This window comes from Nelumbo lutea, chromosome 7 (assembly GCF_056320005.1).
Source record: "Nelumbo lutea isolate HS-2025 chromosome 7, American lotus-T2T, whole genome shotgun sequence".
Taxonomy (NCBI): Eukaryota; Viridiplantae; Streptophyta; class Magnoliopsida; order Proteales; family Nelumbonaceae; genus Nelumbo; species Nelumbo lutea.
Window position 1 is genome coordinate 58,900,403 of NC_142690.1, and position 60,948 is coordinate 58,961,350.

At 37.6% G+C, this 60,948-nt stretch overlaps 2 protein-coding genes and 1 non-coding gene across 7 annotated transcripts; all 3 read right to left on the reverse strand.

Annotated features, from left to right (window-relative positions):
- Positions 1–1,551: 1,551 nt before the first annotated feature.
- On the reverse strand, positions 1,552–1,643 carry TRNAY-GUA (transfer RNA tyrosine (anticodon GUA)). Its single transcript is given in 2 exon segments — positions 1,552–1,587; positions 1,607–1,643. It is a non-coding gene; the product is annotated as a tRNA-Tyr (tRNA).
- A 640-nt stretch (positions 1,644–2,283) lies between these two features.
- Positions 2,284–5,309, reverse strand: LOC148846573 (polygalacturonase QRT3-like). 4 transcript variants are annotated; one of them, XM_088954091.1, is made up of 3 exons: positions 4,646–5,309; positions 3,892–4,140; positions 2,284–3,670 (listed from the first exon to the last, which is right to left on the reverse strand). In XM_088954091.1, exons 1-3 carry the CDS (start codon positions 4,889–4,891, stop codon positions 2,603–2,605), a joined length of 1,563 nt encoding a protein of 520 aa, XP_088810217.1. In that variant the 5' UTR covers positions 4,892–5,309; the 3' UTR covers positions 2,284–2,602. The 4 variants fall into 4 exon arrangements, with proteins under 4 accessions (XP_088810217.1, XP_088810219.1, XP_088810218.1 ...); XM_088954093.1 differs by having other exon boundaries at positions 4,796–5,271; XM_088954092.1 differs by having other exon boundaries at positions 3,892–4,134; positions 4,646–5,271.
- A 12,579-nt stretch (positions 5,310–17,888) lies between these two features.
- CYCB3;1 (cyclin b3;1) lies at positions 17,889–60,312 on the reverse strand. Of its 2 annotated transcripts, XM_088952880.1 has the most exons (24): positions 60,182–60,312; positions 60,044–60,098; positions 59,876–59,957; positions 59,769–59,801; positions 59,613–59,667; positions 59,427–59,475; positions 59,239–59,332; positions 58,457–58,492; positions 58,291–58,348; positions 54,011–54,059; positions 53,846–53,927; positions 53,723–53,755; positions 53,580–53,634; positions 53,269–53,369; positions 53,098–53,133; positions 52,765–52,822; positions 45,057–45,332; positions 44,838–44,960; positions 19,682–19,771; positions 19,191–19,352; positions 19,017–19,076; positions 18,841–18,939; positions 18,516–18,694; positions 17,889–18,425 (listed from the first exon to the last, which is right to left on the reverse strand). In XM_088952880.1, the coding sequence occupies exons 1-24, from the start codon at positions 60,194–60,196 to the stop codon at positions 18,290–18,292; spliced, it is 2,016 nt and encodes a 671-aa protein (XP_088809006.1). In that variant the 5' UTR covers positions 60,197–60,312; the 3' UTR covers positions 17,889–18,289. The 2 variants fall into 2 exon arrangements, with proteins under 2 accessions (XP_088809006.1, XP_088809007.1); XM_088952881.1 differs by lacking the exon at positions 59,769–59,801.
- Between the last annotated feature and the right edge of the window lie 636 nt (positions 60,313–60,948).

Below are 60,948 nucleotides of genomic sequence, written 5' to 3' on the forward strand. Positions count from 1 at the left end.
ATTATTGTCCATTTTAGAATTTCATCTTGGGCAAGAATGAGAAAAAATGAGAGTTGAACCAAACATGGCCCTAAGTAAACATCTTCACACATTTATTAAAACCTAACCTTTAGTTTTTTTTAGGTAAAGAAAAATCATAACTTACCCTCTAATTTGCATATTACTAAAATAATCAGTATAGTTTGTAACCGCTTAATTCCATCAATAACCATTTATATTTTCATTTGTGAATGGTCACGTGACCTTCAAGAAACAAAACCCTTCCTCCATATTGCCAGAAAAATGTAATTACGTAAATATACTTTGTGGTGTTACTAAATTACTTAAATGCACCTTACAGTTTCCAAAGCTGCTCAAATACGCCACACCAAAAAAATAGAAAATAGGGGTATTCTAGTTGATAACATGATTTAATGATTGTTAATGGGAGTTAATACCTTATATATTAGACTTAATGAGAGGGATTTGATTGAGTAGATAAGTGGTTGTTCATATTATATTTATATTCTATTTTTACAATTAAAGGGACCAAATACAAAAATTGGGATATTTTACTCAAACAAAAGTTACATACTCTTATTCGCACTTTTAATAATAGTATAAATTATTGAACAAATGGAAATTAAATAACAAAAAAAATTGGAACATATTTCTCATTTATACTATTTAGTTGCAATATTAGATCCTATGATCAACTTAGAAGGTATATATATATATATAAAACAATTAATTCATACAATGTAAGTACACAAAAAATATAGGTAGAAAAAAAGAAATTAAAATATATATATATATATATATATATATATATATATATATATATATATATTATGTAATATGTAAATTTATATGAATCTAGAATTAGAAAAACTAGTTTAGTGCCACCAGCAAAACATAGTAGTGGTATTAGTATCACATCAAGTAGAGTTAAGGTGTGGTTTTTAATAAGTAAAACCAATGTTTAATCATCTTCTTCTATTTCAAGTTCATCTTTCAATAAACTTTATTTTTATTTGCAAAATAATTTTTAATTTTCCTCACATTTGAGAAAATAGATCATTTTTATATTTTAGCCTAATAGGAAAATAATTTGTAAGTTTCTTGTGTTTGATCTACTCACCCCTCAGATGCTCATAGTAGTATTAAAATTTTGTTTTAGTGCAGAGAACTAGATGCTAGATGAGAGTAGCCAATGATTGATGAAATATTGGAGATATACACATCTGTTTAAAAGATTGGTTAGATGCAAAAGATATGTTACAAGATAAAAAGATAACATGATACATCATTCTATGTATAACCCGAAGATTTATTTCATTTTTTGAGATTTTCAATTTTATTTGTTAATTGTAATTTTTATCATCAATTTTATGATAGTATATTCTTTTTCAATTTCATTTAATCTTTTTATCCTAGAGATTGATTATATTTGATTTTCATGTAATCATTTTTCATTATTTTTTAATAATTTTATGATTTTATATCTGATCGAAATAAAAGAAAACGAAAAATTGCAGGGGCAACATGACCCGCTACACCTCATAAAAAAAGTCCGACCTGCCGGATTCGAACCAGCGACCTAAGGATGTCTAATGGCTTTTACCAACTACAGTCCTCCGCTCTACCAACTGAGCTAAGGTCGGTCATCTGATATTGAAGCAACACAATATTTATATAATAGATTAAGTAGTCGTCCCCATCACATATTCACATGGTGCAATATCATCAATCCGTGAGTCCAAACGTCTTCCTTGTGATTCAATTACACCCTTAACTATCAAATTTTCATTTAAAGTCGGTTTGTGGACAAGGTTAAATTACTGTCTCTCACTGTTTCCTTTTCGGCTTTACTTTCTCGTGTGGCTTACCAACCAAATGCAGAAGAGTCTGCTTTCTTCCCTTCAGATCCCACACAATATGTTCAAGTTCAACCTCCTCTATATGCATTTAGGTTACGGTATTTTGACTAGGAATTTTTGTTACAAGTGTACCCCAAATTCAACTGATCGTTATAATCCTGCCTAACCAGACCACTCCATAGGAAGACTTTTTGTACTTGCATAGAACTTTTACCTCAAGCCCCCCTCCCATAGATTTTGGACCAGTTCTAGACTTCAATTTTCATGTCGTCTTGGTTTGATCCTACCAGGATTTTAATATGTTTATTGTCTTTGATTGATAAATTCAAATTTGATGTCTGTAGGCTGTAGGCTGTAGCCACTCTCCTCTGTGGAATGTGGAACTGTAGAATACCCCAAAAATATCAAATTAGCAGTCCAAAAATTTCTCCCAAACTAAAGAATCACATTCCAAGTCACCCCAATTCCACATCAAATGGGTTGATTCAATCTTGTCAATACAACACAGTTAATTCAGTTTGAAGCTTATAACATTGATGTAGCTTTGAATAAATAAAACAAATTTATTTAATTAACTTCTGTAATGCATGTAATATATGGTGTTTAATTTGAGCAGAATAGAAGTTGTCTATGCTGCTCATTTGCTGCCAGAGGTAGGTCCCTTTTTCCCCTCTTTCTTCTTCCACCATGTGAGCCCAGGGAAGGATGAAACCATTCAGTAACTCTGAATGAATTAATTATAATTAGCTCTGGTCTACTGTAACATAAACACTTGCAGAAACTGGCACATTGGACTCAACCACCACACGATTCCGTGAAACATTCCTCAGGGCATGATTAGGGAAGGAGCCACTGGTGCTCAATGTGTACTGGACATGGCTGATTCGATCAGGAAACAGTAGGACTCCATTGAAATCCACAGTCCATGAGCTTCCATTCCCTTGTGCCATTCCGTTTGCCAGTGTGGCCTTGACTGCCATCCCCCTCACATTGTTCCGATCAACCACCACCTGATCGATGCTTCTGAAAGGCCCATTTGATTGATCCAACTGAACAATGCTGATCCCTTTGTTGCTTCCACTGAACATGTTGTCGACTATGTTGACACCACTCAGCACACCCTTCACAGACTTGAACAGAATGAAGGCATCCCCAAGGAAGAAGGTGTTTGAGACATGGAGCTGAACTGGGTCTTCTGCCACAATTCCTGTGTAGTCCATGTAACAATTCACGATCCTGGTCTGTGTTAAACCAGGCAGCTTTAGATATATTCCGGTGCCGCCGAAGCCAGTGGCCTTGTTGTAGCAATGTACGCCGGTGAGTATGTTGGCCTGGCCGGACACCATCACTCCAACGGCGGCAGAGAAGATGACGACGTCTGTGACTGCATTGTCATTGCTCATGAGGTTGATTGCAGTGCCGGAGAAGTTCCTCTCGCCGGGGTCACCGCCGGCTGTTATGTGTTGCCCAAGCCAGGAGTTCCTGATGTAGGTCTCGTGGCCACCTCGGACCAATATCCCATTGGTTGTGAAGTGAGAAATGTAACAGTTGTCTATGGTGGTTCTGAGGGAGTTGATGACTGAAATGGCACCACCTCTGAAATTACAGTCCAGGAGAAGGTTCTTCAGGGTGACATCTTCATAGGTGTAGAGGCGTTGTGAAGAGCCTTGTTCTTTTATAGATACGTTCTGGTCCTCTTTGCTTTCATGATCAGTTGCTGCTGCTGCTTCTGATGATGATGAAGCTGATAGCTCTATCAAATACCCATCTTTGGGAAAATCAGCTGATGCTCGTAATGATCCTCCATGAATCTGTCAGCAGGCACAGAACAAGTTAATAGAAACGGAAACCCAGTTTTGATTAGATTAAAACTATTGTTGGGTATGTTGTGAAAACCAGACATTCAAGTGGTAATCCATCCAAATCATTCATGGATTGATTCTGAAAACCAGAAGCTTAAAGAAGATGAATATTTCTAAATAAAATATGAACAGAGAGATGCAACAGATTCGATTAATTTGAATATCACTACCAAGAGATTTCCACCGCCGGTTGCCGGAAGTTGCAGGGGACGACTTATCATGTAAGACCCTCCATCGAGATGAACTTCTGCTCCCCCAAGATCAGCGATCCCTGACATCAGCTCCTCTCCAGTTTGAGCCTGGAAAGCGTCAGAAATCGCCCTGAGGAGGGCGTCTGTGCTGTCGGTTTTTCCTGTGGGATCCGCTCCGTAGTCCGTTGCGTGATAAACTTGTGAACTTGATGACATCTGCATCTGCATCTGCATCACCAGGTGCATTAATGATTCAGCTTCCTAACACACACCAGAAAGCATAAACGCAACTACTGAATCCATCATCACGAGAACTGGTAACAAGAAGAAATTTTCCAATAACAGAAGAAGACTATTTCAATTTGTTTATTAAAAAATCGACGGAATGGACACTACCCCCACCATCATCATTTCTGTCACTAATCACCAAACCTCACCAAAATAAACAATGATATATCAACAGACAATTACGGTGTCAAGAATCATCACCATCACCATCTTCAATGAATGACCCATTTCCCATAGATTAACAGACAATTACAGAAGATGATTTTGCAGAAAACACAAGATTCCTTCCTTGCTGATTACACCACCATCCCCATGGCAAAAAGATTGACAGAAAAGAAGAGTATCCGGAACAAAGAACAAACACGGCCAAGGCTAATCAGGATTCACAAAAGGAAAATCAGCTAAGAAAGAAGAACAAGAACAAGAACAAGATTACGACAATCACCCGTGGACTATTAGTATTACTGAGCAATGGAGAAGCTGAGCTCATCAACGCGGGAGACTGAGACACCGAGTTGCGGCGAAGGAGCGAAGCTTTGAGCGACTGCATTCGATACATTCTTTCATAATAAGGAGTGCTGGAAATTCGACCCACCTTGGAGTTGTCGCCATAACCATGAATTACTATCAAGCTGGCCAATCCCAAGAAAATGGAGACCGCCACAGCTTTTCTCGCCGTTGTTGCTTTCATTGGTTCCTTGTCTTCTTTTTCTTGCTTCTTCCTGCTGGAGGTCACAGTCACACACAATACGTTGACAAGAACCTCTCTGCAATTGTCTACTTTTATATGTGGAACACAAAGAGAAAGAAGAGGAGAGAAGAAGATTAAAAAGAGAGCAGAGAAAGAGAGAAATCTGTGAACATGGAAAGAGGAGGGCCTAACTAAGAGATGGGTTTCTATGTTTTCATATTAGCTCATACAAAAAACACCCACATGGTTCTTCCTCTATATTTGTTGAATTCCCTCCTCCCTTTACCTTTTTGAATTCTTGTGAATTGTTAGAGGCTCAGTTTGGAAAGAGTACAAATACAACTGAGCCTAAGGGAAAACTAATAAATAAGCTGATAACCAAACTCTAGCCTTAGAAATATTACAATATAATCTCAGTGGAGATGTTGATGAGGTGCATCTAGCCTTACCATTAGGTCTGTGGTCATGGCCATGTGGCAGCTGCAGGAGGCTTGGTTAATGGTGATTGATTTCTTCATTTAATTCAATGGGGCCAGCTGGGTTTGTTATAATACATGATTGAATCTTCTAATGGGGTTAAGTGGGGGGTTTTAATTTGGATGGCTTGTTTGCTTGCCAGTGCAAAACTGGACCTACCCATTGAGAAAGAAAGAAAGATTCTGACTGCATCATCAAATATTTCCCAAGGTTAGACATTTTCTCTTCTTTGCTAAAATCAGACATTTTCCCTTTGGGTAAAACCAGATGCCCTACGGGTTCAGACATGAAAAGAGAAATTAAGGCTAGGGAGTCTACCTACCATGTGGCTCCAATTTCTGCTGCCCCACTCTAGCCATAGAATTACACATCTGCCATTAATTTGCTCTCCAAATTACAAGGGTATTTTGGATAATATAATATTAATATTTTGTTTTATTTGTTCATTTATATTCAATAAGGGGCACCTCACATGAGGAGTCCCTCTTCTGCCATCAGATTAGAATCATCAACCATATATTAGCACTAAAACCCCTGTCATAAGGTGGGGATACCTCATTGGATCACAACCCTTTTTGTTCTAGAATTATTCCTTAGAAGGGTGGAGTGGCGGGTGTGGGAGCAGATCAGATTGTCAGAACCAAATTCTATGTTCTCATCAGATAGTAGTTGTAGTTGAATGGGTCCATAAGAGAAATTAACCATTTGATTAGTTAGCTAGGAGAAAGAATATGAGAGTTGATACTATCAAACTAGAATACCCTTTACATATAATCACATGAACAGGTGAAAAAGCCAACCTCTCTCTCTCTCTCCTTTGTTTACAACTTTCTCAAATGGAATTGTTCTAAATCAAAGAGAGAAAAAATAGTATGCAAATGCAGAGTAAAGGGTTTCCTTTTAGAGATTTAAAAAAAAAAAATTGAATTCAAGCATTCCCTTTTAGGTTGTAGTAGGAAAGTACTGAAATGCTAAAAGTCATGGTCCTCCATAAAGTAATTAGATATATAGTGGTTGTTATGTCAACAAAACTTACTTTTTATTATTAGTTGTTACATTTATGACCATCATTCACATTATAGAATAGCTTAGTTTGGTTATTAAGCTATCAGCTTCACTTGGCCCATTTTATAACCTACCATCATATATATTAATAAAATAAAGTCACCATGTGAATAATTTTATGCCTCAACCTCAACCAAGCCTTATTCCAACCATATGGGGTCAGCTACATGAACCTTGTTTCGCCATGTGAATACTTATATAGCAAGGTTTAAAATTTCGTTATGTATCATTTTAGCAAGGGCTCAATATGTGGAATACATCTAAAACATGTTTTTCATGTTTTCGCCATGTGAGTACCTTCATTCCCAAGGTTTAAAATTTCGTTAAGGTATGTACCATTTTAGCAAGGGTTCAATATATATGTGGAATACATCGAAAACATGTTTTTCATTCCTTTTTGTTTGCATCAAGCCGGTTTAAGCATGTATCAGGCCATTTTGGATCTGTATCAATCAACATATACGAGCCGATATGTTACAATTTTTGATACAGTAAATTTCTGAAACCTCTCCTCAAGTCTTGGACCATTGCTAAATTCTCCCCTGAAGTTTAGTAATTACAATCACCTCCCTTAAACTTTATGACATAGTTGCAAGTAGACCCTCTGTGAGAATCTTCTAATAAAAGGCATGAAAATATCCAAAATACCCATATAGTTACAATTGACACTGGTTTCTATAGAAAGAAAATATAAATTTTATAAATAACAAAAAAATTAAACTTTAAAGTTGTAGTTTTACCTTTGAGTGATTGGATTTGAAGGGCAATTTTGAAAAAAAAGAATGAAAATCAATTTCATAAAAGAGACGAGAAGGATTTGGGCTAGCAATTCATCTGAAGTGAAAATTTTGAAAACCAAACATTTTGGTCAAAAGTAATTTTATGGGTATTTTGGACATTTTGGTACTTCTTTTTAGAAGATTCTAACAAAGGGAGTCTACCTGCAACTATATCAAAAAGTTCAGGGGAGATGATTGCAATTACCAAACTTCAGGGTGGACGGTCAAAAACTCCAAGGGAAGTTTCAATAATTTACCCTTTTAATATTATAAACCCTCTCCCTTCTCTCTCATTAATAACCCCTATATGTATTCTTTTACTCTTTAATAACCCCTATATTTAAGACAGCTTTTAAAATATCTTTTTGTTAATTCCTAAATAACCCCTATAATTACAGAATTACTCCTTAAAATATTTAAGACAGCTTTTAAGGCAACTTTTCAATAAGGTTGGTTTGGAGGAAAAGGTAAGGAAAGGAAGGGATAGGTAGAGAAATCTTTGCAACGTCTGTAAAAGTTTCCTTACTTTTTCCTTCAAACTAAACACAGCCTAATTGATTTCATTGAAGAGGAAAGAAATTGATCTAAATGTTTACTTGATATTAGCTAATTAAGACCCTTGTTTAGAGGTAAAAATGTGGTGATTTTAGAACTTGTGAATTAAGGATCCAGAGTTGAAAAGAAATGGCAATTTTATAATACACAGAGCAAGGATTTGGGGAAGAATGTAAGAAAGTTGTTTCTTTGAAGGTATGGTATGCTTTCGGAAATCAGAATGGAATCGTTTTAGAACCAAACTTGTAAATAATGTAAGGTAGTGGAGTGGAGTAATTGATGAGAGATTGTGGGGTTGAAGGCCAAAGGGGAAAAAAAGCAACTGAATGCTTATTCTTTGCTTTTGGTTGCTTCAACCATTTCTTCATGTTTAATAAAATAAGGATAAAACAAAGGAAAACCTTCTTTGCGTGTAGGTGACATCAACTCTCCCTATCTCGCCTAATGTGTCGGTAGGGTTAGGTTCAATTCAACTCTGAACCGGCCTAATTATGAATCGGGTCACATATGCCCATCCGGTTCAAGGGAAAACCAGGCGACCCGGTCAGGGAATTGCAGATTTGATCCCTCCATCTTGGCGAGTTTTGAGATCCGACCTGCGTTATATTTGAAACCAAACAACGGAATTACCAATTCCTTCCCTCAGGTATATTATCTCCATGTCTCCCACTCCCACCTCTCAAATCCAAGCACGCTCTCCTTCAGCCAGTTATGGCCTTATAGCTAATCAGGGGGTCTATTTCATATTGTTTCTCATAGAAATTGAAGTGATTCTATCTTATTTTGTTGGGGTTGGCGTTTCTGCCAAATATATACGTTCCAACACACTTCTAACATGATATGGGTCCCAGTCCCATGTGTAAATAGGAGACGGGATCTGCTCCTCACATTTAGGCGCCTCACATGCACATCCACCGTGCATTGGGAACATCTCCCGTGAATAATAACTTAAAAATACGGGAAATGTTCCCAATGCATAGTAGGATGTGCGTGTAAGATGCTCTCCGGGAGGAGCAGATCCAGTCTCTGTAAATAGCAGTGGGTTGTTCTTGCATATTAGGTGGAAACTATGGAAATTGCATTTCTTACACCTTAGGATTTCTTTGATAGTTTCATATACACACACATGAGGCCCTTTAGAAACGAATTGGGATCTGCTCCTCACACCGACTTTACAGCCACATCCCACCCACTGTGTATTGGGAACATTTTCCATGAATATTAACATACAAGTACGGGAAATGTTCCCAATGCATGACTGAAACATGTTGTGAGGTCGGTGTGAGGAGCGTTATGTACAAAGCAGATTTGGATTCCTTAGAAACCACTTCGGATTCAATGCATTTGGACTCGAAGGGATTTTCTCTTCGAGTCCACTAAAATTTTTACACGTCTTTCAGTGCTAGACTGGTCATCACCGGTGACCGACTGAAGTTTTACTGCAGGCTATGGTTGATAAAAATTGATAAATATAAAATTTTTGTAAAAATATCTAACTAAATATTGACAGAAAGTTCGAAACCCTCATGTTCTCATACTCGAACCCTTCTCCCCCAACCATTAATGGGAGGACAAAACCTTCTTCACGGTTGTGGCTTTGGATTTGCAAGACAAATCCTTACAATCTCAATCCAAACGCAACTCAAGCATTGCTCCTCCAACCATTAATGGGAAGACAAACCCGGTTTTGGCTTTGGATTTGCAAGACATGAGACGTCTTCTTCTTCCTCCATACTAAGCTTCTGAAAGTAAAAACAATAGCTCCAATTCTCCAAAGATATCTTTTCAAGAAAAATATATTCAAGCAGTCACGCTATCACGCACAGGGTTTTCTTTCATGATAGGCTCTCAAAAATTTCTATTTTCAAAGGATTCTTGGGTTTCAGATTTTAATACGAAAAAGTGGTATTAGGGATTTTCGGACAGAAATCAGTGAGTTCATTAACTTGGTCGGTGTTGACAACTTGCCAAAATGAGTTAGAGTTAGGACCTTCAGTCTTACAAAAGATTCCTAGACACAAATCAGCGGGTTCATTAGCTTTTTTGTTCTCAGTTTCTGCCTTCTGTATTTTGGGGTTTCATTCACCTTTGAACACTTTGATGTTTGAAACTTTCCGTTAATATCATTGCTGTCGTCACTAAAATCTACAGTTGTCATTTTGTTGCAGTTTGAACACCATTGATAAGGCTTGTTGCTGTTATTGGTTGGGGGGAGAAGGTTTGAGTCACAGGGCTTTGCAGAGCCTGAAATGCAAGTCTTTTTCGCAAGTTGCAGAATGTAGATTTTTTTATATCTTTTACCAATTTTTATTTAAGCTCCAGCCAGTTGTAAGTGATGGCCAGTTAAGCATGAAATGATGTGTCAAAGTTTTAGTAGATTCAAAGAGAAAATCCCTTCGAGTCCAAGCACATTGAATCCGAACTGCCTTAGAAACTACCTCCCACCTTGAGCCTAGATCTACTCAAAGCAAAAATCATACGCACACCTTGAGAGCATAGCATCAAGTAATAGGATATGTATTGTACTTGCATGTTAAATTCATAGAGAGATACTCTTGATCTCCGGGGAGATATTATACTCTCAGGGTGTCAAGATATTCCTATGTTGATGGCCATGTTGATAGCTTCCCATGCAGCCCAAGCTTCCATAAGGGTTGAGGGTCTTGCTGTGAGGTGATCTTGAGCTATGCAAGCAATGGAACAAAGCCCTTATCGGTTACAAGAGGCATGAAAATTGATTTTAATCATGCCTTATTTAAGACAGGCCCAAACAATTGACTTACAACATTGTACAGTTGTTATCTCCCTCTTCAGCTTTGAGACTAGAATTGATTTCCTCCACGTAGTTCATAGATTTACTAAAAAGGATAGGAGGGCTGCTGGCCTTATTATTGAATAGTTTATCATTTCTGCTCTTCCAAATGAGCCACCGAAAAATAATAAAATTTTCTTTTACCAAATAGTCATTAATTGAATCATTCACATTAACATATTGATCCCACCAACTTCCAATGGTCTAATCATTTTCATTAGGCCCAGGGAGATTAATCCCCATTGACACCTAAACTTGCTTACAATAATTGCACTTCATGAATTGGAGGTCAATATTTTTCTCCTCACCATTAGGGGTTGTCAGAGCCGATCTCGAGCCTAATTTATAAGCTCATTTATTAATTGAGCCGAACTCGAATAGCTACATACATATAAACATATAAACATATAATAATAATAATAATAATAATAATAATAATAATAATAATAATATAAAATTATGAAAAATAATATTTATTAAAAATATTATGTATTATTTTTATATATAATAATCACTAATTATTATAATTCTTAAATTTTTAAATATCAAATAAAAAATATTTTTTATATATAATTTTTTTTTATTTTTATAAAATATTTTTCTCAATTCGAACTCGAGCCAAGCTAAGCTTGAGCCACAAGCTAAGCTCGATCTCAAGATTCTTGCTCGAACCAAACTCAAACTCAAGCTCGAATAGTTAACTATTCAACTCAGCTCGACTCGAATCCACCCCTACTCCCTGCAATAACAACAACATTCGTTATCAATATTAAAACCTCTATTAACGAGCTTATTTTTAGTAGGAAGTTTACCACTTAGAACTTAAAACATAAAAGACTTCAGCTTAGGGGGAAGTTTGAGATTCCAAATGTTCTTCAATATTTTATCAAAGGACCCATTACCCCTATTAGCTTTACATTCCTCATTATAAGCTGAATTGACAGAGAATTTACCATTGGTAATGGTTTGAGGGGATTAAAATGGATATGGTAAGCTGCCAAACTCGATTAGGAACCATTGCTTTGATAAGATCTTTCCAAGTCTTTCTATCTTGATCTATAACATTACACATAAGCATTTTCAAATCTTCGATACTATCTTGATTCACTTCACTAACCAATGGGCCATTACCCGCCCTATCAATCCAAAATTTAGCATTCTTGCCATTACCAACATTCCACCCAATTCCTTTTCTAATAAGGTCATGGGCTGATAGAACACCCCCTTTGAGCCCAAGATATACCATTTTCTGGATTGGCCTCCCACAAGGAATTTTTTTATTTTTTCAAATATTTACTTGTAGCCACCTTGACCCATAGATTTTAATCACTAATTGTCAAGACCTTCCATCTAAGTTTGGATATAAGAGTTCTATTAATCCATCTAAGATTTTTTATCCCCAAACCTCCCAAAGCTTTTGGAGGTGCACATCCTCCACTAGTTAACAAGATGGAGAGGCTTCTTGTCATTTGACTTTCACCAAATAAAATTCCTTTGCAGTTTTTCCAAGTCATTTATAGTGTTAATTGGAATTTCAAAAGATCTCATAGCAAACTAAGGAATCATACTGGATACCACGTTAATCAGAGATAGGATGTTCTTCTTCCATCCTGCAAGTCTTTTTGCAATCTTCTCGTTAAGGCCCCGTTTGTTTTTCGCTAAGTTAATTACACAGGTAAATACAGTTACCTAGATAATTTCTTGGGGAACGCTTACCCGGGTAAGTGTATTTATCCATATTCTTTTATTTCTCATTTAAATAAAGCAATGACAATTTTAGCCATAAAAAATCCATTATTAAAAAGGGCATTTTTGTCCCATTCAAGTGTTGACAACTTTCCCCCTAGGTGGGAAAAAGTTATTTACCCACCTAGGAGATGGGTATCACTTACCCGGTTAAATGATACCTAGAAAAATAAACTTTCCCTGATCCCACATAAATCTGAAAAAAGAATATGAAATTCTTGGTCAATGGAAACCAAAATGCTATTAACCTCAATAATTAGGACTCCCAACTACTTTTTTTAATTCTTAATTTAGGAGGAAATTTTAAAATTCTAGACATGATCCTCTGGAGTATATTTTTTGAAAAGTTGATAACTGATTTTTCATAGTTTGGACTTTGGAGCTTCGCCAGAGACTAGAGAAAACTTGTCCAAATTTTCTTTAATTTTTAGACAAGCATTAATTGAGGTCCTTGAGAATGAGAATTTTGGGCCCTCCTCTCGAGATTGCACAACCAGATTCCTTCTCAAGCTTTCTAGTAAGAGCCTATGCGCATAGAACAAAAATATAAGAAAACGAGTATTCAAGAACGTTTTGTATTCCAAATCTCAGTCATCGGAAAGTGAGTCTCCACAACAAATGCGGTGCTTTGAAAATTTGAACCTCTGTTAGTCGTCAACATGATCAAAATACCTGCTCTATGCTCAATGTCATAGGCCAACTTCATCGAACCGTAGGGGCGGAGGCTGAACCAGCGGTAAAACCACCTTCTTTGGGGATGGAATCTTCAAAAATTCAGCAGATGAAGGTGTTGGAGTTACAACGGAGTGAGAGGAGACCGGCTTTGGAGTTGATGCAGGATTGACAATGAGAGTTCATAAGGAGTGGCTGGAGGAAGATGAAAGCGAATTTAATCCGTCCAAATTGATTTTTGGTTCGTCCAATCCGTTCAAATTGATTTTGGATTGAACAGATTCAGTACAAAACCAGTCCATTGAGACACCCTTACCGATCGCCAGTGGTGGCAATGTGAACTCTTTGGTTGGTGATCACCAAGTTCCCAAACGTGAGAATCAAAGCAAATTCAAATGAGACTACGAAGGGAATCCGTGGAAAGAAAATATAGTTGGAGAAGGAAGATGAAAGGTTTTCAAACCGCCATTGACCTGGATGGTCGGATTGTTTGGCCCGGGAATCGTCCAGGCAACCAGTTCCGTTTTACCCCAAACCCGGTATTTTGCCAAAAACCATTGAAAAAATCAACAACCCGTTGACTTGGGCTGTCGAACCATCGACCCATTGACATGTTCAATAGTTTTGACCAATTTTTAATTTTAACTATTTTTTATTTTTTTTTTAATTTGTTTGTCTGAATGGACTATCTGTTCGAACCAGACAGTCAAACTATCAACTTGGAAACCGATGGCCAAAATGATTCCATTTCCGAGATATTTTTTAAAACGTTGATATAAAATACTACATAAGATGGGGTAGCATGTCCCAAAGTCAGAAAAACAAATATATGTTAAGGACCAACTAGTTCACCGCTTGATTTGCTTCACGATGCAGAAGGCGATAAGACACTCATCTCTCAAACAATCCAAGACTCGGCCAAATTAATAATGATGGTATGAAGCTTAAAAGCTTTAATATCAAGAGAATTGCATAAATGTTATTGTAGGCTTAAACAGTTGCACATCAAAATTTACTTTAACAAAACCAAATTGTGGGCTTTTCAACATTATGGGTCTCCATGTTCGTCTTGTCTCCAAACCATTCTATCAAGAACAAAAATTTCATTCATTTTAAAATCCTCCTTAACAAAAGAAGGGTTACGATTAATTATTTAATTAGTTATTTCATATATAGATGACACATGTACCCATTTATCATTCCAGAAGTTTATAGATTTTTCATCTCCAATAATCCACCCAATACCACAATCTATCATAGGCCTAGCTTGAGAATCTCTCTCCAAGCCCAAGCCCAAGCCCAAGCCCAAGAAATGTCTTTCTTAGTTTCTGCATTCCAGAAATTATCCTTCTTTAAATAATTATTTGATACAACATGAACCCACGAATTATTTTTATCATTTAAAATTTTCCACCCAAGTTTAGAAAGATTTGCATAATTCACCCAACACAATTTTTTTTTAATCCTAAACCACCCTATTTTTTAGGCATATAAACTTTAGTCCAACTCATCAAATGCATGGGCTTTCTATTATTATTACTTGACCATAGGAAATTCCTCTAAGATTTATTAATGTACTCAATAAAATTATTTGGGATTCTAAAGGATCTCATAATAAATTAAGGAATCGTACTAGAAGAGCCAGAGAGGGAGTTTTCTTTTTTCAGCCTCCTACTTTACTATTAATTTTTTTTTTCTTTGAGATCCTTAAATGTTCTCTTGGAAACATGAACATTAATGGTAGGGGGCACACAAATAGGAGTAAGCCCTCAATTCCAAAGGAATTGTCAAGATTTTAGATATGATCTTCTGTAGTCTCATGGGAATGTTTTTTGAGAACCTTAAAGTCAACTTAAAGAAATTTGGACTTTGATGTGAAGCAACAGAGAGATTTTGAAGAATTTCTTTAATTTTCAATCAAACTGAAATAGATGATTTTACAAAGATTAGACAATTATCATTAAATTAGAGAATGGGAGTACATGGTCCACCTCTTGAAGCAGAACACTCAATAGGGCTCTCAAAATTATTTGCTTCAACTTCAATGTTTTTGCAAGAACCTTGAGAGAGAGAGAGAGAGAGAGAGAGAGAGGGAGGGAGGGAGGGCCTAGTAGATCATCACCCAATCAATCCATTGGTAAATTTATTTGAATATTTCAAGGAGGATCTCTTGCAATGCTATATGCCTATATTTGTCCTTTTCATTATTAATTTTTTACTTTGGAAATTTTCTTTTTTAGGGACAGGCTGATTCGTACTAGTATAACTTAGCTTACTTGATTACATTTATCTAAAAAACAAAAGTTAATTAAATTTTCCATAAATAATTAATTTATTTCATTTTTTGTAATTAATTAGCTTAAACTCAGGTTAATTAGCTTCAGTCCTTAATAATTTAATGCCTCATATCTATATCTATACTATATAAAGGTGGATATTTGCCTTTGGTTATCCACAAGTCATAAAAATTAAATCCAAATGCCATATCAGTATCATATATGGTTAATGTTTACTTACACATGTACATAGCACATATTCTCGTTCTAGTGTTTTTAATAAGTTAATTAATTACCTTAAACAATAATGAACCTAAGCCAATTAAGTATTTCATTCAGTCCTTAATAATTTGGATATTATTTTTCAATGTATTTTATTCCCTCATTAAGTCCCATAATTAAAGCATTAACACTCGTTCTCACTCATTGAATCCTATATTTAAGGTATTTTTGCCTCTCATCAATAAACTCCACTAATTAGATCTATAAACACCAATGCTATTAGTAATAAAACATATATTTTCAAATTGGCATGAAAACAAACCAGGTTTTTCTAGGTGGAAGGTAAGAAATTCAACCATTTGGCTCAAAACAAATGAATCCACGATGCCATAATTAAATGCTAAAATTTAAAAAATAGACCAAAATACAAAAAAAAATAACATTGTAAAAAAATTTGGGCACATCTCTAATATCATATATTTGTCATATTAAACAAAACTAAGTATGGTAAATAAGAAATACTTTTATTAATGATGGAAATAGAATGCAAGATTTAAAAACTGATACAAAAATGAAATTTTTTTCCTCCTTCAATGATAGGTTAATGGTCTAACTCTTCAAATCAATGGATCAATCTATGATGTCATAGTTAAATAATAAATTTTTTAAAAATAAAAATTACATAAAATACAAAAACATAAAATTTAGACACACTTTTAAAGTTATATATTAATTCATATTAAAAAAGATAAATGTGCCGAACAATAATTATTTTTATTAATGATGTAATGAAATACAAAATTTAAAACCAAATAAGTCGTTGTCCAAGTCAAATGGTTCAACCCATGATGTTATAATTAAATAATAAAATTTTAAAAAGAAATATAAAAATACAAAAATAGAATTTTTTTTGTAAAGTTGGGGCATATTTCTAATATTATAAAGCCATCATATTAAAGAAAATAAGTGTGATGAATAAGAATCATTTTTTATAGATAATGGAAATGAGATGCAAAATTTAAAATTGTCTCAGAAAGAAAATTGTTTTCCATTCAATGAATGGGTTAGGAATTCAATGGTCTAGATGAATTTAGGATGGCATAATTAATTGATAAAAATTAAAACTAGATATAAAACAAAATGCTATAGAAAAGAACATAAAAAGTTTATATAAAATTAAAAGAAATCCCTAATATGATGCATTCAGAATATTCTACAAAAATAAGTGTCATAAACAAAAATTGTTTTTATTGATGATGGAAGTGGACTAAAAAATTAAAATCCATATAGATTTAAAACCATCGTATGTATTATGTCAAACAAGTAAGTTCATTATTTCATAATTAAAAAAAAATAAAAGATTAGATTAGAAAGATATATAAAATATTATAGAAAATATAGAAATTTTATAAAAAACCTAGACACATCTCAAATATACAATATTATCTGAAATTACACATTTACTAGTAACTTAATTAAACCTGCAGAGCCACTCTTAAACAACCTATTAACTTAATAAACTTAATTAAATTAAATTAAATTAAATTTATTTATTTAACTTAATTAATTAGCTTAATTAACCTAATCTAATTGACTTGACTTAACCAACATAAAACACCTGACATAGATAACTGTAGTTAATTTAAATTAGTTACCATTATCTAAATTAATTCAATTACATAATTAAGCCATGTCAATGCCTGGATTTATAAAAGGCAATAGACAAAGTTGACCCAGCATGAACCTGAGTCAAACTAAAGCGATCCAACTCAATATTACAAATTAAACCATTTGGTTAGTGGTGGAGAACTTGCCACTTGTGCTAATTTGGTTTCTAAAGAGTTCTAAAATATTTATTAAGAAGCTAAAAGGAAATAGGGCCGCTATGCCCAAATGGAGACCCAAGACACAAATGGTAAGAAAACCCATTCTCTCTCTCTCTCTCTCTCTCTCTCTCTCTCTCTCTCTCTCTCTCTCTCTCTCTCTCTCTCTGTACATCGACAGCCATCTTCTCGGACATTCAGACGCTTGACCACGTGCTTACACTTGGAAGGACACTTGCATCCTTCGGAATGAAGCAATTTTTTTAGGCTTGCCAATAGGGCTGTAAAATGTTCATACACATCTAATATCCTTGGATCCAAAATTCAATCTGCTGATATGTTTCGAAAATTAAGAATTTGATATTTTGATCCCCATTAGGCATTAGATTTGGAATTGGGTGCTTAATAAAATTAACAAAAACCAATTAAAAGTGGTTTGCAAGAACTTGGACCATAACAAGTTTTAACTAAAATCAATACATAGACCAACCTACAACAATAAGACAGGATTTTCAAGAATTTTTGTAGCATTCTCTTTTGGTTATAATTATCAGAGTACATACACATTCTGATTAATAATATTACCTCCCAAGTTTTAAATTGACAAAAAAACTCACTTGTTTCATATCCAAAAATATACAAATGACAACAAAATTATCAGCAGTAACAGTATTCATGGATTCTTGAAATATCATCATCCATAAAGCAACATTTGAGACATGCAAATTCTGAACCCTATGCACGCAATCTGTCATTACAATTGCTAATAGACTCCAGGATGACGGGGTCGTCACTTAGAAATAATTTAGTGTGGATATCTCTTTTCACACAGCTCCTACCAATAACTGTCAAGCTTTCATGCACACTGAATTCAAGCGGGAGATGAAAAGTTGGCATGTCAAGCTTTCTTTGGTGGTGAAGAAAACTATGTACATATTTACAGAGGACAAAAATTAGCAGTAAAATTGATGTCACTGAGGAAGCCTGTCAATTGCTTCTAATGCTGCAACACAACTTTGATCAGGATGCAAGTATTTTTCATATGTTACTTTCAATGGTCCCCTTGCAGCAGCCTTCTGGAATTTCAAAATCATATCTGCGCATTCTCTGCAATATTAAGCCCAAACAAATGCAATTCAATGCTTACTCATTGCACATCAAACACAGTTACGTGCACCTAAAAGATTAAAAACACACCTGAGTTCTGATTCTTCATAGTGTGTATGTCTGCTAAGTAGTGTAGTCCAAGCAGGAGATATTTGCAGTGTACATCGTGCGACATATATAGCCGATGCACATAGCAAGGATGGTTTGAATTTTAAAGCTTCATATTCAACTAGGGACAGCTCAATAAGGTAGAAAGCGAGATGCTCAAGCTGGTCAAGAACCCAAAGAACAAAATTAAGTTTCCATAATTTTTGTTGCAGTAATAAAATGGACCTTTTGAATGTTATCAAGAAATTTGCACCAAAATCCAAACAAAGACAAGGAAAAGTTAAAATTCAACAAGTGTATCTTGGACCTTCATTTCAGACTGAGCAGCCTTGAGAAACCTTAACATGAACACATATGGAGTTGGCACATTCAGACGGAACATCAACTTCTTGAGAATAAGACTCTCCTGAAAAGAGGAGCAATTTTACTACTTTGTTAAGACAAAAACAAGATAGTTGGGGAAAATAAACATAAGATGCAAACCATTGCAAGCATTTCATTTCTTGTGTATGAATCAGCTGAGATGCTAATCAAATCCTTGACCTGTATTAATTAGAAAAATTAGTCAAAACATAAGTTATTTTGTTACCAGTAGCATATAAATTAATTTAGAAAATAGATCATAAAAATCCTTTAGACATGGACAGGTATATGTACCTTTGGATGCCAAAAGTCCTCATATTTTGATGCTAGCAACAGTGAAGTTAGGCTAACCAACTGCATTTCCTTCTTTTTAATTATATACACAGAAAGGAATCTGTCCAACAATGCCACCATGAGAAACAACGTTTCTTGCATCAGTCCAAATTTGTAGTGCACCTGTAACAAAGATAAAAGTTTTACTGCTCAATTTGGTTGCATAAGGCCAAAAGAGACAAGTTTGTAAAGTTGTAAACAACTAAGGGAAAACATGAAATTTAAATTGGTAAGCAGCATCATTGGAAGAAAGAAAATAGCATAAGAAAATTGTTAGTATGATGGGGCTTGTCCATTGCACAGACCTCAAATCATTAGAGAAAAATTCATGAACAGGGGCTCTTGTGCAAATACAGGGGATTATGGGGTGTTACATACTGTCCTGTTGAGATTTAAGGGACATGATGGCCAAGCCTGTGATGCTAGCATCCACCATGGCAAACTTAGCTTACCTCAATTAGCCAGTTGATCAGTATGCCCCTCATTCTCGGAGTAATCTGTGTCTGTTTCTCCATGTAGTTTACCAGGGAAGGATATTGTGCCTGATATAACAAGTACTTAGTGAAGGGAATAAAAAGTATGAAATTATTTGGCATAAGGATAAGATTCTATATAAACAAAGTGAAAAAATTATCTAATGTTGGTTTAAGAAAGCAAATGGAAACGGATGCTGCAGCAGGGACAAAGTAGAAGTAAGAATTATATATATTTGCAATGATCTATCACTATCTGCAAGGTTTGCAAAAGCAGGAATGCTTACCTAGAAAATATTCAAGAAATTTAAAAATTATGTGCTCAAAGAATTTGCACTCCACAACAGACCAGTAGTCCACTAAACTTTGGTGATGAATGGAAAGGATATCCATCTCCCTCTCTAACTTCAAGAAGGTTAGACAAGTTATTTGCAAATTGACATCTACAAGCCAATTTATCCTTCAACCATGCCATCCAACTTCAAGCTGTTGTAATTTGCACTTATAGTGATATAGCCCTTTTACCCTTTGTTATGTTCAGTCCAATAAAACAATGAGTGGGGCACTGCGCCACTGCCACTCACAACTTTTCTCTCCATTCCTTTGTCTTTTCTCTATTCTCTCTTACACTTCTTCCAAGGTAGCAAAACAGGAAATCTAATTGATCCTTTCCTTTCTTGACTTCATTTTTCTGTTCGCGTGATCAAAAGAAAAGAGACATAACTCAGTTCCCTTGGAATGGTCAAAGGTAGCAAGCCTTTTCTCTTCTTTTGTTCCTTTTCCCTTAGTTGTAATGCCAAGGGCATTCTTTACAGACCTGAGCAGATGACTGGTGATGTAAGACTGCTTTGAAAATGTTTTAGATCTGTTTCTCTGCCAATAGTTTTTATTATATCAAGACTTGTTGGGAATTGGAGGTTGTAGGGGTATCCCTGCAATGCTGATTGTGGATCAGCAATGAATGTTCCCGTGGTATTTGCTGCATCTGAGTTTGTTTATACAGATCAAAGGGTCTGTTTTTAAAAGTTGTTTGAAGACTGAGAAAAAAGGATGTTTTAAGGCTGATTAATTCCTAATCTTCCCTCGGAAATCATTATTGAAGACTTGTTCTTTTTCCTTATTATCAGTGCTTTTTGGGCTGAGAAAACTAAGTACAAAGCTGGAATATGTGTAAAAAGATTCAGCTGGCCTGCAACTTACCTTTTTTTTGGGTTGATTGTGAAATTTACAGGAATTGATGTTGGTTGACGATGGTGTCATGGTGTACAGATGTCTGGATATCTGATTATCACGTGGCAAGAAGCTTAAATTACTGAAGACTTGTGTTTGTGTGCTAGGGTCTATGTAGACTGGACCGCACCTGTGATCTGTTTGTTTTGAGGCCTGTGTTGGCTGGACAGCACTTCATTTAACTTGTTTCTGATTATGAATATGGTGACAAATGATTCAGCCACATCTGTTATCTCAGCAGCTCAACCAATACCCACTCATGAACAGCACCTCATTTAACTTGTGGTCTCATTATGAATATGGTGACAAATGATTTACCCAGATCTAGCATCACAGCAGTTCATCATATACCCAAATCAAGGTGTTGAATATATATATATATATATATATATATGATCTGAATCATATAGAGTGGTAAGGTGTAAGATAGTTTGTTGGGGGAAGGACATTTGACTGGTTGCTGAACCTCAAAATAGTGGACTTGCACACATGATAGGTGGAAACAAGAGAAATGCATGATCATGTCTTGGCTATAATCATCAATGCAGCACTCTCAGAAGAAACTTTATCTGCTGAAACTGTAAATGAAATTTTGGATCAAGCAAAGCATACTTATTCAAAACAAAGACGCTATGCGAGAGTGTATCAATTACAATTTTTGGATCAAGCAAAGCATACTCCTCTACTCTTATTTCTATGTCGAAGGAGTTGGGTCATTACTTCTCCACTCTTACATCTATATAGGAGTTGGATCATTACCAATCCATTGATTGAGAAAGCGATGCCAATGCCAAAGGGCCTACATAAAACTCGTATCTTAGCAGTGTTTTCCCTTACTGGTCTTAATCCATCTTAGAGTTCAAATATTGGGAAGCAAGGAATTACCTAGCATACAAGAGGTGTATGCCTTGATTCAACCTGAGAAAACAAAGAATGTGATGAATCCTCCCGAGGAGAAGCAAGTGGCTCTTATAGTTAGAATGGGAAGTAAGAAGGTGGAACAAAGTAAGAAGGCTGAAGAAGATGGTAAGGATAAATTATGTACTCAGAAAAGAAGGTCAAGACATACTAAGGACACTTGCTGAGGCATAATATGTTGGTCTTAAAACTTATGCCTTGCCAAATTTAATTAAATTTCTAACATTTTTTAAAAAGGTAATAATACCACTTTACATATTTTAAAATTAGTGCATTTATAGTATAGTTTTTTAAAAATACCAGTTTATATATTCTAAAGATATTAATGCTATAGAGTACATTGAGAAGTATCCATGCAATATTTGGTATCATATTCGATACCTAGTACACTAGGCATGTACAAGTAAAAATTTAGATGGCTGTAGCCATGGGAATCCTGAGAACTCAGGTGTAGGTGGTGCATTCAGAGATCATAATGGGGACATCAAAATGGCATTTTCTAGACAACTAGGATCTAGAAATTCCATACAAGAAAAACTACAAGTTGTGCTTCAAGGTTTGAAAGAGGCTATTTCCCATGGTTTTGGGGGTCTGATTGTTAAAGATGAATAAAGACTATTATTCTCTGGTTAAAAGGTGAAACGGAGGGACCTTGGAGACTTAGACATCAGGGAAGCAAGGGTTTTGGCATTCAGTTTGGGTGCAGATTTGTCAAGGATGCCTAGATCTGATACTCACCTGCTGGTTTGTTGGTCACGAAGGACTTAGCAAACAGGCCTCAGTCTTGGTGTGAGGTGATTATTCCTTGAATTAAGAGACCAAAATATAGCCTTGTAAGGATGGGGTCCTAAAGAGACCAAGGGGAGAGCAGTATGGACTGCTTCCACGACACAACCTTTTTAGAAGGTAAATAAAAGAAAAATTTTGCTAAGACAAAATAAAAGTTCCAAGAGAGGATGGTGATGAGGCATTACCCATTACAATCAGGAAAAAAACAAGTATTAGCAAGCAAAGCATTATAATTCTTAAGTGTTCCAAAAATCTGAACCAAAGTCCTCTCTTTTAACTCCCCCAGTGATTTAAAAGGCGTGATTAGGCACACAGGCAAGGCGCATTTTAGGGTAGGCAGCCTTGCCCAGGTCCTAGGCGCAGCACTTTCAAAAGGCGCACGACCACACCCCTCAGTTCGCTCGCTCACCGAAGCTCCAAGGACCCCCTATTTGCTAATGTTGTTCATTCATTCATCTTAATAAAATATCTTCTTAAAAAGCAATTAAAATTATAAAATCATTACTTTTTGTGTGAGAATTAAGAAATTAAGACCCTAACATGCACTTGTTTGGGCTTGCCTCGAGGGGCGTGACACAAAGGTGACTCGTAGAATCAGGAATTTAATATGTTTTACATCACAATAACTACTTGAAGTACTGTAATTGAGGAAAAAAAAGATATTGTGGGCTTTACATGCTTGAAAATATTTTATATGTTTGATTTTAGTTTTAAATTTTCATTTGAATATGCTTTACATGTCATGTTTATGTATTTTAATTTTAGATAATAGGTTTTTTTAAACCATTAGTTTTAAAATTTAAGTTTATATGCCTTATTAATATTATGTTTAATATTTTTTATTTTTTCTTTTTTGAATTTTTTGACTTTTTTTTTATTTTTTAGCAATTTTTTGTATTTTTTCACCTTGCTTCAAATAGTGCCCCCTCCCCTCAAAATCTGCTAAAGACAAAACCCAATCCATTAGCTCCGAGTCCATGCCACCACACAGTTTTTCTAAATTCCTTGACTTCCTATAAAAAATTCTTCCATTCCTATCCTCCTCACCTTCCAGCACACTGCAAATGGAAAATGGATCCAAAAGGTTTTCACTTTCTTATTACCCCTAGAGGTGTAAAGTGGGACATGCCAGGCTGGCACGACATGGCCGCCATAGGTCGTGCCATCCTCCCTAGTGGAAATTTTGTGGGTCGGCCCGTTATGGGCCACAGCCCAGGCCCACACGAGCCCGTGTTGTACTGGCACGTGGGCCTGGGTTGGGCCGGGCTGCAAGCCATGTCGTGGGCCTGGGAAACAGGGGGGGCCTTGGACCTAGGTCGAACCGGGCTGCACTGTTTTTTTTTTTTTGAAAATTTTGATTTATTTTCTAAGTAAAATTGTAAAACTAAAATATTTAACTTCCCTATGAACTTTGTGAATTAGGAATTATTTAAAAAATTAAGAAATGAGAAATTTAAGTTATTTAATACATAAATGAAAAAAAAATACTTAACCAAATTGAAATAAGAATGATGGAATAACAAATTGGAAGAAAAATAGGAATTTTAATTCATTTAAATTTGAATGGCACAGATTAGTGAATTACAAATACAATGATTGGATCATTGCATACTTGGATGAATGAAATATAAAAATGGAATAAATTAATAAAATATAAAAAATACAATATGGTTACAAATTGAAAATACAAAATTACATTATTAAAAAATTAAAAATATATATCAAATAAATTAAATAAAATTTAAAAATTTTACAATAATTTGAAAAAATGAAAAACTCTACAAGTAGTCAAATTCATGAATCATCATTCATGAAGCAGATGTCCAGTGTTGTATCATGCCCTCCCTTGTCTTGTAATCTATCTTTTGCATCTAGCCAATCCTTGAAGCAGATGCACATCTCCATGCTCTCATCGTTCATGCAGCTTCTTTAGTATCACTCCACCAGGCTAAAATATCAAAATTATTTGATACTTCACCTAAATTAGAAAAATTTGCTTGCAAATAAAAATTAAGTTCAGTAAATGAACTTGTTGTAGAACTAGTAGATTTTTGTCGTCTACTTATTAAATAAAAAAGTTTTTCTCTTCTACTACTGGGTTCAAGGTCAGAAATAGAAGAAGTAGATGAACAAGTTGTAGGAATATTTCCTAAAGCTTTAGATTCATGCAAATTGTACATTTCAAAAACTTCAGATTCATACAAACTATACATTTCAAATAATAAATTATTAATTTATTCATTCTTATTTCCTACATCAATATTCATATTTTCATAATATGTTTCAAGTAAAATATCTAAACCAACTTTCCTAATCCTAGGGTCTAATATTGTAGCTAAACGATAAAGGGGAGAAATGTTCTCCCAATATTTTTTAAATTTATTTTCCATAATTTCAACACATTGAAATTGTGGATTATTTCTACATTTAGCAAAACATCACTAATTACCAATAATTGATATTGTAAGTTACAACTAGTTGGATAATAAATTCTAGATAATTCATTTGTTGCATCATAAAAAGGTTTTAAAAAAATCTCTTATACAGACTGCAATTTCCCATCTAATATAAAATTATTATATTTTAACCATAATTTTGGCATAAATATTTAAATTCTTGTTTTCTTGCCCCTAAACTTTTTATATATAATACAATTTCTAATTTTTGAAATATGAGTAGAAATAATATTCAAGGCATCTTGAATAAATAAATTTAAGATGTGACATGAGTAGAAGTTCAAGACTGTTATCAGTCTTGAATCCTAATGGATTTCAGGATCGAAAATTAGAAGGTAAGAGGAAAGAAGAGGAAGAGGAAGGAGAAGTAGTAGAACACAAGAATTGAAAGGAGGAGAAGAAGCTTCAATATTCTCCCGATGCCACTTTAATTAATATTTATAGGTTATGCTCATTACATGGAAAGGACAGATCTACCCTTAATCTTTACATAACAAATAGAGCAAAAAATAAAACTAAAATAAATAACAACTGAAACAACTAAATGACCAATAGCTAACCCTGGGTAGACTAGAACATCTTCTACCCTACGAACACAGTGGGATCGTAGCTGTGGGGCCCACATCAGTGTTCTCTACACTCCCCCCCAGGTTGGGAATAAATGTTTATCATTCCCAACTTGGATAAATCTGCCTCTAGCTTCTTCAGTGGTACAGCTTTAGTGAGGATATCTACCAGCTGCATAATGGAGGTGATGTATGGGAGACACTTCTTGTGATGAGACCCTCTCTCGTACAAAGTATTGATCAACTTCAATATGTTTAGTCTTGTCATGCTATACTAGGTTGTGTGCTATATTAATAGCCGCTTGATTATCACAATACAGCATCAGGGGCTTCTCATACTCAATACCCAACTCCTCAAGTAGTGATCTCAGCCAGAGAATCTCAGCCACTCCATTAGCCATTGACCTATACTCAGCTTCAGCACTGGATCGGGAGACAACACTCTGTTTCTTACTCCTCCAAGAGACCAGGTTACCTCCCACAAGAGCACAATATCCGGCGATAGACCTTCTGCCATCAACACTCCCAACCCAATCGGCATCCGTATAGACTTCCACCTTCATGTGGTCATGTTCTCGAACAGTATACCTCTACCCGGGCATCTCTTCAAGTATGCTAGTATTCTTTCTGGTGCTAGAAGGTGCATGGTTCTAGGAGAATGCATGTACTGACTGACAACACTAACAACATAACTGATATCTGGCCGGGTGAGGCATAGATATAGGAGCTTTCCCACTAACCGCTGGAACATAACTTTGTCTTCAAGCAGCTCCCCACTCTCTGCACTAATCCTGTGGTTCTATTCAATGGATGTATCTACAGGTTTGACACCCAGCTTTCCAGTTTCAACCAAGAGATCTAAAACATATTTCATCAGAGAGACAAAGATCCCTGTTTAGATCTAGCAACCTCAATACCGAAAAAATACCGTAGTGTACCCAGATCTTTCACCTCAAACTCTTGATGAAGGAGCTGTTTGAGGGACTCAATCTCATGGTTGTCATTTCCTGTCACCACAATATCATCAACATATACTGCAAGTAGTGTCAGTGATGACTCCACCATCTTGATGAACAATGTATGATCTGACTGGGCCTGTAAATAACCGAACTTCCCAAGGGCTAGTCTGAATCTGTCGAACCAAGCTCTAAGTGACTGCTTCAAACTATACAATGCCTTATTGAGCCGGCAGACCTTCTTACCTGCCTCAATATCATAGAATCCAAGAGGCAACTGCATGTAAACCTCTTCCTGCAAATCCCCATTCAGAAAGGCATTCTTAACATCCATTTGGTACAAAGGCCAAGTGTAGCTTGCTGCAAGAGATAATAGAACCCGAATGGTGGTCATCTTGGCTACCGGGGCAAATGTCTCCAAGTAATCTATACCATAAGTCGGAGTGAACCCTTTAGCAACTAGTCGAGCTTTGTACCTCTCAATGGAACCATCCGCATTGTGCTTCACAGTAAATACCCACCTGCATCCAACTGGTTTCTTTCCTTTGGGCAAGTCAACTAGCTCCCAGGTATTATTTTTCAACAGGGCATCCATTTCAACTTGCATTGCACCTTTCCACTCCGGGACTGATAGGGCTTCTTGCACTGTTCTCGGAATAGGGACATCAGCAACGAAAGTGAGATAGGACCTGTAGAAGGGAAATAGGCGATCATAGGACAAAAACTGGGAGATGCAGTGGGCTGTAGATGTGGTGCAATGCCGTTTTCCTTTACGGAGGGCAATGGGAAGGTCAAGGTCATCTGCAGAGGGTAAGGTAGCAACACAATGGAAAGAGCCTCTATGGGCCCTGGGACTGTAATATCTGAACTTGGAGCCGTAGAAGAGGTTGGAGCTTGCCGGAACTGCTGATGACCGGGATCAACCTGCCTACATCGCCTGTGATAGACTATCAACTCCCGATCCCTCTGACCACCCTCGCTACTGCAGCCCTCATCACCAACTGGAATAGGTAAGGGAACAGCCCCAAAAGTATTAACCCTATCCTCACTGCACTCCCCATGAAGAAAATGACCCAAATCACTACTCTCCCCCTAAGGAGAGACCCGAGAATAGTAGGGTGTCTCCTCAAAAAAAGTGACATCCATGGATACAAACTTCTTCCCTGAGACAGGATCATAACAACAATAACCCTTTTCAATTTGTGCATAACCAAGAAAGATGCATTTGGAGGCCTTGGGTTCAAACTTGGAGTGATGGGGACCAAGAAGCTGAACAAAACAGGTACAACCAAATGTCTTGAGGGGAATAGTGAACAACTCCTCATTGGAGTATAGAAGGGAAAAAGGAGGTTTCATATCAAGAACCCGGGAAGGAATCCGATTAATAAGATATACCGTCGTAAGGATAGCATCACCCCAGAAGCGAATAGGGACATTGGAGGTAAACATAATACTTCTAGCCACCTCCAAAATGTGCTTATCCTTCCTTTCTGCAACCCCATTCTGCTAAGGTGTATGAGGGCAAGTGCTCTGGTGGATAACCCCATGGCTAAGGAGGTACGATGCCAATGGCTTAGCAAAGTATTCCTTTGCATTATCATATCTAAGCACTTTGATCCTGGCATCAAACTGGGTTAGGATCATTTGGTGGAAGTTTTGGGTCAGGGCAGGCACCTCATCTCGTGAACGCATAAGATAAACCCAAGAAAACCAGGTGTGGTCATCAACAAATAACAAAAAATACCTGTACCCACCCATATAAGGAATGTGATATGGCCCTCAAACATCAGTATACACAATATCAAAAGAACCATTACTCCTTTTATTACTCAATGAATAAGAGTTTCTACAATGTTTAGCAAACTCACAACTTTCACAATTCAACTGAGATGACTCAACAGACTCAAACAAAGTAGGAAACAGACTCTTCAAGGACCGAAAAGATAAATGACCCAATCGGTTATGCCAAAGCATAACCGGACTCACAACCTGAGAAACAAGTAACTTCTTATCCACTGACTCTTCCCGATGAGAACTCTCCCCGAGCAGATAGATCACATTCGTCTCACGGCCAGCCCCAATCACCTTCTTCGTCTCCAGGTCTTGAAAAACACATCGGTCAGGAAAGAAAGTTACTGAGCAGTTCAAATGTTTGGTAATACTACTAACGGAAAGGAGGTTAGTATCCAGTTTAGGAACATGCAAGACAGAGGACAAGGATATAGTATCCGACAGTTTGATGTCACCCTTGCCAGAAATAGGGACAAGAGAGCCATCAGCTATAGACACTTTATCCCTACTAGAAGATAAGTAATAAGTAGTGAACAAAGAGGGCAAGCTAGTCATATGGTCGGATGCACCTGAATCTATTACCCAACAAGGTTCAGTAGTACCTAGAGCAGAGGCATGGTAGGCTGAGGCTCGAGTACCTGAGTGTGCAAAGGCCGATGTGGCCGGGGCTGACGATGACTGCGGTAACTGAGCTGAACTGCCAACTTCCTTCTCCAATTGTGTTAGAGCAGCCTGAACTGCAACTAAGGTCTCTAATGGTGTGCCTCTTGTGCCAGATGAGGATGCTGAATCAATAGTCATAGCCACATGAGCATTACCCCTTTTACTTCTAGACTTTGCTGGGACCAAATGTGGATGCAGCTTCCAACATGTTACTTTTGTGTGTTTAGGTTTCTTGCAATGCTCATACACCACATCCCTTTTATCTTCCTTCTTTCTATCCTTCTCTGAATCACCCTCTGTTTTGGGTTTGACAGCGACCAAGGCAGGTAGTAAGCGGCTAAGGTTGCATCATGACTTTCCTCCTTGTCTCTTCACTGTGCACTAAGGAGTATGCCTGAGAGAGGGTCACACTATCTCTGGTCAAAATCTGTTGCCTCACAATATCATATTCTGAATTCAGTCCTACCAGGAACTCAAACACTCTGTTTGTCTCGATGTGCTTTCTATGTATCTAAGCATCTTTGGGACTCTCTCACTCAAGAGTCTCTAAGTGATCAATCTCATGCCACAGGAACTTCAAGGTACAGAAGTAGACCGACACCGGTTTCTCTCCTTGTTTAAGGGAATTCACCTCACATTTCAATTCATATGCCCTGGTTACATTAAGGGGTTGGGAGTAAGTCTCTTTCATCACATTCCATATCTCCTTGGTTGTCTTTGCCCATAAGTGATTTCAGCTGATATGGGGATGCATAGCCATGTCATAACCAAGTTGTTTTCTTGGACCCACTTGGTATACATAGGGTCTCCCTTGGAAGGTTCTGCCACATCTCCCAAGAGATACCCTACTTTGCCCCTTCCCCCAATAGCCATCATGGCTGATTGGGCCCATTCCAAGTAGTTTGATACATCAAACTTTACGATTGTAATCTGAAAACCTGTCTCAGAACCACCATCATAACTACTGTTCTCAAAACTGCCTTCTGCCTGATTCTTAAACTCCATTTCGGTCAAGAACCAGAAGTCTCAAAATTAGGGTTACTATAGTCAAAACCAGCACTAGAACTACCAACCACAATCACAAAATCAGTATAGAACCAATCTGTACTCACAGTAGATGTGCATGAAACATGTATAAAACTGATCTGGAATCAACAACCACACACAACAGCAACAGTCCGAATTGTTTTCACCCCTTTAGAAGTGTTCGAAACCCCAAAAGAAAACTGAAAACTGTTTGAAGAACAATCTGATATGCTGAGGCCAATTTGAGGTTTTAATCAGTCCTAAAAGCCGTACACTCCAGACAGTACCGTACGGATAAGGTTTGTATTAGGGTTAATATGAAACCCTAAAACTGATCAATGTTGAGGAGAACTATTAGGGTTTGCCGCAGGGATAAGATCACAAGGTTCAGTCCAATACTAGGGTTTGCTGCAGGGTTCGGGTAACCTTCTACCAAGGTTACCCGAACCCTAGCCTTCTCTGATTCTTCCTGATCACCAACTCGCTACAACTGTGGGACTTCTTCAAACAGCTGCTAATCCTCTGGAGATCTCCAAGAACCAGTCAACGAACTCTGCTTTCTCAGCTTTCAGCCTTAGATGGTTCTCATTTGGTCGGCTGGACTAGACTCACATGAGAAACCCTAGCTCTGATACCAAGTAGAAGTTCAGGACTGTTATCAGTCTTGAACCCTAATGGATTTCGGGATCGAAAATAAGAAGGTAAGAGGAAAGAAGAGGAAGAGGGAGGAGAAGCAGTAGAACACAAGAGTTGAAAGGAGGAGCAGAAGCCTCAATATTCTGTCGCCGCCACTTTAATTAATATTTATAGGTTATGTTCATTACATGGAAAGGACAGATCTGCCCTTAGTCTTTACATAACAAATAGAGCAAAAAATAAAACTGAAATAAATAACAATTGAAACAACTAAATGACCAATAGCTAACCCTAGGCAGACTAGAACATCTTCTACCCTACGAACACAGTGGGACCGTAGCTATGGGGCCCACATCAGTGTTCTCTACAACATGCACATCTAATGTGAAATAATTTACCATTTAAGCATGGTTTTAATTGAGATTTTAAAATATTTAATGCAGAATCATTATTGCTGACATTATCAAAACCATAGGCATGCAAAGTATTTAAAATACTTGCAGCAATAGTTGGGCCACTATATGGCCATTCAAGCCTAGTAAAACTTAAAATTCTTTTATTCAAAAGCGAATTTTCATCAATGAAATGGTCGGTAACACAAATATAACTAATATTAAAATTGGATGTCCAAACATCCGAAATAAATGCAACTTTATAATTAAGATTTGCTAACAAAGAAAATAAATTTTGTTTATATGAATAAAATATTTTTAAAACATCAGTTCTTATAGTATTCCTAGAAACTTTTTTATATTGTGGGTTTACAGAACTACGCAACCATTTTTCTAGCTTTGGATCTTCAGCTAATATAAATGGTTGTTCTGCATGTACAATATACTTAGCAAGTTCTTGTCTCATTTTTTCTTGTGAATATCTAAAAGTACCAAAACTAATTCCCCTTCCAATCTATGTTTAGGTTGTTTCTCTCCCTTCATCTTCCTCTCGCTCATGTGTGAGCAAATGTCTGCTCAAATGACCCGTACCACCCTTGCTATAATAACTAAATTCTTTCCTACATTTTTGGTAAACGGCCCTTTTCCCCTTCCCATCAATATCCTCTACTTTGAAAACTTTCCAAACCGTTGGATCTTCAGCTAATATAAATGGTTGTTCTGCATGTACAATATACTTAGCAAGTTCTTGTCTCATTTTTTCTTGTGAATATCTAAAAGTACCAAAACTAGTTCCCCTTCCAATCTGTGTTTGGGTTGTTTCTCTCCCTTCATCTTCCTCTCGCTCATGTGTGAGCAAATGTCTGCTCAAATGACCCATACCACCCTTGCTATAATAACTAAATTCTTTCCTACATTTTTGGTAAACGGCCCTTTTCCCCTTCCCATCAATATCCTCTACTTTGAAAACTTTCCAAATCAGGCTCATGTGTGAGCAAATGTCTGCTCAAATGACCCGTACCACCCTTGCTATAATAACTAAATTCTTTCCTACATTTTTGGTAAACGGCCCTTTTCCCCTTCCCAAACTGGGCTACTCATACAAGCCCTCCTTTTTCTCTTAGTATCACTACTACCGGGGGTGAAAGTTCCACTTCCATGAACATGTTGGGGAATCCGTTTTCAAAACCGGCCATTTTTTTAATTCTAAAAAGATAAAAATTAATCTAATACGACTTACCCGGATTGCCGGTTCAAAATCCCAACTTGATTTCAACGGTTGAAGCCTTTCAACATCCAAGCCTCCCGAATTGAGATACTTGAGCTAGTTGAGCAAGCCTTCTTGTTGAAAGTCGAAACTTCGACAAAGTTGAGACTTGAGAATTGGAGAATGCAGAAGCAGACAATCAACTAATCAGAATTTCTCAGATTGCAGATAATTGAGAATGTATGAGTATGAGAGAGGAGATTAAGAGAATTGTTGAATTGGTGTGATGAGAATGGAGGATAGGGCTATTTATAGGAATTGAACATAAATCAATTGCCCAAAATACCCAAAAAACTATCTATTATTTAGTTGTTGGGAGGGGTATTTTGGTTATTGAAAAGTTACTTATAACTTTACCCAAAATGCCCCCCTAAACTAGTTATATATCCATTGGGGGGCATTTATGTCATTTTTCAACCCCCATAAGCAAAATACAGAAATACCCCCCTAATATGGCTGTTTATAGTTGTTGGGGGGGCCCAACGACTATATTCCTGGGCGGGCCGCGAGCTTGGCGGGCCGTGCTTCTTGCTATGCCACGAGTTGGGCCGAGCCATGCCGGCCCATGGGCCTCGAACCCCCGGCCCAACACGGCATGGACCTCTGTGTCGGGCCTGGCACGACCCATGGGTCTTCGTGTTCGTGTCATGCCGTGCTGGGCCAGTCCAAAATCGTGTTGGGCAGCGGGCAGCCCTACCCGATTTACACCTCTAATTACCCCCCAAGAACTGGCCATTTGACAAAAATATATTTTGGATCCCAGAAAAGCCATATCTCCTTGAAAAGCTAGAAGAAAAAGTTCCCAATACAACTTCTATAGCTGCTACCACAAAATAGATGCATAACATTTTTGTTGTGAGGATTATTTAATTGTTATTTTATAGTTGTTATTAATGGGTTGTCAGCTTAAGATGCTGTCAGTTAGTTATTTTCTTTCTTTCTTATTAGTTTGTTTCTAGGGAGTGCCGCCAAGGGCATACTTGTAATCTCCATTCTTTTTATATTAAGTTAATAAAAATAATGAACTGGCGACAGCCAGAAGTAGTTTTTCTTTTTCTCTCAATCATATCTTCCTCTTCTTTTCTTTCTCTTTCTCGTCTCTCTCTCTCCATGAATGATTACATGGTATTAGAGCAAGGTTTTGGGCTATAAAAGAATATTTCGGTCTCTCCTATTTGAACCTGCTTCATCCTCTTTTCCTTCTTTGATTTCTTGGCCGTGGAAGATAGAGAAACCCTAGTAAACTACCTGTGGTTCTTCCTTTGGGTTCTTCCTTGGTCGTAATATCAAGAAAACCCTAATCAAAGAAGGGCGATGCAAAAAGAGACTCCCTTTCTTCTTTGTTCGATGCTGTGAAGTCAGTTTCTGATTGGCACCTTCGTACAGGTGCTGGACAGGGTATGTGTTCTTGTTTTTCTGTTTTTGGCCAATGGTGTGAAGGCCTTATTCCTTGGTTCTATACATTCGTTTGGATGCTGGATTGTTAGACTGTATGGGCTGTAGTCAGACTGATAGTATACTATTCTAACGTCTGCCTTGGCTAGTGTTCGACTGATTACTAGGCTATTTTAATGACTAAACCATCACTGAGTTGATTTCAGCAGTTTTTTTGTTTTCTTTTCCACATCCCAGAAGTAAATTTCTTGAGGGTTGGTATTATGTTTGTGGTTGTTGTGTAGTTGTGTGGGATTTGGTCTGAGTTCAGCAGTACTCTATGGCAAACTATGATTCAACTTCATCAGGGGTTACACAAACCCGCAGCACAGCTGGTATGGGAGGTGAAAATATGATGTTTCCCATGCCCATTACCCTTTTAAATAGTTTAAACTACCTGAAGTGGGCTAAAAGTGTAAAACTTTATGTAACGACAAGGGGAAAAGTTGGTTACATAAATGGAAGGGTGAAAGAACCCAAGAGTGAGACAGCTGAACATGAAAGGTGGGACCAAGAAAACAGTATGGTGATGTCTTGTCTCCTTGCAGCCATGGAACCTGATGTGAAGAACTTTATGTGGGCAAACACCACTAGTGAGATCTGGGAACAGGCCAAAACTACCTATTCTGAGCAAAGGCATTATGCCAAGGTTTACTAGTTGAAAGCTGAATCCTCAACCTGTAAACAGGGTAATCGTAGTTTGTCTTCCTATTATTCAGACCTTACTTCCATATTGAAATAATTGGATCATTATCAGCAACGTGTGTTTGCCTTCTTGTTGAGACTGAACCCTGCCTATGAACCCTTGAGAGTTCAGATCTTAGGAAGCAAAGAGTTGTCGTCGGTTCACGAGGTATACTCCCTTGTTCAGTCGGAAGAAAGTAGGCGGAGTGTGATGGTTACAACCGAGGGGGAGCAACAAGTTGCTTTGGCTGCAATGAGTAATAACAACATGGGGAAGAAAAGTGACACCAAGAAGGCTGATGATAAAGACAAGTTGTTTTGTACCTACTGTCGGCGCTCATGGCATACACGTGACACATGTTGGGACATTCACAGGAAACCCAAGTGGGCAGTGAAGAACCAAGAATAGGGTAAAGGGCAAGGTCAGTAGAAGATGAACACAGCACATAATGCAGCACATGTGGCAACCAAAGATACTCAGATTGCCGGTACTACCCGGGACCACCTTAATAATTCTGACCCCAAGGAAGATATAATGAATTCCTTCAGAGACCACTTGGAGTCATATGGTAGGTTTTTGCGACAGATGGATAGCTCAGTCACTGGTACTCCTACTTCATTTGCATCTACATCAGGTAATACGGCTTCTGCATTCCATGTCACTCCCACTGGTTCCCCTTGGATCATTGACTCAGGGGCCTCTAACCACATGACTAGTAAGCCAAACTTGTTTCAGACTTATAGCCTTTTGTCATGAAGGGATAAATTGAGGCTTGTGGATGGCTCGTTCTCCTCCATTGCAGACCAAGGATCAATATCTCTTCCCCATGGCCTTAACCTGATTTTTGTATTGCATGTCCCTCAACTTCCTATAAATTTGCTTTCAATTAGTAGTATCACAAGCCCTTTAAACTGTAGTGTAACCTTTTTTCCTGGCTAATGTATTTTTCAGGACCTAACTTCTGGGAGGACGATTGGTAGAGGGAGCCTAGTGGATGGTCTCTACATTCTCGACAACAAAGTTGGTCTCTTAGTGTCGTCCTCAGAGTCACATAGTCAGTCAAATAAGAGTCAATTTTTTTTGTGGCATAGTCGGTTAGGTCATGTTTCTTTTAAAATAGTAAAGTCTTTGTTTCCGGTTTTATTTAAGTCATGTTCAGTGTCAGAGTTCCAGTGTCAAACGTGTCAGTTAAACAAACAATGTAGAACAACTTTTCCCTCAAATAATAAAAGATCAAGTGTTCCTTTTCATGTTGTGTATTCTGATGTATGGGGGCCTACTACTGTAATCTCTGAGGGCGGATATAAGTACTTTATCACATTGATCGATGACTATTCTCACTATACATGGGTATCCCCTATGCGTAGTAGAGACGAAGTTCCAAAGATTGTGAAAGACTTCCAAAGGATGGTATTTACGCAATTCCATGTTGAAATACAGATCTTCCAATCTGACAATGCAAAAGAATACTTCCATGGAGAGCTCAATGAGTTCTTTGCCTCCCACGAATCTATCCATAGGAGCTCATGCGCCAGAACACCACAACAAAATGGTGTTGCAGAAAGAAAAAACAGACACCTCCTTGAGGTAGATCGCGGGATGATGTTACACATGAATGTTCCAAAAAGGTTTTGGATGGATGCTATACTTGTAGTTGCTTATGTCATCAATCGCATGCCCTCCAAAGTGCTGAACTACATGGCCCCTCATCAATTGTTGTTCCCTCAGTCCCCTTTATTTTCCATTCCCATGAGAGTTTTTGGTCGTTATGCCTTTGTCCATGATTTGTCTCTGTCTCGAAGTAAGTTAGACCATCGGTCAATTCCTTGTATCTTTCTAGGGTATCCCTCCTCTCAAAAAGGGTATCGGTGCTTTGATCCCGTTAGTCATAAGTTTTTTGTGTCCATGGATGTGTCCTTTGAGTTTGAACCATTCTTCCCTGCTTCTCCTTAGGGGGAGAGTAGTAGTGTGGAAGAGGAGAAGCAGGTTCAGGTCCACCAAGTCTCTCTTCCTTCTATTCCGGACCTTGCTCCCTTTCGTGTCCTCCAACGTACACGTCGTAGAGATCAGCAATGTGATAGAGATGTGGAGCAGCCAAACATTGAGCAACCGACACCGTTAGACTCCCAGGAGGTAAGTCCAATCCCTGTTGCATCTACGGATACCCCTACTCCTACTGTGGATGACCTTGACGTTCCTATTGCTCAAAGAAAGGGAGTTAAGTCATGCACTACCAAACACCCCATTACCCAATTTGTCTCCTATGATCACATTTCCCCCTCAAACCAAGCCTTTCTATCCGCAGTTGATTGCATCACTATTCCCAGAAATGTTGTAGAGGCCTTAAAATGCCCCGAATAGACAGATGCCATGAAGGAGGAGATTAATGCTCTTCATAAAAATCAAACTTGGGAATTGGTGGATCTTCCAAAGGGAAAGACCCCGTGGGGTGTAAGTGGGTGTTTACAATTAAACACAAGGCAGACGGAACAGTTGAAAGGTACAAAGCAAGATTAATAGCCAAAGGGTACACTCAAGTGTATGAGCTTGACTATGATGAGACTTTTGCTCCAGTAGCTAAGATGAACTCAATTAGGGTTCTCCTGTCATTAGCTGCTAACTTTGATTGGGAATTGCATCAACTAAACATAAAGAATGCTTTTTTGAATGGTGACTTAGAAGAGGAAGTATAAGAATGCTTTATGGTTTAAAACAATCTTCCAGAGCTTTATTCAGTAAGTTTCACATGGCAGTTCAGCAGGTGGGCTTCAAACAATGTTAGTCTGATCATACACTCTTTGTGAAGAGATGTCAGGAGCAGGTTGCTGTATTGATAGTGTATGTGGATGATATCATCATTACAGGAAATTGGAGTTCAGAAATACAAAAATCGAAACAATTCCTTGCATCTAAATTTGAAATGAAAGATTTAGGTCCCCTGGAGTATTTCCTTGGAATTGAAGTCGCCCGCTCAGAAAAGGGTATCTTCATTTCTCAAAGGAAATAGACCCTTGATCTATTACAGGACACAGGAAAATTAGGTAAAAGGCCAGCAAATACTCCCATGGATGTTGACCACAAGTTGGGTGACTGTGATGGTGAACCTCTGAAAGATGTGAAACAGATCCAAAGGTTGGTGGGAAAGCTGATTTATTTGTCCATGACCCGTCCAGACATTGCCTATTCAGTTGGGGTTCTAAGTCAATTCATGCACTCTCCTAAGAAACCACACATGGAGGCAACAGAGAGTTCTTGGATACTTGAAAAAGTATCCCGAAACAGGTCTACTATTCAGTAAACATAATCACCTAAAGGTGGAAATTTTTACAGATGCCGAATGGGCAGGTGCTGTGGATAACAGAAAGTCCATGAGTGGGTATTGCACATTTGTGGGAGGAAACCTAGTGACCTGGAAAACCAAGAAACAAAGTGTGGTAGCAAGGTCAAGTGTTGAAGCTGAATATAGAGCTATGGCACATGGGGTGGCTGAAGTCCTTTGGCTAAAAAATCTTCTAGGGGAGCTGGAGTTGTTCATAATCCTATGTCTCTTTACTGTGACAACAAGGCAGCCATAAACATCACTAGCAACCCTGTCCTACATGAGAGGACCAAGCACCTTGAGGTGGACAAACACTTCATAAGGGAAAATTTGGAAAAAAGGGAAATTTGCATCCCTTATGTCAACTCCAAGGAACAACTCGCAGATGTCCTCACAAAAGGGCTTCCATACTCACGACACAATGAGTTATGCGACAAGCTGGGCATGATAGACATATTCAGCCCAACTTGAGGGGGAGTGTTGTGAGGATTATCTAATTGTTATTTTATAGTTGTTGTTATGGGTTGTCAGCTTAAGATGTTGTTAGTTAGTTATTTTCTTTCTTTCTTATTAATTTGTTTCTAGAGAGTGCCGCCAGGGGCATACTTGTAATCTCCATTCTTTTTATATTAAGTTAATATAAATAATGAACTGGTGGCAGCTAGAAGGAGTTTTTCCTTTTCTCTCAATCATATCTTCCTCTTCTTCTCTTTCTCTCTCTCGTCTCTCTCTCTCCATGAATGATTACAATTTTCTTCATTCTCTTTACAAAGTACCCTCCCACTTGTAGCTACAACCACAAAACAGATTCTTTTCTTCAACTATCATAGTACCCTACCACAACTTGTACATCACATGAGGTTGTGTTTGGTTTGAAGAAAAAGGTAAGGAAACCTATACAAGCTTTTTACATGTTTTCCTTCCTTTCTCTACATTTTCCTTCAAACCAAACACAGCCTTAGTGTACACTTCCTACAAACATAATATACATCTCTTGATACCACTAATAGAGCATTTTTCAATTATCAATCTAAACTGTAAGAACATATATTGAATTAAACAGGGACCAGACTTGGCAATATATTCTTCCCCCATTCATTATTTCCCATAGGCACCTTCTTTTCTCTTTCATCCCCTCTTCTACCTATGGTGGACCAAAACATGCTTGAATCAAATCATTCAACCAATCTAATACCATATCAAATGCACCAAAACCTATAAGTTCAGCATTGTGAAATATATTTCCACTTTAGTTGAGCAGAAGAAGAAGAAGAAAGGAAGGAAAAAGAAGAGAAGAGGCTGCAGACTTGAGGCCTCAAAAGAACTGCTTCATGCGAGTGAAGCATTTGTATTTATACTATACTGGTCGTACAATACAAGAGGTCTACAAAATTACAAAAATACCCCTACAGACACTAAACTTGTGTACAGTACATACAATACATCTGTCAACACTCCCCCTCAAGTTGGGGCATAGATATCAATCATGCCCAACTTGTCACAGAGGTCTTGGTGTCTAGAATGGTTTGGCCCTTTTGTAAAGATGTCTGCTAGTTGGTCTTCAAAGCTGATGTATGGAGTGCATACTTCGCCTGTGATGATTTTATCTCTGATAAAGTGCTTGTCAACTTCAATGTGCTTTATTCTATCATGTAGTACCGGGTTAGCAGCGATACTTATAGCTACCATGTTGTCACAGAGTAGAGTCATGGGTTTGTTCACTGGAAAACCCAACTCTCCCAATAGATTCTTTATCCACATACCTTCGGCTACTCTGTGTGCCATTGCATGGTACTCAGCTTCAACACTGAATCTAGCTACCACGGTTTGCTTCTTACTCCTCCAAGTAACAAGGTTCCCTCCTACAAAGGTGCAGTAACCACTAGTAGACCTTCTATCACTTGGAGATCCAGCCCAATCCGCATTTGTGTAAATTTCAACTCTCAAATATCCATGTTTCTAGAATAATAAACCAGCACCCGAGAACTTCTTAAGATACCACAGTATTCTCTCCCCTGCTTCAAGATGAGTGGACCTAGGTGCGTGCATGAACTGGCTGAGGACACCAACAGCATATGTTATGTCTGGACGAGTCATAAAGAGGTACAACAATCTCCCTACAAGCCTTTGAAATTGCTTCACATCCTTAAGAAGTTCACCTTGGAAGTCACTTAACTTATGGTTGGGGTCAATGGGAGAGTCAGCTGGCTTAACCCCAATCTTTCCAGTGTCCTTAAGCAAGTCTAGGACATATTTCCTTTGGGAGATGAAGATACCCTTTTTTGATCAGGCAACCTCAATTCCAATGAAGTATTTGGCAGGTCCTAGATCTTTCACATCGAACTGAGTGGCAAGGAAGCCCTTCAAACTTTGAATTTCATCTTTCCTGTCACCAGTAACAATTATGTCATCCACATATACTATTAGGGCAGCCATTTTACCTTCTCCCCTTTTTACAAACAGTGTGTGATCTGACTGACATTGCTTGTATCCCCTCTGCTGAACTGCAGTATGAAACCTGCTGAACCAAGCTCTTGGTGATTGCTTCAGCCCATATAAAGACTTCTTTAACTTGCACACTTTCTGTTCATTTCCTTGAGCCAGAAAACCGGGGGGTTGAACCATATAAACTTCCTCTTCAAGGTCACCATTCAAGAAGGCATTCTTGATGTTGAGCTAATGTAGATCCCGATTCAGATTGGCAGCAAGAGAGCAAAGTACTCTAATAGAGTTCATTTTGGCAACAGGGGCAAAGGTTTCTGCATAATCAACTCCATATACTTGAGTAAACCCTTTGACACTAAACGAGCTTTATACCTCTCAACGGTTCCATAATCAACATCCATTTACATTCAATTGGATCCTTTCCCTTAGGGAGATCAACAAGTTCCCACGTGTCATTCTTGTGAAAAGCATCAATTTCTTCTTTCATGGCATTTGTCCATTCTGGTACTGAGAGAGCTTCTGCCACATTCTTGGGAATAGGGATATTGTCAATGGAGGTAAGGAAGGCACGAAATGAAGGTGAGAGGTTCTCATAGGAAACAAAGTTGGAAATGGGGTGTTTAGTGGTGCACGACCTAACACCTTTCCTGTGGGCAATAGGAAGGTCAAGATCATTAGCAATAGGGAGGTCAGGACCATCACTGGGAGTCAAGTTACCTGAGTGAGTATGACCTTCCCCCGAGGAATTTGATGGCACTTGAGGTACTGCTTCTGGATTCTCCACAGCTCTTGAACCTAGTTGGCCTTTACGACGACGAGAAAAAACACGGAAAGGTGGAGGATCAGAAAGAGAAGGGGAAAGAGGAGAAAGATTAGGAAGAGGAAGTTGAACCAGTTTCTCCTCATGTCTACACTCCCCTTGAGGAGAAACAGGAAAGAATGGCTCATCTTCAAAGAAGGTAACATCCATGGAGACATAGAATCTCCGAGAAAAATGATCAAAGCAACGATACCCTTTTTGAGAGAATGAATAGCCAAAAAATATGCACGGGATAGCACGAGAGTCCAATTTCCCTCAGGTGGGAGATGGGTTTTGGACAAAGCACCGACAACCAAAAACACGAGGAGGGACTGAAAGAAGAGGGGCCTTAGGAAAGAGAAGCTGATGTGGGGCTTTGTACTCTAACCAACGAGAGGGCATTCGGTTAATGAGGTATGTAGAACAAAGGACAGCCTCAAGCCAAAATCGTTTGGGAACATTCATATGGAGTAATAGACCCCGTGCCATTTCAAAGAGGTGTCGGTTCTTCCGTTCAGCCACACCATTTTGTTGTGGCATGCGGACACAAGAGCTCCAATGAAGTGAACCATGTGAAGCAAAGAACTCCGTGAGGTCACTATGAAAAAACTCTTTTGCATTGTCTGACTGAAATATTTGAATCTCGGTCTGAAATTGGGTGAAGACCATCCGCTGAAAATCTTGGATAATTTTTTGTACTTCCTCACGGGTTCGCATTGGATATACCCAAGTGTATCTGGAATAATCGTCAATGAAGGTAATGAAGTACTTGTAGCCACTCTCAGAAGGTAAAGTAACAGGGCCCCACACATCAGAATGCACAATGTGAAAAAGAAACTCAGATTTACTATTTCTTTGAGGAAATTGAGTTCTACAATGCTTGTTTAACTGACACGTTTGACAAGAAAAATTAGAAACAGACACTGACTTACACAGTTATGGGAAAACAACTTTCAAGGACTTAAAGGACAAATGACCCAGACGACAATGCCACAAATATATTTTACTCTTTCTGAAATGACTCAGACTCTGTAACATGAAGGCCAAGCGTATTCTCCAGCATATAAAGTCCATCAACCATACGTCCCCTACCAATCGTCCTCGCCGAGGCCAGATCCTGAATCACACAATAGGAAGGGAAAAAAGCACAGAACAGTTTAAGGAATTGTAACACTACTGACTAAGAACAAATTCATAGAGAATTTTAGAACATGAAGAACATCAAAAAGAGTAAGGCCGAGGGGAAGAGAGAGAGTTCCTTGACCAGCTATGGAAGTGTATGATCCATCAACTAGTCTCACTTTATCTCTTTCAAAAAGAGGGTGATAAGTTTGAAAGTAAGAGGACATACCAGTCATGTGTTTTGACGCTCCAGAATCAATGATCCATGGAGAGTCAAGGTTGTGAGAAGCAACATGGAAAGTTGTGGCAGGATTACCTGATGTGGATGCAAAAGAGGTGGTGAGAAGAGCATCCACCTGGCGAATTGCTCTACCATAAAGCTCAAAATGATCACGGAAGGAGTTTACAATATCCTCCCTTGGGTCAGATCCAGAGTAGCTATGTTGGCCATGTGGTGTTTGATTCACAGTAGAAGTGAAGGGCTGATTCTCCTGAATAACCATGTTGGCCATGTGGTGTTTCTTGGTACCTTGTTGCCTGGGCCTTCTAATTACATATGAGCCTTGATTCTTAGGTAGATCCTGAGCCCACTTTGGTTTCCCATGAAGATCCCAGCAAGTATCTTTGGTGTGTCGGGGCTTCTGACAATTAGTGCACTATAGTTTTTCCTTATCTACTGCTTTCTTCTGGAGATCCCCTCTCTTGGAAAAAGTTCACCACTAGTAGAGGTACCCACATTTTCCGCCAACACAAATGCATCCCTTCCGATGTTGTTCATCAAGTTTCTCTTGCTCTCTTCAGACTGGACAAGAGCATAGACTTCCTGAATTGAAAGATCCTTAGAACTTAGAATTTGTACTCTGATGGATTCATAGATAAGATTGAGACCATGTAAAAAAGCAAACACTCTTTGCTGTGGGACAAGTTTCTTATACAATTTTGCATCTTCATCACACTTCCAATCAATATTCTAGTAATGGTCCAACTCCTTCCAAATAATGGTCAAGTCAGAGTAATAAACTGATAAACTTCTCTCCCCATGTTGACAAGTAGATGAGGCTACTTGCAGTTGATAAATCTTGGCATATGGTCAAAGTTCAAAATATGTGGATTTTGCATGTTCCCAAATCTCATTTGCAGTTTCAGCCCACATGAAGTTCTTCCTTATTTGCGGTTGCATGGAGATCAAAAGCCATGACATAACCATACTAGTCTCCTGATCCCATCTATCATGTTCTGCATTTCCAGAAGGTGGTTCTTTGATTCTTCCATTTATGTAGCCTATTTTTCCCCTTGCAGTTATGTATAACTTGATCCCTCTTTACCACTCTAGGTAATTTAACCCATCAAGAGAAACAACAGCCATAGGGAAGGATAGGTCACTGCTCCCACTAATTCCATTCAGCATTGTAGAGATTCCAAATGTAGTTGAATCTTCACTATTCATGATTCTAAGTTTAGAAGTACACAAAACCAAAGGCACACTGCTTTACAGAGCTGCTATACTCCACAACTAGGCACTTGCTGATTTTCGGTTTCATAGAGAACCAAGCACAAACACTGCAGCTGCAGTACTAGTTTGTATGACCTACACTTTGTAGGAGTCCACAGAACAATATACTAACACTGCACTTGCAGTGTAACCAGGTCTGAATGACCTACAGTTTTACAACTTTCATAAAGCTCCCTCAATAGGAACAGCAATACAAGTGGTGGTTCACCACACCTAATCGGCTGATATCCACTTTCCAGGGCAGCTGAACAGTCACTTAGGGTTTAGGGTTCATCAATAATCCCTTAGAGAGCTGAATAGAGCAACACACAATCGGAGGGAAAAAAAACAGCCGAACAGTCCCTACTCAGATTTTGGGACATTAACAGTCCATCAAAATAGTGCAAGAAGAGAACCATAAACAGAGAAACTTCAATTCAGTACCTAGGTCACCTGAACTGTGAATAGGCAGTACACTCATGGACTCAATCTTCTCTGCAGGCCAGAATCCTTCTTCGTACATCTGAGATGGTTTTCTACAGTCTTCTTAGCCGAGCAACTCCAGTCACCAGCACCTGGACTGGAGGATAAAGAAGAAAAAAAGTGTAGCAGAACCCTTTTCTGCACTAGGAAGTTGAACAGTCAGCTTTCTTGTAGCAGAACCCTACTCGGCAATGGAGACTAACCACAGCACTAGAGAATGCTTCATCTTCCTTGTTTTCGAGCATCAGGACTATAACTTCTACACAGCAGTGGAGAGAGACCTCAGTTGGTTGTTTTCCAGGCCTGGTCGGTTCCGCTCTGATACCATGTTGAGCAGAAGAAGAAAAAGGAAGGAAAAAGAAGAAGAGAAGAGGCTACAGACTTAAGGCTCATGCGAGTGAAGCATTTGTATTTATACTATACTAGCCGTACAACACAAGAGGTCTACAAAATTACAAAAATACCCCTACGGGCACTAAACCTGTGTACAGTACATACAATACATCTGTCAACAATCTATATGGATTTACCAATAGTTTTTCTTAGATTAGGTGATATTGAACAAACTTATACTCAAGATTAATATCTAAAGCTCACAAATAGTGTTTATGTATGCATACATAAGTGTACACACACACACAGAAAGAACCATCGCATAGACTTAACCTCCATAACCCAATAATAGTGATAAATGTCATCCACATATTCAGCTACTTCAAGGGGATTAGTGTTATCGTCAATATTCGGTAGCTCTAGATGCTTATTGACCTCAACACATTTTCCAAGCACCTGCAAGAATAGTGCTAAATATGATTACAAGCCCATAGACAAACTAAAAAGATTTGATAAACTTCAGTTTTTCTCAACCTTGAAATTTTCTATTACCATAGATGTGAAAGATTTCCGACGACTTGATCTGGACCTTGAAATGATGCATGTTGTGGTCATATTTGATAAGCTACTTTTGCTTGATGGAAGATTTCCTGGGGTAGATTTATGAGAAACCACTAATTGGGCTTTCTTGGGAGCAGCAATTTTTGTTATTTCTTCCTTATTCCTTGACAAATTTGCAGAGTCGGATGTAAGTTTCTTCAAACTCAATATGCACTTTGATGTTGAAGTCATTTGGGCCTTGAAAACTGTAAGAGTACTCTCAGTTGGCTGCATAGTTATGACAAATTGCTAAATTAGCAAGAAGACAGTCCCATTATGTAGATTGATATTACTTTCCATGTCCAAACAACATCCAGAACTAAAAATGAGATCATCATCAAGTAATAACTAAATTTGTCAAAAACATTTCTTATTCAGTAACTGATTTGTAAGCATCATTAATGTCAACATTTAAAACAAGGATAGTGAAGTTCAGAATAAGGAAAAATATCATGAAGTTCAAAAGTAATAAAAAGAAGAATACCTATACTTCAGAAAAAAAAAAAAAAAAAACTGTGTAGAGAAGATGGGCCAAATGGTCCATAGCCCACAGTTGTGTTTTCAATTTTATGTTTATGTTCTGTTTTGTTAATGGGCGTTTTTCTTATGGGCCTGTTAACATTAGCTTCTCTTGCTTATTTAGCTAGCCACCCCACTAAGGGCTTATTTGTATTTTCTGATTATTAGTGATTAATTTATAATGAAAAGGATTAGGGAAAGGAAAAAATGTACGAACAACTCTTCTCTTTCACCATTTCTTCTCAATCGTTCTCTTCCTCTTCTTCTCTTCTTGCTGTCTCCTTTCTCTTTCTTCTTCTTTTAATCAGATTTCTTATTTCTTTATTTGGTACTGTTTTTCTTCTAAGGGAAATAAATAAAGCTAGAAAACAAGAATGTTTATCTGCATGTAGAACTATTTTTTTTATCAGCATGCAAACTTTTACTGAACTGAAACAAATCTCTAACAGAAAGGTACTATAGAATAGCAGGTATTTCAGAATCGTTGTTTAAGAATTCCATGGAAATTATCATCAGACTTCAGATTTCACATTTTTTGTCAATTGTCATGCACAGATCAAGTCAAGAATAGAAAATTTCAGCTTATGAGTAAGGCCACGTGGAGGAACCAAATATGGACCCACAAGTATCTTTGTTTGTGCCCAATAGTCTACCTTTTATTGCGCCATACTGCAAAAGTCATGCCTGACTGACCTCTTAAGTAAACCACAATACCCTCTTCTCTAGACATGTAAAAAGCACCAAATACTTCTAGATGACCATAAGCAGTTACCCTTAGCACCTGTAATGCTATTATATATAAATTTACATATATGCATAAATACATATACAAACCACTCCAAGGATGCACCAACACTTGGAGTTTCTCCAATTTGGAGCCCCAACAGTTTGTTCTTGCTTCATGATTGCATTTCAATGGGTTGGGTCTAGGGGTGCAAATCAATCAGATCATGATCCGATCCGAGATCTGATCCTACTTGGTCAAATTCGGATCATCCCTGTTCGGATCTTCAGATCGAATCGAGTAATAGGATCCAATCAGAAATCAGATCGGATTTGGATCACCCCTATCCAATACGATATATATTATATATTTATATATAAATATATAATACATATACATGTTATTTATTTATAAATTAATTTTTTATATTTTATTTTTATAAATTTGTTATATTATTTATTTAATATAAAAAACATGTATATATATGATGAAAATAATTAAAAAATAATTGTATTTTTTGTTTTTACTTTATTTAAATTAGTATGTTTTATTTTTCTTTTAATAATTTATTAATTTTTAAAGAAAACAAGTCGGATAGGATCAGTTCTGTCAGGTTGACCCAACCATTGAGAGCCCTACAAACGTATAGGTACTCTTGCTTAGTCATAATCAAAAACAGCTTTTGGTAATGACCCTTCTACTCTTTCCTTCTAAAGCATGTACTTTGGACTAGTGATCAAAGGTCTCCTACCAATCAAAAAAATAGAAGATTTGAAGTGTCCCTCTCATCCAAACTAGAATATGCCAAAATGAACCCCATAAAATTATTGTATTTAATGTTGCTATTAGTGTTAATAGTGAACTTGACTATTTGCTGACAACTTTGCTAGAATTTTGTAATATAACTATTATTATGAACTTGTTCTGATTAACTTGCTAAAGACTTTCTAGGCTTAAGTCTTGTCTCACTAGACCTAATCATCTTAACTAGGCATTAGCTTTTCTTTTTGGAAGTTTGGAAATGAGTTGAAGAAAAACAGGTGGCTGACAAGAAATATGCATGTGAAAATTCAGTGGGTTTCAATCAAGGATCAAAGTATCAATATCGGGTATTGTATCGGAAAGCTCATATACGGATATGTATATGCTTTAGAAACACACGGATACGGACGAAAGATATGGAAACGCATGGATACGCTAGGGAAACACATACAAATCACATAAATATGTTAAGAACATTAAATCTAAAGCTGAATTAACTATGAATAAGGTATAAATACATGTTAAATGCACACTTTAAAAGGTTATATGAAGAGAAACATTACGATCAACAACACCGGGACTCTAGAAGATGTACATATCATACATTAATCATCACTCTATTTTAGTTTTTGTAATTATAATTTTCAATTTTTATTAAAATTTTGGGAAATTTTATTTATTTAGCATTTTTATGTAAATAATATCTCTATTTTTTTCAAATAATAAGTTTTTTTCATTTTTAGCATATAATTGTAAAATAAAACATATAAATCATTTAAGGTATATAAAATAAATTATTTTTATAATTTTAGTTTTTATTAAATTTTTGGGGAAATTAAATATTAAATTATTTAGTTCAGTTTTTATAATTATAATTCTCAATTTCAGTATTTTTACATAAATGGGTGTATCTAAAAGCATTGGGTCTTTCAGGAGAAGTAATAATATGGAATATAGGAGTATTCAAAAAAGGTTGGGGAGGAAATCGGAAAATACTCAATGTTAGTTTATTTGTAAGAAGTAAGGTCTTGTTCATTTGCTTTGAAGTCTGACATCTGAAAGTGCAATAATAATGATGAGGGTAGATTTGCCCCTCCACTAACATCATGACACATGATATCTCAGAACAACTAGGTGACACCCAAAACCACCTAGGCGACAACTTGCCTTAGCCAAAATGATGGAGTCCCAGCTAGCAACCTGGCACTATCACCAACCTAGCGACCTGCCCCTGGTCCCGACCTGGAGACCTGCCTCTAGCGCCGACTTGGAGACCTGCCCCTGGTGCCGACCTGGCAACCTGCCCCTGGTGCCGACCTGGCGACCTACCTCTAGCGCCGACCTGGTGACCTGCCCCTGTTGCCGACCTGGCGACCTGCCTCTAGCGCCGACCTGTCGACCTAGCGACCTGCCTCTAGCGCCAACCTGGCGATCTACGAGACGCGCTTGCCATCGATTTCTACATGCATCCCATCACTCCCGGGTCTCTCGGAAGTCAGCTCTCACACCGAATGTTTTGGGAGAAACCGAGTAAGGCGCAAAGATTGGCCTACGTGCACGACTATCTCCGATGACTTTGGAGCAATTAGGCACGTCCTCCCGGAGATCCCAAACGTGTTGCGTGATGCTCACGCCAAACAATGCCTATATAAAGGCCTTACCTCCAACTCCAGGGGGTAAATGCGTAAGTTAGTTCTCGCATATCTCTAACTCTCTCACATTTAGCTATCTTAAAATCTCTGATTCGCTAACTTAAGCATCGAAGTGCCCACCCCGGATAAAGCAACCCGGGCACTCTGACATTGTTTCCTTGCAGGTCTCATCAGAGCCACCTCTCCAGCTCGTCACCATTCAGCTAGGCAACAGAGCCATCTCTCCAGCTCGTCACCATTCAGTTAGGCATCAAAGCCGCCTCTCCAACTCGTCACCATTTATCTAGGCATCAAAGCCACCTCTCCAGCTCATCACCATTCAGCTAGGCGTCTAAGCCACCTTCCAGGTAGGAATCATTCAGCTAGGCATCCAAGCCACATTCCATGTAGGAATTATTTAGCCAAGCATCCGAGTCACCTGCCAATGCGCATCATCAAATAACATTAAGAGGTATATTGGTATTGGTGAACTTTTCTTTCCTCTGAACACTGAATGAAGAGAATGTTGTTCTGAATTCTGAAAGTGATCAAATATCCATTTTGACCCCATATATAAGAATTTTTGTTTATCTTTCTTGGGGGTATCATTGGAAAACAAAAAGTTGTATGATTGCACTTTAAGAGATAAGAGATAAGAGGAAACGAACAACCATTTTTCTCTTAAAGTTAAAAGATTCCTCTTAAGAGATAAGAGTTAAGAGGAAAAGAACAAGCCCTAAGTGGGGAGTGGATTGAGTTTGGACACCCACTCCCCGGTGTCAGTTTGTTTCCAAACTTAATCAGAAAATACTCAGTGTCAGTTGGGTGTCATTGGTTAGAAAGGGATCTAACCAACCTACTGAATTGTCACTTAACTGAATTCTTTTATGTATTAGTGATGGAAGGGATCTAAGGCAAGGAGATCCAATCTCCCCGTTGTTGTTTGTATTAGTGATGGAAGCATTAAATCTGATCATGAAGAAAGGAGTTCAGAGGGGCTAGATTGAAGGATTTAAGTTTGGACCTGAGGGACCTTGTATATCACATCTTCAATATGTTGATGACACCTTAATCTTCCTAGATGCTTCAGTAATCCGAGTCCTGAATCTTAGAGCTATTCTAGCCAACTTTGAGATGCTGATAGGAGTTGGAGATATAAGTGGGAGGGGGGGAGATGGAACAGTTTGCAGGGGTGCTGGAATGCAAAGTAGGGGAGCTTACTTTTATGTATTTAGGGCTTCCAGTGGGATCAAAGACAGCAGCAATTAGCATTTGGAGGCAACTATTAGAAAGAATAGAGAAGAGATTGGACAGATGGAAGGCTAAATATCTTTGGGTGGGAGAATCAGACTCATAAAGAGTGTCTTGGCTAGTCTACCAACCTATTATCTTTCCTTGCTATGAGCCCCTAATGAAGTGGCTATGAAGATTGAGAAAATTCAGAGAGACTTTTTTACGTGAAGGCGTAGGGAGAGTCAAAAAATATCACTTGGTCAAGTGGGAAAAAGTGTGCAAGCCAAGGGACGGGGGAGGATTGGGGCTGAGAAGGGTAAAATTAATAAACAAAGCACTTCTAGGGAAATGGCTGTGGAGGTTTGGGCAAGAGAGAGAGGGAATCCTTATGGAGGGTGGTGGTGGTTGGGAAATATGGTGTCATAAGATTCGGGTGGGAATCAATGGAAGCAATAAGTATGGGTGAGTGTTTGGAAAGGAATCATGTGTTCTAGTCAAGAATTCAGAAATTTGGTTAAGTTCAAAGTGGGAGAAGGGTCTAGAGTGAGGTTTTGGGAAGATGAGTGGCTTGAGATAGGGAAGTTAAGTGAGGTGTGCCCAAGATTATACAAGTTAACAGAACAAGTCTCAATGGCCCAATGCTATGAGTGGAGAGGGGAGCAATTGATCTAGAATCCGAAATTCAAAAGACCTTTCTTAGACCATGAAGTGGAAGAGTGTATTATGCTTCTGGAAAACTTAGAAGCTACCAGCATTTCTAGATCTACTGAAGATGGACTCTGGTGGAAAGAATGTAAGGAAGGCAGATTCGCAGTTAAGTCATTCTACAAAGCATTAGTAAGAGAAGAAAGGGGCTCAGAGCCTCAGACCAGATAAAAGGAGTATGGAGTAACCCAGCCCCCCCAAGGGTAGAAGCCTTCACATGGCTGGTGGCACAGGACAGCATCCTCACCTCTAATCACCTGAAATCTAGGGGATTACATCAGGCCAGCTGGTGTTATTTATGCAATCAGAAGGAAGAAACAGTACTCCATTTGTTCTTCTCATGCAGTATAGCAAGCTTCATATGGAAGTTCTTTTCCTTCCTATTTGGGATGAGTGTCTTCCAACCAGTGACTACAATAGAGATCTTCTCCTTGTGGCCAAAGCTCAGAGGCAGTATGAAAGCCAGGATTATATGGGGTTGTGTTCCATTTGCAGTATGTTGGTCCATTTGAAGAGAGACATACAGAAGATTGTTTGAGAACAGGTCAAAAAGTATAGAATACTTGGTAGCGGCAGTGAGCAATCTGATCTCAGAATGGGTCCTCAGACTTCTAGATTTCAAACAAGTCTCCAAAGCCGACTTGCTGGAAAATTTTTGGAATACCCTAGACTTACAGCCTTGTAACAAAGAATCCTTTTCAATATGAAGTTTTGAGAATGTATCCAGCATGTCATCTAGACAGCCAATGATGCCAGGATGTAATTCTTTCACTTTTAATGAAACTTCTTTTCACTATTTCTTCAAAAAATATAATAATAACTCTCTCTCTCTCTTCAAATAATAAAGCAAATAAATTATTTAAGGTAAATAAAATGAATTAACTTTATAATTTTCATTTTCTATTAAATTTTTGAGAAAATTAAATCTTAAAGCAAGGTTTGGATATGTTGTCAACTCAGTGTCCTATACGCCTCTATATTGGTGCATATCAGACTGTATTCACTTATACATCACGATACAAACATATATAGTAGTGTATCATGTTGGTACGCACGACCACTGGGATACACATAGAGTTGTAATGTATCCCATGCCAGTGAGCATGGATACAGATACAATATGCCCCATATCGGGTGTATCATATCGATATTTTAAACCTTGGTTTCAATATCGGCTAGCAGTTGGGCCGATAGTCTAGCTAAACAAGGGGTTCATAGAAATCAGATGTTTGGGGCAAATCTGTAAACTTATAATGTTTGGGGACTAGGAGTGATAATTTTCAAACCAGGTCGGGCTTACGCCCAAAAACTAGTGTTTAAGCCAATGTTTTAAAACACAAAGGCATGGCGTGAGGCATTCTATTACCTAGAGGCATGAGGCGTAGTTTAGAACGTAAGAGGCGTAAGCCTCCTAAGGGGGATGAGGAGGAAGGAGGAAGGGGAGGAGAAGGGAGGATCTCATTTTTCTTTGCTCTTAATAAAATCTTTTATATTAAGAAGAATGAAGATGCATAGCATACTAGCATTAGTTGAAAGGGGGGTCCTATTAAAGTAGAGGCAAGTAAGCAAAGCAAGCTACAAGGTCTGGGGGCGAAGCACCGCAACCAAGGGGGTGCCCCCGGACTACTTTCTTTCCCCTCATGTGTGCATGAGGCATACACCTCTAGCACGCTTCATGAAAAAAGCGTATGAGGATTACACCTCAGAGGTGTCAACACTTCTAGCCTACGCCTCAAGGCTTTTTGGGGAGGCGTGCCTCCAGGCTTACGCCTCCCATGCCTTTTAAAACGCTAGTTTAAGCATCATCTCCATTCTTCTTAATACAAGACATCTTTCATTAAAAAAAGAAAAAAGAAAAAAAAAAAAAGATGAGATCCTCCTTCCCCTCCTCCTTCCCTTTCATCCCCCTCCTCTTAAAGATGCCTATGCCACCTTGTGCTTAGGAGGCGTACGACTATCAATCTCTTATGGGATTATTTAACCTAAATATAAACTTGATTGAACCATATTCATTAATTAACAACAATGTATTACCAAAGAAAGTGAGCATATAACATGAGTCTGATAAGCCTATGGAACCACATACCCTAACAAGTTTCCTTGATATTGCACAAACATTAGCAGTATTTTGCTCCACAGGAACCCTATAAACATAGGCATGACACAAAAGCATATGTCAAAGCACATCCAATAAAACTAAAAGAAAATGAAATGAACATAAAAATAAATAAAAGAAAAAAAAACATTGGGGGACATAGAATTTTCCTTGTTTCACAAGTGACTGAAGTGAGCCTCACTGGACCACATCCATCAGAGATGAGAAAAGAATTATAATAAGACAATTCGATCTTGTATGTATCTACCATAGGGTCATTATAACTTGATGTGATAACAGACAATGAAAAAAAAGAGCACATACCTGTCTAATAAACTTGTTTTCTCATTTATACTTTTCCTGTCAACACCAACAATATACATCATCCATTTGATAGAGCTGCTTAGAACTATGGGAAAAAGAAATATTGCTAAAAAAATATCAAACCACTTTTTACAGTAAGGAGGGTGCTTGCTTCTAATTGATTCTACTCACATTGATACAATACCATCACTTGCTCGGTTCCTCCGAACATAGCTCCTACTATTGCTTACATTGGGCACTACTTTTTTTCTAACCTTAGTTTCATGAATTCCCTATAAAGGAGGCAGAAGATGAACATTAAGAATATAAATAAATAAATATAAACAAAAGGATCACATGGGCAAAGGAATCTACGCATTAAAGGGCCAAAGGAACCCTGAACCCCTCCATGCTGACTTTCTAAGAATCTAGAAGCAAGTACTTGTGTAGGTTCTACATTTTTGTGTATCTTAAACACACTGAGATAATGGGATCAAAATAACCTTTACATAATTTGAATTGATCTGGTTGGTCCTCTTTATAACTGGTAATGGTTTCCTTCAAGTCAACAGAAAAGAAAAGATAAGCAAAACGCATCAACTAATAGATTAATGAACCTAATGATAACCATTGCAATTTTATATACCTAGTCAATATTGGAGGCCTTCTAGCAGTTGCCCTATCAAAGAATGAAATATGATTAAAGTTCTTAGAAAATTTGAATTTCAAAGATAAGAAAAGAACAAGAACAAGCAGAAGTTACACTTACCCATCATCAGTACTAAAAGATTCATGGTTCTGGATATTTTTCTTTCTCTGATCAGAGTAAACCTTAAAATCTTTGGCATCATCTGTTCTTCAAAATCATTAAACGTGAGAATGAGAAATAGAAGAAAATGAAAACAAGTTTTCTTTAAATATCTACAATACTTACATTTCTGCAAAATGGGATGATTTTCAGGACATTGACTTCTCGCTTTGCCCTGGTTTAGAAAAAGAGAAATTTCACCCTTTACATACATGTTTGCAAAACCAAAAAAGAATAACAAATGAAGGATTGGATTGAAGAATTTTAGAATTTGCCCACCTTGAGAAAGATTTCCTTTATACTTGCTCTATTTCTTTGTCATAGATCAGTTTGAGGATAAAAAAAAAAAAAAGGAAAGAAGATGGTTGGAGGGAGTTCTATTTGTGCTTTTTAAGTGCATGGTTATTAGCCAAACCTCTAAAGGCCCCAAATAGCGGGACGCACTACTCGGTAATGGCCCTTTTATCTTCTAAGAAATCCAATGTATGGAAGCACGTAAAGGAGCTGATCAAAATGCAACATGCCAATTGATACGGGCATTTTGGTCATACGAAATCAATACATATTTCATGATCTCTTACAGGTAACACTTAGCCAGAGCAAAGTGTTTCCCAGGTAACACTTACCCAAGTAAGTACTTTTACTTGTGTTCTTTTTGCACAGATAAGTTTTCTCTGTTTCCATTTCTATCCTTGTACTTTTTTGTTCTTAGCACTTGTTTAATGGTCATTTTTGTGTCATCAAATTTTAGCATGTTCCCCTAGGTGGGAAAGTAACTTACCCACCTAGGAGAAGGTAAGTGTTTCTTGAGAAAGTGGCCAAAAAAATTACCCCAGGGAAGTGCCATTACCATGGGTCCCACATTTACCTAAAAAGGACATTGGAAAGTTGGTCAACTTTCACATTGTGAACTCCCCCCCCCCCAACTTACCTGAAAATTAATGGGGTTGTAATGACAAAAAAAATACCCTTCTTAGGTTGCATATAGCATTCTAAGTGGTTTCTCTTCAAGCTTCTTTACCTTATGTTCTGTCCAACCCTTCAATGTGGCTAGCATTGAATTGAAATATACCTTGGATTTGCAACCTTTTATTCATTAGTGACAATGATCCTACAGATGATAAGTTCTAAGGTGGATGCCCATTTCTTTTATGTTGAGAAGTGGACCTAGCAATGTCATATTCAAAATTCAGCCTAGTGAGAAATTTAAAAACTGCATTCCTCTCTACAAGTCTCTTGTATGTCATAGAATCTTTTTGGACTTTCTCACTTAACAATCTCAAGGATGGTCAATGTTAGGACCCTAGCTTGACCATCAAGTCCTAGGCACATGTATGGAAACAAACCTCTAGTAGAACTTAAGTAAAAGAGACGTCCACATCAACAAACGATTAGGACCGACCTGCAAACAATTGTACAAAATTGATGTGTGGTTATAGCTCAACTATAAATAAGATGTAATGGTGTATGTAAGAACAAGAATGAATTCATAAGTTTACCTTCACCTTTCTCTCCCCTCTATCTTCTATCTCTCTCTTCTTCTATCCCTATTTTGGAGGTGGTACCCTTGAAGAACCCTAAGGAAACTTCTTATCTAGTATCAGAGCTCACATCATGACAAATACATGCATGATAAGAATGAAGGTCAAGACAGATCATGTAAAGATGGAGCTGCACCATGTGATGAGCAATCTAAAGGCAACCAAGGAGACACTCGCAGCAATGGCAGCTTAGATAGATCAACTACCAACTCGCAGCAATGGCAGCTCATACCACATGTGAACTAGTATGGTTCAAGAATTTGCTACAAGAGATGGGGTTCTAAATTGACAAACCCATGAGACTATACTGCGATAATCAAGCAGTTGTTCACTTCTCTTCCAACCCAGTCTTCCATGAGAGAACCAAGCATATTGAGGTCGATTGTCACTTTGTAAGAGAGAAAGTGATCGGTGGAGTGATAACCACATCTCGTGTGAGTTCAAGAAATCAGTTGGCAGATCTCTTTACAAAGGGATTGTCTCGGGGCAGAGTAGAGTATATTTGTAACAAGCTGGGACTATATGACATATACTCTCCAGCTTGAGGGGGAGTGTTAGAATTCACAGAACAGGGGTATTTTGGTCATTTAGGCTTATCTATTTGAGAGTGAAAGGTCTATTTTATTCAAGTTTAAGTTGTGTGTCCCATCACTTATGAGGGACAATATTGTCTTTCTTGTAACTAAGCTTATGTGAGATAAATGCAAGTGGGTCGACTAGAGAGGACTGATTTTTCCTCTACTGGCAGAACCCTTCTTCTCCTTCTCTTCTTCTCTTCTTCTTCTTCCTCTTCTTCTTCTCTATTTTAACCTAGAACTGAATAAGGTTTTCACAACGGGCTTGAACAAACTTTTAAGCACACGGGTTCGAGCTCAAGCTCCAAACATTAGGCCTGACTATTTTTTGGGTTGGGCTAAAGCTTTCCCCAATAAGCCCAAGCCTAACTTGATAATATTAGTAGTAGAAGATGTAATAAAAAATATAATATTATGTAATAATAATATTAGTAGATAATATATAGAATATTATATGATATATAAATAATATATTATAAAATATCTACCCAGATCGGGCTTTGGGCTCTATATAGGGCCAAGATCAGGCTCAAGATCTAGGCCCGGTGGCTAGGCCAAGCTTGGACTCATGTTTGGTCATTTTCTGTTTATAAAGAGGCAAAGCCCAGCCTGAACCCAGCCCATTTCCCAAGGTATATTTAAGTCTATATGAAAAGCTCAAGATATGCTTAAATCAATTTATGAAAAGTGAGGGCATGCTTAAGTCTTTTAGCCCAAAAACCATGGTTTTAAAAAATGACCCAGAAACGGAACCATTCTAGCCACCGGTTTTCGGGTCGACGGTTCAACCATCCGATTCGAATGGACAGCCCGTTCTGACAAAAAATTAAAATTTAATTAATTAATTAAAAATAAAAAAACAGCCAAAAACTATTAAATGGGTCGACAATTTGACCACCTAGGTCAACGGGTCATTGATTGATTCAACAGTTTTTTGCCAAAAACCAGGTTTGGGGTAAAACGGAACCGACTGCCTAGACAGTTCCAGGCCGAATGATCCAACTGTCTAGGTCAACAGCGGTTTGAAACCATGCCAAAAACAACTATAAAAAACTAAAGCAAGGTCCACAACCAAATAACAGTAAGTCCAATAGAAAAATAAAACAATAAAGAAAAGAAAAGGACCTAACCATCACCAATATTTGTTTGAGATTACAAGAGCATAAGGCTAAAGCAGAGTGGAAATTTTATAAGGTAATGGGCAAAAAAACTACATGGATCTCAAAAGAATTAGTATGCTTTCATTGGAAATTTTAGATCTATAATGTCCACATTAGGTACCACATAGAGAGTTATATGGTTGATGGTCCGTTAAAAACTTAAGTTGGTCCTTGAATTTGCATTTACACAATAACAATGATAAAAAGAAATCAACAACTTAGCAACATGAAGTTATTGGTACCTTGCTTTAGGCAGCTTTTCGAACATCATTTAATTAGGCATTTTCTGTATTTTTCCTTCAAATATGCTGAAAAGTCTGATACTATGATATTGGTATTTGGTCAAAGGAAAAACCTAACAAGGCCTTGTCTATATTTGAGGAAAGCACCTACTTTTTCTGGGGGCAATACCTCCAGTACAAGTTCTTTTAGCTCCAGATATAAGTGCATCCTTTACCATACACCTGGAACACTGTGGCAATCCAGGTAGTCACCCATCTATGTGCTGCCCATAGAATGTTCCACGTATAGTGTATCATAAACTTGTACCTGATATGAAATAAAAAAGAAAAAAAAAAAGAAAAAGAACTTTGAATTGCTAGCACTGCTCATATTTTGGATAAGCTGGGGGCATTTAAACACCTTATGCAAGGCAGTAAAAGCCACAATCTGCTAATTTGGACTACTGCACTGACAAATCATGTGCATCAGTAAAACTTGAATGAGAACTAAAAGAATACCCCTGAAACAAATTACAGAGATTTCTAGATAATCATTGTCCCCCCATGAAGCTTTTAAGATACCAAAACTGAAATTCTAATATTACCAGTTCTTCCTCTTGTGTTTGAAATGTATTTGATTCCCATCATGTAACAGAAAATGCATGTTTTACCCATAAAATATAGACCAAGTTTATCCAGAAATTATGTAATCTCTAGTCTAGGTTAAGCAATACCATTATACCAAGAACCACCATAGTAAAAAATCATATACAGCACTCCAGCTACCTTAAGATAAATCTCACTCGATTGTTATAAATAACTAGAAAGAAAAATAGATTAATGTGCTCAGTCAAGGAGGGAGCAAATAGATAGCAGAGAAATTATTGAAATTGGTATTAATTTACACACCATGATTGATTTTCTTGCCAACGAGCTTGCACTTGCAGTTTTCCGGACAATTGAAACCCTTGAAATAAGTATAGCAAAATGAAATAATATTTCACGGAAATCAAAATACCCATGATAGATTAAATACAGTGGAAACTAGAATAGAATAAAGAAGAGAAAATCAAACCTTGATTCTTTAATCTTTTTCCCATCATGAATCTTGCTGCAAAAGATCATTTAAAATCAATGAAATATCTAAAAAAGAAAAAGGAAATACTAGGTAGTGCTTTTGGATGCTCCACAAAACCATTCTAGAATTGGTTTCATTATTCTACACCAACTCCCTCTTGGGACCTTTGCTTTGGGGTGGCACAAGTTTGTTTCACATCCACCACCAAAGACATGGTCTGAAGTTAAAACAATGTTGACTCAAATGTGGCAATTTCTTTTCCTTTTAAAATGCATTTTCTGTCAACTTATATCACGCTACTACTTTTGTTACTTGAAAGTAAAAGTGTAAAAATGCAATCCAAACTTTTACCAAAGTTACCAAATATCATATATACAAGCACATGAGCACATCCAGATAAGAAAGTGGAAGTATAGGTAATCCCAGTCCACTTTCAGTAATAAGCTACTTTTCTTACTTCTATTATTCCTGTATACAACATTATACTCCTTATAACTCCATTTACAAGTATGCTACCAAGTGGTTCAAAAAGTTATAGATACAATGATCACGTTGTCAAGGTGGCATATATGGTAAGCAAATTGTTCTTGTTGTTCCAAAGTGCAGATTCCGAGGACCCCAAAACCAATGGTAACTAAAACCCAAGTAAGACATCTTAACTCTTAAACATATTGTCTTACAGTCAAGCTGTTCAACCTAGAGTCAAAATAAAAGCACGCTTAAAGAAATGTAGATATGCGATCCTTCATCAGAATTATACGATATTCAATATTACTTACAGTGGTTTGGAGCCATCAATCTCTCCATTCTTTGTCAAGGAATTCCTAACATTGCTGATATCGGCCAAAATTTTTCTTCCAACCTTTACTTTAACTGAAAAAAATAAGTAAAAATTAGAAGGATCCCCCCAAGCTACATACTTAAGTTTGTCTGAAACAGTATCTGTCCATAAAACATTGTGCCTCACCAGAACTGTGGTGCATGCGTTTACTTTTCGATTCATTTTCAGCACTACCCTATAAACAAACAGAAGAAAAACAAAAGAAAATAACAAAGATCAAAGAAACAAATCCTAAACCTTCTAAGTTATATATACATATAAAAACGAAAAACACAAACGCCAAAAATTTGAAATGAACAAAACCAAACAAACCTTTAAATCACCCAAATCGCCCCCCTTGCCTCCTTCCATAACTGGTATAGACTTTCTTCATATGATAACAAAAGGTCCAGAAAAAAGGGTCAATAAATAACGTGATTTTTCTAAAAGAATCTCAATTTTCAGTACATTTCTACAAACCAGACATACCTTGTTCGCACTACCGGTTTTCTCCCAGTATTACTAAAGATAGAAAATAAATTAGGCGACTCGATGTTAAGAAAGATAATAGAAAGAGAGAATTGAAGCACGCTTACGGGGCATCAGCAGCAACGGATTCACGGACACGAACTTTAATCTTCTCAGTATCTGAATAGACCTTAAATTCTTTTATACCAACTGTCCAGAAAACAGAGAAGAAATGATAAGCGGAAAACCATTGCTACTCAAATACAGAAATTTTTAAATACGGGAAAATATCTTACCATTCTTGACGATGCGCCGATCTGCAACTCGACGTTGGTTCGCATTCAATTTGTCCTAATTTACAGAGAAACAAAACCTTACCAAAGATGTTATTCAAATAATTAAGCAAGAAAAGGTTAGGGTTTCTTTTAACTTACCTTGGAGGAGACCATGTTATTTCCTGCTCGACTTCTATGTTCCTGTGAGATTCTGATTTCTGAGCTCTCAACGGGTTGTCGTAGAAACAGGCCGCCTGTATGCGAATTTCAAATATGTACTTTGATTTTACAATAATGACCCTATCAATTTAAAAGTTTGACTTCTAAACCCTCTCTTCTTTCTACTAAAAAGCCAAACTAGGGAAAATTCCACCGAACGAAAATTCCACTTTATTACCTTGAACATAGGACACTATCAATTTGGTACCTGTCATTAACCGACTTTTATTTATCTATTGAAAATGTCAAAACTACCCTTTGTAGGTACATAATGCTCACTCAATCCTCTAGAGTATAGAAGACGCCAAATTGATATCACGTGGACGCTTACGATTAGCTTGCAATTCATCGATCGCCTACAATGAACTTACGATGCATTGCACACCCACGATAAACACACGGTTCATAACACGATTGCGATGGACTTACACTCAACACAAGTCTAAAATAGATTATGGATAACTTGCAATGAATTTTACACACATTTAGTTCTGCAATGAACCTTGAACACGCGCGACTCTGAAGTAAACCTCTGACACACACAATTCGGCGATGAACTCTGGAGGAGCGCAATCTTAAGATAAACCCTAGACCACTACAGAATCCTGGTTCGTTAAGAACCGAGCTAAAATATTGACTACATGTGTAATTTTAAGTAGCGTGCGTAATAAGGCACGTAGGTTTAGTAAAAGGCCGCCTGCTATGCA

Bases quoted from the DNA above. Each gene is read 5' to 3' on its own strand.
- LOC148846573 (XM_088954091.1), bottom strand. From the start codon at position 4,891: ATGAAAGCAACAACGGCGAGAAAAGCTGTGGCGGTCTCCATTTTCTTG. The intron at 4,141-4,645 runs GTGATTGTCGTA...CTGGTGATGCAG, and splicing joins GTAATACTAATAGTCCACGG to ATGCAGATGCAGATGTCATC. The intron at 3,671-3,891 runs GTAGTGATATTC...GCCTGCTGACAG, and splicing joins CCGGCGGTGGAAATCTCTTG to ATTCATGGAGGATCATTACG.